The 72,089-nt window shown below is 39.3% G+C and overlaps 1 protein-coding gene and 1 long non-coding RNA gene across 2 annotated transcripts; both read right to left on the bottom strand.

Moving 5' to 3' along the window:
• Window positions 1–1,284: 1,284 nt before the first annotated feature.
• Window positions 1,285–6,356, bottom strand: LOC107824438 (S-type anion channel SLAH2-like). The gene is made up of 6 exons (XM_016651196.2): window positions 6,025–6,356; window positions 5,359–5,548; window positions 3,953–4,447; window positions 2,611–3,381; window positions 2,369–2,400; window positions 1,285–2,276 (listed from the first exon to the last, which is right to left on the bottom strand). The coding sequence occupies exons 2-6, from the start codon at window positions 5,530–5,532 to the stop codon at window positions 1,865–1,867; spliced, it is 1,884 nt and encodes a 627-aa protein (XP_016506682.2). The 5' UTR covers window positions 5,533–5,548; window positions 6,025–6,356; the 3' UTR covers window positions 1,285–1,864.
• A 12,657-nt stretch (window positions 6,357–19,013) lies between these two features.
• Window positions 19,014–28,910, bottom strand: LOC142162819 (uncharacterized). The gene is made up of 2 exons (XR_012694253.1): window positions 28,524–28,910; window positions 19,014–19,308 (listed from the first exon to the last, which is right to left on the bottom strand). It is a non-coding gene; the product is annotated as an uncharacterized LOC142162819 (long non-coding RNA).
• Between the last annotated feature and the right edge of the window lie 43,179 nt (window positions 28,911–72,089).

Below are 72,089 nucleotides of genomic sequence, written 5' to 3'. Positions count from 1 at the left end.
TTACTTTGCACGTTACAAGTGTAGATAGGAACCCAATTCCCAAACATTCTAGCTCCGTGTGAATTCGATCCCGACCTTCTTGGGTAAAAGCTCGTCGACCGCTCTTTCCACTCTGTAGTGGTGTAGGGTTGGACCCGATCACATACTCAGTATTTTATTCATACTGACATTTCTTTTATTTGTGGACGTTGCATGTCGTGATGCATGTCCTGATAGACAGGTAGACGTAGCTCCCCCACCATAGTAGGTTGTCCAGTTCAACGGTTATTGGAGAGATCCCTTCGGCGGACTTGTCGTGGTCTTGGTATGCATTTTTGTTATAGACATTATGGGTATGTCGGGGCCCTGTTCCGGCAATGTTGCAGCACTTATGTTCCTTTAGAGGCTCATAGACTGGTGTCGATTCATGTATAGTTTGGATTGCTTGGTCATCTGATTTTTGTCGTATAATCTCTCATGGCAGCTTATTAGCTCGTACCGTATATATAGCTTCTTGACAGCCTTGTGAGCCCATTTTATGTATGTTGATGTCATTATATGTCATTGTTGGTTGTTCGTGATTCATGCCTACCATTTATGTTGATCTCGCTGGCCCTTATATATAATAACAAAGGTTAGATAAAATGTACGTTTGTGCTCGGTAGGTATGGCCCGGGTGCTAGTCATGGCCCTCCAGTTTGGGTTGTGACATTAGGAGAATCGACTTTTTTTTTAGAGAGAGAGAGAGTGTGTGTGAGAGGGATAGAGAGAGAGAGAAAGAAAGCATAGAGAGGGAGAGAGAGAAAATAGATGTGTTTTTGATATTTTAGTAGCGGGAGTTCTAATATCTCGAGGGATAAGAATTATTAAATACTAAGAGAATTAGCGGCGGTTCGACCCACCGTAATTTAGTAAAGAACGGTCATCTTAACATATTCACTAATGGCGTATGGAATGTCGCCATATTATGTTCTATTTTGTGGTGATTCCTTTCAACCGCGGTAATTTAACCACCGCAATAAAAAAAAATTTTGTAGTGATGTTATATCTTCACATAACTTTGTTGTTCGAGTATATGTGATACTATGTTTTTTTCATTTTGTTCCCAAAAGAATAATAATTTCCTTTATTTAGAACCAATTTAACTTTAAACTTCTAATTATATTTTTAATGACGTAATATAGTAGCCACATAAATCTCATGGTATATTTAAGATCACAAGTTCTAAGAATATTTATTTCTTTCTTAAACTTCATTTATAATCAAACAGGTTTACAAAATTAAAATGGATGGAACATTTGGTGATCTGGCTAAATAAGAAACTCATGTATAAATATATTGTAAGAGAACACAAAAAATTAGACCCAATAGAATATTTCATTCTTACACAAGGTACTTATTTGTTCGAATGAGCCAACATGGGAAGTAACCTTCGCCTGCAAGTAAAGCAAACTAATACATGCGCAATAATCTTTCATTACATGAAAATGAAGTTTGGTTTGGCACAAAATTAAATGATTATGTCCCAGAATTTGCACCTAGTAAACTCAAGGACGAAATTGTCATGAGCTATTTCCTGCAAACCATCAAAATTCACAAGACAGCTATGGACTAACGTTGACGGATAAAAGGACCTTCAAAAGCATTAGGAACACCCATCTCTGCGGTTTACACAAATGGAAAAAGTTGAAATTTGGAAACGCCCTCGAACGCTTACATCTCTATAGAGTTTGTACCTCATTACAAGAACCTTCACTTTTATTTTTCTCCATCAAGCTCATAGGAACAGCCAAAATCATGGTGTTCCTCACTTGATTAAAACTTCTAAAAGAATTTTACGAAAAGTTTGATCAGGAACAAAAAGGTCGTGGAACGAAATGGTTCATCATTGTTGACGAACTTCATTTGGGGCAGAGGTGCTCAACTCTATGGTACTAGAGTTTGGATGTGTAAGAGAAGCCTCAATGTCTTTTCCATCTGAAGAATCTACAAATTTAAGATATTGCTCAATATCATTGGCATCTGAGCTGCCAAATCTTCTAATATGCCATAATCCAGTTGTTTTATGCCTCCTTTCACTAATTGCAATTGAAATATCATTTGGGAAGAGGTCTCTCAGAACAAAGGCATAGATGATAGTTGTCACAAGCAGTGCTGTTACTGTTAGTGTAGCAAGAGAGCAAAGTATGACTGCTAGACACTTTGTCGCTGTGTTGGTAACGGCAGTTGAGTACCTGACAGTGGCAATAGCAGCTCCGGTCATGGGGAAAGTATACGCCCACCACGCCAATGAAAACCTGAAGTTAACAAATGAGATAAGCATTTCACATTAAGCCAATGGTGAAGAGGAATAAGAGAGCTTTTCAGGACAAAGGCAAATTGCTCATACCTGAAGCCTCGGAAGAAATTAATACGAACAGCCTGTGAAGGGACAAGAATAAAGGATTAGCCTAACACTTGAACAGCATTCTCACGAATAGTATAGATTGTAGCTACACGTAAGAACCTTGACAAAGAAACTGTCAATAAACCTTTCAGAAATCATTAGAGATGTTGTTCATTCTACTCGTAGCTGACTAGAATGGTTAATGATGTATTTGAATGCTAAATCTGCCTAGCATAATGACTTACCAGTGAGAAATAAAGGAAGAGGGCAATGAAATAAGAAATCCGAGATCCATAATCGAAGGACCCTTGGATTGCTGCCCATGCCATAGAAGCAACACTAGGTGCAGCAACAAATAGAAAGAAGACCGGGTGAAGCTCCTTTGGCAGCGTCTCATTTGTTGGAAGTCTTTGGTAAAGAGTTACAAATAGGACTAAATAATGAGCCAATCCAACAGCATAGAAGAATATTGGGCCTTCTTTTAGTCCCATGGATGCACCAAGCAAAGCACCTACGAAATTTCCAACGACAGAGAGATGATTTACGGGGCTGGCAACCTTTGAGAGCCTTCGCTGTCCTCCAGACATCCATTGTCCATAGATCTTCAGCTCTAAGCAAAAGATTGGGGTCATAAGAATGTACCACAGAGATGTGTGCAGGTTTTTAGTAACTGATGGTGGAAATCCTAGTGCTAAGAATAGAAGTGCTATCCACGGAGCAAAGAAGAAGTTAACACGTATCGGGTGATAGTATTCACGACGAACTGCTTCGAAGTAGAAAATGATTTTCAGAGCATATATGAAAGCAACAATGGCCATAAGGGCCACAGAAATGCACCAAAGGACAAGATTCATGTTCAAGCTTACGTGGAGGAATTTCGTTGACGGAGAAGTGGCTAGAGCTTTCCACATAATAGCTTGGCTACTAACACCAAGACATATACCAAAGGAAGAAATAGGGAATCGAAGAAGAAATGGCCATTTCTTGTCCTCTGGAAGAATACTTTGCTCAGAAGCCTGTACAGGAAAGAAACATGTGTTACCAACATTACCATCTCGATTCCGAATATTTGTATTTTCAAACTAAAAAGGAAAGAAAGAAAAGACATTTCATGTGTAGAAGTGCAGAAATGTGTATCTCAAAAGCATCAGTGCAACAAAATTTAGTATCTTTTAAGAAATATGAACTCAAGTTCCATTTTAGGCATGTAACTTCTTGGTTTTAAAACCAAAAAAGACATACAGATACATGGATTTGCTCTTACTTTAGATGAAGAAACATACCATCACAAAATAAATTACTTATGGCCGAGGATAAGTTCATCGTTTAATACCAATGCAGGTTGCATTCATTCAACCAAGTGATGAACGTCATGTACAAACGGGTGCACAAAATCAATACCGCAGGTAACAGACCCTCAAAATGCTTTTCATTTTCTTTAGCAATGGTTATTTGAAAGATCAAAACTGCAAATGCATTGATACATTCATGATCTCAAATGCTAGTAATCTTTAAAGATATCTTCATCTGAAGCGAATTTCAGCAGATCACTAAAATGGGTGGGCTAAACCAAGGAGAAAAGCTTACCCGTAGAGTGTCCAATTCTGGTCCCTCCAACGCATCAAAGTATCGATGTACTGGGATATTTTCTCTCTCTGCAGTATTCGACTCTTGCTGTGCTTCCAGATTCTTTCCACGCAAATTTGTTAATTGTCTCTCAAGTTTACCAGACCATGTTTTGAAAGAGTTGAACCTTGGATCCCTTTGCTTAATAATCTTGGGATTCATTGATGGAAAATCTGAATAGCTGGGAAGTTTCCCAATAGCAGGAGCCTCAGGAAATGCAGTATTTCTTGGCATTGGCTGAGAATAAAACTTGACCTTTTTATTATGTCTGGTACCAGAATCAGTTGATGTAGCAACAAAATCGGAAGTGTCAATATTGCTGAATATAATCTCATTATTATCACTGAAGACAACTCTTTTTTGGCTTAGTGAGTGAGCTGCCAAAGGAGAGGGTGGCATGCTAATGGAAACTGAATGCTTCCTTTCATGCTGTCGTTCAGCAGCGGCTTCAGTTCCCTACAAATATCAATATAGAGTATTAGGCAAGTCAAATGTCACACTGTACTACAGAGTAATATCAATGATTCAAAGATCAGAGATGTAAAGTGTTTCAAGATCAGAATATAATAGACAATATGTCAGCAACATATGCATATTAGGGCCAGCAGAAAACTTCCGACTAATGGCTGAAATTAATCTGACATTCCATTCCCTAGCCATAACATTCATTCTGGTTTATTTTTTTCTTTGACTTATAAGCTTTCACAGGCAAATTTATCCTCGCTTAATACAACAACAACAAAAACAACAAATCCAGTTTGATCCCATAAATGGGGTCTGGGGAGGGTAGTGTGTACGCAGACCTTACCCCTACCTCATATCCTTGCTTAATCAGGATTTAAAATCTGAATGCCTTGAGTGAAACTAGTGTGAATGTCCCTTCCAGCTTGTGGTCAAGTCTGAACTGACTAAAAAGAAAGAGAAAAGAATCTTGACGTGTGCTTCTGTTACGAAAAGTTTGAGATAGCAATTTTCGATCTCACAGAGTTCAAAAATCAGCAATTTAAATGTAATTTCCGATAGCTTCTATGACTTTGATCTTTAGCTACCTGTTTTAGGCACAGTCTGCCTGGAAAGGTTTTTTTTGTTCTGTTCTTTAAAATTCTAAATGTGATCCTTAAAGGAAACGAAGTTGTTTTTGTTTTTGTAATCCACATATTGGCTCATAACAGTAAGTTGAGGCTGCCAGAAGTAGAACCTAACAACCTTAATTGAGTGGTCCTTGAAACATCCATGAGCAAAAACAGCTGGATTATAAACAATCGCAAGATACGATGATTCATCAAGTCCATCGATATGTGGATAAAATGAAGAACAACTGAAGAATGCAGACTAATTTTTGAGGATTAATAAGAACAAAGACTTACCCCGATAGATGAGATCACAAAATTAGATCCAGTTTGATCAAGTTGATTATCAATATGATCATTATCTATTATGATATCAAAATCATCCATTTCATCAGAAATAAATTTGATAAGGGGTGGAAGTACTTCAGTAGAATCATCCCTAGCTGAATTAGTCACTTCACTTGTTTCCATGGCTATACTGCAGGATCTGCAGGAGACAATAATCTTATTAGTAGGTACGTGCTACAAACACACGAAAAGATAAACATTATTTTCGTATGCAACGAGCATAAAGAAGGACAAAAACATAGTGTAAGATATCCGTCGAATTCTAGGTTTGATCTCATATGAGCAGACATTCTCAAAGGTTGGCTTATACCAATATCATAGGATGCAAAATGTCATTTTTTTTTCTCTCATACATGAGTTCCATAACAAATTTAAACAGAACTTTTAGAGTTAATTTATTAAAGATACAGAAAAATCCAATCTGTTCACGTTCCTTTAATTGTAAAGAAAAAGGATTCCTCCCTAAAACAGAAGTATTTGATACGATTTGTAGCCACTAGAAAGAAACTATCCAATCAATATGTTGTATGACAAAAAATATACATTTGATATACTTTGCAAAATCTATTGATTATCATAGGTCCATAGCGAGAGATAAAACTTCGACAAGCCTACCTCCTATGTGTTCCGCTGATTCAATTATGGAGTTGAAAATGGATCTTCAAGCAGCTAAAGTAGTGAGATTGCTAGAAAGACATGAATTTTTGTCTGAAGGGGATAAATGACAATGAAAGATGAGCTGAAGGTCGACTATATATTAACAACCAAATTTTGAGAGAAAACATAAGCCTGCATTATAAATAGGAAGATTCATGCAAGGTTCTTGGAAACATATCATATTTGTTATGGATACAGCTGCCATGTATGAAGATAATAATATCCTTTTTAGTAACAAAATAAACAAACAATTAATATGAGATGAAGAAAGGTCAAAAGTGTAAGATTTCCATGTTATACATGGTTAGGTGAAAATAGCAGCAACTGGTTGAGTATTTGTCCTCCATTCTATTGATGGGTTTGATTTGCAACTCTTTGCCAGCTAATAAGCTGAACAACACGTATATACGTATTATTGTTGAACACTTTAGAAATTAAAAGAGTTTGATAAGAATTTGTTTTCCTTATTTTATTAAAAAGGGGTGGGTATAATACTTTGCCAGCTTCTGTCCTTTTTGGCGAGTAATTCAATTAAGTCAATTTCCATTCTGATAGTTTTGTTTTGGGTACGCACTCATAATTCACTCTACAATTCTCCACAAAAATAGCATTAACCAAATATAATATAGCCGACCTATTAATGTCAAAGGATTGACAAATATAATAGAAATCAAGGGTATTAACAGATACCAACAAAATAAGACGCTGGGATTAAATTATATTTTTCAGCTTCATATAAAATAGATGATGTGACATAAAACTCCAGGCTTGATACTTGTAATGATATATTCTTCTAGCTGCATTTAGAAACTATAGGTGATGAAAGAAAATGAAATATGAGGATTTCAAACCGAATTTGTATACACATTTGGTTATTTATTTAATTTTTTCATTTCAAATCAAAAATAGACAGCCAAGGAATAGGGAAAGCATCTAATTAAGCATCTTCGAGCCGTCGATTAAAAGACTGCCTAGCAACTAATTATATACAAAAGTCAAAACCATTAAAAAATAACTCTTCAAGTCAAGCACGACATATATAATTGTTTATACTTATGGAAAGTGGCCCTACATACAGCAAAATATTTCAGCATTAAACGAAACCGTGGCTGAGATGGTTCATTAGTACAATCCACGGCTTTTCTTGAGATGACCACTCTAATTTGTTGCACAAGAGTCCATATAATAAGTGTAAAGAGCTTACATAAAAAACAAGTAACTGTCAATAATAAGATGAATTTATAACTTTTAAAATAACCTACTATAACAGATTTAATAACATTTATAGTGTAAAGAAATTTTACAGTATTACTAGTGCATATAAGCTAAATCCTATAATCAATACACTAATAAGTTTTTGGGAGAGCCTTTTAACTTGCCAAAGCAATTTTGATTTCTTTCTTTTTAGTATATACATTTACTTGAAAATGCATAATAAATAATTAAAAAAATATTCAAGCAGCAGCTTGAATTAAAGATCAGGAATTCATATATTTCATTTTCAATACTGCACATGAAATAATGAATGCGTCCAAAATAAGTAATTTGTACAATGAATGCCGTGGTTCCAACTGGATGTTAGCTTTAATTTTAGTCCGAGGAACCTCATCTCTTTCAGCATAATTTAGCTCCGCGAAACATGCGATAACATGTTAGCTGTAAGTTGACCACGCAAACGTATGCTTAATTTGAGAGAGAAAAAGAGGAAGGGGCCCCATTGAGGGGCACAAAAGAAAAGGAAAAGGGATTTTTGCACTGCTGTTCCTTTATTAAAAATTATTCTCATAAATAATATTCAACACTCTTTGTTTATTCCAAAAATAGCCGTTTAAGAGCTCGTTTGGATTAGCTGATTTAAAGTAGCTCAAAAGCATTAGGTGCTGAAAAGCACTTTCAAGTGTCTGAAGCTGATTTAATAAATAAGCAGTTACGTGTTTGGATGCAAGTGTTGAAATTGTGTTTACCCTCAAAATCGGATAACAATTGAATTTGTAAATGGTTTTAAGGATACGTGGATTAAATTGACACAAAGTGATAAATTAAATTGCAATTGAAATAGAATATGATAAAGTAAATTCAAACCTCATGAATTGAACAGTTACAGTCTTGGGGGATGAGCTACCCTTGAACAGAATGTACTTTGATCAGTGTCAAGACACAATTGAATAAGAGCTTAAAGAGAAAGTAACAGTATATTGCTTCTTAATGCATGTTTATAATGTGCTTTACAAGTAATCAGAGCCCTTTATATAGCAGGGGAGTCCTACTTTAGGTACAATTCTATAAAAGGTAAAAATCTCCTCAATTGTTGATTTGCCGGTTCCTTGTTGATACGTGCAGAGATTCCTGCCATAATATCCGGCCGGTCATAGATATTTCTGCCTTCTGTTATTTCGGTCTTCTATTGGTTAAACTGGCAATGTTTCCTCGAGCTCGTTCGAGGTCAGGGTCGATTCCGGGATCACGGACTCAATATTTTGGAGGACGGACATTCTGATCTCGGGTTCTGGCCCGGTGGGATAGGAGGTCGATCTTTACTCCCTCATGTTCCGAGCTCGATCTACCATGTCGTAGACGAGCCCGGTTTTTACCATATACACATAGTCCCCTCGTTTTTCAGAGAGTAGATGACGAGAAACGACATGAGCTCCTGATTTTCACCTCGTCAGTTGTCGGTCGGCCACTCCTGGATGTGAACCGTCATTTGAAAACTATAAGTACCCCCTTCTTTATTCATTCAAACTTTACTTCCAAACTCTCTACCCTTGCTTCTTAGAAATTTCTCTATTTTCCAGCACTTATACTCTACTTTCTTGAGATCCTTTGTGAAGAATTTTGCTTGTCTCCACCCCAAATCATCCAAGTGTACTGCTCTAACTTCCTCTTCTTCATTTTTCCTCCATCTTAAAAAGAAATGGCGAAGTCTTCAAAAACCGTTCCCCAAAAAGAAACTACTTCTACATCACAGTGGTCGGCGAGGAGACCGTTTCACGTACTGTTGTTGAGGAACCAACAGCAGAACCTCCTCTAAGCACGTTCATCCCTGGTGGGTGCTCGGTAACCATCGATTTTAAGGTTGAAAAACCTTTATCCGTACCGGGCAGGTGTGAGAAGGTCTCGAGGTACATATGCTCGATCATTGAAGAAATTCTCCTTACAATCAAAAAGGATTGCAATTGTGTCGGCAAAGACGTGGTGGTTCCTAGGCCCGTTAAAGATATCACTACCCACGTCAAGAGATACTTAAGTGTTTACACTTATCCCTTTACGCTGCGCCCGTTGGACCAGATAATCGTCGACTTCTACAAAAGGTACGAGGTGTGCCTTGGTCGGATTCACCCTTCATTCTGGAGGATCGTCATCCTTCTGATGTTCTTTGTGAGCAAGATCGACGGATGCTCATTCATCGTTGACCACCTTATGTGCCTATACAGTCCCCGACTCATTCGGAGGGGGGACTAATCAAACTCGTGCGCCGGGCTAGTAAAGCCCCATTCTCGAGCATCGATGAAGATCAGGATCGAGGATGGCTAGGCCGTTTTGTTTGAGTGACGGCATCAGACCTGATTCCAGAAGAGTGCATGCCATTCCCTGAGAAGTGGAAAACAAAACATAAGTAAAATTTTGATTTTCCAAAATTTTATTTTACTCTCCTTTCCTTCTTTCTTATCGGTGCTTGGTGGTGGTACAGTTGTTGCTCGGGTCCCAAATGTATTCCCTCAACTCAAGGAGTGGGTCGAGGGAACTGAGTCACAAAACAATATTCCGAGCGCGCGTGGCGCAAACTTTAAAGGGCCAGTGGGAGGCCCATTCTCACTGTGAGATTCCTTTCCTGAGTGAGTAATACTTGTGTTTTTTTTGTTGTTGGGTTCTTATCTGTTCTGTTTCCCTTTGCAGGTTTATCCAAGGACATCACAATGAGGCCTCCATCCGGTGGCAAAGATTGCCCTACAGAGTCCCCTGTTCCAAGATAGAGTGATGAAAAGAAGAGAAAAAGGGCTCCAAGTTCTCCGGCTTAGAGAAGAAGAAAACAAAATGAAGGCTGGTGCGCAAGCCTAAAGAAAATACCAACGGTCGAGTACCCTCATTGGACTCACTCCACCGGTTGAGGGATGAGTCAGAAGAAGAAAAAGCCTCTGAACTGGTGGCCCGCGTGCTGTCACAGTTTGAGGGACAAGGGTCCTCCGAACCAGAGAGAGGCGAAACTGAATTGCCTCAATTTAGGGATGCCGATGAGGAGGCAGTAGGCCGAGGCCGTTTTGCCCCAAGTTAGGGAGGCCGATAAGGAGGTCGTGGATGATGCTTCCCAGGTAGCGGGCAATGCCCCGGAGGATATACTCGGTGTGATAGACCTCCCTGAGTCGCTTTCGTTCACTAAGTCTATGTTTAACGAGGCTTTAATGCTGAAAGGATCCCCCAAGGGGCAGCGGACCGCTTTCACAACTTTTTTGATAGCGTAGACTCTACTGCCATGGAGGACGTCACCAGGTCGGGGTAATTTACCGGTGCCAAGGAATAGTCCATTTTTGGGAATGAGTGGGCCTTCCTCGAGTCCGAAACTAGTCAACCGATTTCTAGCTCCGAGTGCGAATCCTGATCGGAAGCGGTCGATCATCATGTCCATTCCAGAAGATGTCCGGGTTCTATCCGCCTCTGTAAGGGTGGCCAGTTACCTTCGTTGCTTGGTGACCGAGGAAGACCAAGCCAAGATGAACGAGGTGGAAGCGCCCTGCCTGTTCAATGAAGCTAAACAGGCAGTAAAACGGGTAAAACTTCAAATACCTCTTGATGACATCTAATTTGTACTTAGATTAATTTATAGATGATCATAACTTTTCTCTTTGTGTTTGTAGGCCTTGGTGCTTCATCATGAGATTTTTCTCCGATATCGGGAAGAGCTAAACCAGTATGAGGCCGAGACTCGAGGGCTCACTGAGAAGAGAGATGCTTACAAACTTCTTAGCGAGCAACGTGAAGGGGAGGCTAAGATCCTCCAAGCTGCTCTGGCCTCGATCATTTCTCCTTTTATTTTGCATAGAATTTCGTCTGGACCCACTGTTTCTTCAATCTCCATTGTACGACTAGTATCGATCCTTGTTTGACCTTGGTTCATGGTCGATATCTCTCTTGGCTCAGTCGATGGGTCTAACGGGATAAACGGACCCGGAAGGAGCCCCAAGTTGATCATCTTCGACTCTAATTTTCGATTGATATTGGTTAAGCACATCAGCCCAAGTAACAGTCGGATACTTTATCATATTTTATTTCAACTATTGTGAAGCTACCGAACTTCGAACATTGAGTCTTTAGGTGAAAGCTTGAACGGCCCAATCATCAGCGACCGACGTCAGATCCATCCATTCCATTTGAAATCAGGACACGAACTCCCTGAGTATCTCATTATCCTTCTGTCTTACTTTGAAAAGGTCTGACTTCCTGGTTTCAACCTTGATAGCCCCTGTGTATGCTTTCATGAAAGAGTCTGCAAGCATAGCAAATGAGTCAATAGAATTAGGAGGTAAGTTGTGATAACATATAATAGCTCCCTTTGACAGGTTCTCTCCGAATTTCTTCAGCAAGAAAGACTCGATCCCATCATCCTCCAAGTCGTTCCCTTTGATGGAGCATGTGTAGGAAGTGACATGCTCGTTTGGGTCGGTCGTTCCATTGTACCTAGGAACCTCGGGCATGCAAAATTTTTAGGGATCGGCTTTGGAGCTGCACTCGGAGAGAAAGGTTTTTGTATGAACTTCTTGAAATCCAGGCCTTTCAGTATCGGTGATGCTCCCAAGATTTGGTCGACCCTGAAATTGTAGGTTTCTACCTTTTTGTCATTTGCTTCGATTTTCTTCTCGCCTGATTCTATTTGTTTTGTTAGCTCCTCGAGCATTTTTATGAAATGGGTATTGGTCCCCGACTCGTTTTCATTCGACCTCTATGCGATCGGTTCTTCCCTACGGGTGATTTCCTAGGACGGATCGGGTTCAATTCTTCTTGGTGCGCAGCTTTGGTTCTATAACTGAGCTATCGTTGCCTGTTGAGCATGTAACATTTCGAAGATCATCCGTAGATTGATCTTGTCTCCTCTATTAGTTAGAGTATTATAAGCTGTCGATCGGGCTCCACCATGGATGCTATTCTCGTGGTCAGTAGGCAGGTTTATGTCAATAGCCTTATGTGAGTTAGCGTCCAACGGGTCCGCGACTGGAATTACAATGGGATCTACGGGCGGTACCTCGTTATCGGGCGCTACGTTGTTATTTTCACCGTGGTGACCGGAATCATTGTCAATAGGGGGGGTGCCAATTGTGAGTTTGACATTTTGAGCTTTAACCTGAAATTAGAGGCACTTCAAAGAAAATGTGTAAAGTAATGTGTCTTATTAAAAATTTGTATTGAATAACCATTATTATCCTTAGCCCCACGGCGGGCGCCTATTACACCCCATATTTTCGTACATGAAAATACGCTATAAATAAATTAATGAGAGCCCGGAAGTGAGATGTCGTTGATATTTCACCCTGTAGTATTGTACGATGAATTTGTCGTAAAGTAATTGACATCAGTCCAAGAAAAAGATTATTTGGAGATTATAAGGATTATGCTATTTCAACCAAGTAACAAGTAAATTCGTGAAGGTGAGAGTGTAAGCAAGTAAAAGAAAATGAATTTTCGTCCAAGTTTTTCATGTTGGGATAAAATACGGTCCGAGCTAAAATACTCGGTATTTATGAACAAGTACCATACTAGGTATCATATGACCATAATAGTAAGGTATATAAGGTATGTGAAAAGTGAGTAGTATTTTAAGTAAGTGGAAATAATTTTCAATTTTACGAGTAATTAATTAATTATCGGGTAACGGGACATTACCCAATTAACGAATAAGTGGATAAATACTTAATAAATTATACTCTAGTAACGTGGCAGCATAAAATGACTCTTTAGTCATTTTAAGTAATGAGGTGGCTACCTTAGAACCTTATAGGAAAAGATTGATTCTGACTCCATTTCTTGGTTTTGAACTTTGAATATTTCATTCCATTTTTTGGTTTGAACATTTCAAGAACAAGAAATCAAAATCGTTCAAACATTTCAACAATCAGAAACGTAAATTCGTTCGAACTTTTCAAAGAAGCAGAAGCTTAATTCCATTCAAATTTTGTGGTTCTAAAAGAGTACGGTGTAATCTTCGCCAAGAATATTATACGAAATTTTTCTTACTCCAGGTATGTTAAGGCCATACCTTCTTTATTTTGGCATGGTCCAAATTATACGGAAGAAACGAGCAAACGCACAGTTTCCATAAATGACTCTATTCATAGAAATACTAGGGGTGTCTATATTCTTGATTCCCTATGTGAATTATTATTATCTTCTGTTCATGGGTCTCAGAATAATACACAGTTGAAAAAGTTTATCCGGAAGGAATATTGAGATTATTACATATTTTTCATGCATTTTACCTATTTATACATGTGCATTGACTCATGACCAGATGGCGTTATATATGAGTATATATGTATATGGGATATGGGAAAAGGTTACGGCGTTATATACGCACCACCACCTGATCAATTGGTATATGTTGATGATGTTGCCCACAGTGGCCGAGATGATATGATGGGATACCCTCAGAGGCTGATGATGTTATGAAACGTGTACCTATGCACGACATGACATTCATACGCATATGCATGATACTATAATCATTTCATGATTTACAAAGTTATTCAGACCTACAGGTGGAGTCATCTACTATATATTTCCTACATGTCTGTTAAGTACTTATTTATATGCCTTACATACTCAGTACATTATTCGTACGAACGTCCCTTTTTTTCTTGGGGACGCTGCGTTTCATGCCCGCAGGTCCCGATAGACAGGTCGGGAGCCCTCCAAGTAGGCTATCTGCTCAACGGAAGATGTTGATGCGCTCCATTTGCTTCAAAGTTGCTTGTTTGGTTAGTATGAGTTAGATGTGTATTGTTTGGTATGGCGGGACTCTATCCCAACCTTTATGAAAACTATGTATTCTTAGAGGCTTGTAGACAAATGTCATGTACGTAAAAAAATGTATGGCCTTGTCGGCCTATGTTCAGTGTTCAAGTGGTTATTTTGGTCTTAGAGGCACATATGTCTTATGTATAAGTTGGCATTACCTGTTGTATTCTACCTATTTTACGGCAGCCTCTCCGGCTCAGTTATTTATGATAGTATGACATGAAAAGATACGCTATGTTGGTACTCGATTGAGTAAGGTACCGGGTGCCCGTCGCGGCCCATCGATTTGGGTCGTGACAAAAGTGATATCAGAGCAGTTCTGTCCTAGGGAGTCTATAAGCCGTGTCTAGTAGATTCTTGTTTATAGGTGTGTCGTGCACCACACTTATAAGTAGGAGTCTATAGGGCATTTAGGATTGTCACTCTTTCTTCTTACTCTAGATCATGTGGTAGAGCGCACTTATAAAAATTCAAATTCATAAATTCTATTTTATTCGTAATAAGACAATACTTACATCTAGAAAAAAGGTTGGAAAGAGAGATAGTTGTGGAAGAGTTGAGTCAGAGGAATTGAATTTTTGTATGATGCCTACGGTAAGTAAATGTGAGGTCTTTAGCAGATCATGGGTGTATTGAAAGGTGTAAACTTCCTGATAAGAAGCCTTACGGAAAGAATGCATATCCACCTTTTGGTGAAAGACAACGAGAGATTAAGAAGATAAATACAAGTTTCAACAAGAAAAGGAAGCAAGATGAAGAAGGGTACGAGGTGCCCAGTTAATGAAGGTTAACAATGTTTATAATTCAGGCAGAGGAACATAAGCTTTTTATGTAATATTCAACAATAACAGAGGTATGTACAATTGGTCACACCTATTTCAGTTATACCCTGTGGGGGGCTAACAGTTATAGTTAAGAGAATGACGGGATATCAATATTCGGCTGGGGTTAGGGTAACCCAAATTGGTGAATGGATTGCTTGTGTTAGTTGACATTGTCGAAGAATATTGTAAATCTACTAACAAAATCTCCTTATGAGACACCCAGATGGTACACTCTAAGATAATACAGCTAGATATGAGTACTGTAAAAAAAGGCACTGGAAGCCTTAAAAGGATAAATATTACCTTAGTGTGACTCTCGTCCCTAGTAGAGCGAGGACGTTGAGCAACCCGAAGAACCGATGAATGAAACAAGGAAAGCTAAAAGCGAAAGAATGTCATGTTGAAGTTTTCACAAGAAAAGGGATATGTAGAAATATTAGCAGAGTAATGAGAAGAGAGATAATGAAGCATTATGAATAAGGTGTGATACATTGATGAAAACGGTAGAGTGTTACAGAACCTATAGTCAAATGAAGAAAGAGATGAAAGGTGATGGGCCTTAAGACAACAAAAGAGTATAGGCCATAAGGTTATATCCTCATTTCGAGAAATAAGTTCGTGACTCCAACACAACTACCAGATGGGAGATTTAATCCCCAGAGTAATAGAAATCTGTATGGGCGGGTAAACAAGATAAACTAAACATCAATTAGGGACTGAATGATTGGAAAATACTCGGCATCATGGGAATTTCAGATTTTGTTCTGGCGGTAATATAATGGACCACAGAAGAAGATTCATGATGAATTCAGAGAATGTTCATTCAGGGAGACGGTTCCCTAAAGCAAGCAATGTGAGCAAAGTTAAGCTTAAGAGACGGTATGTGCCAGTTACTCTAAGCGTCACCATTGCGAGCGAGGAATTTTTTTATCCTTGGTATAGAAGGATTACCGCAAGGCAAGGAAGGGTCATCGATGATGTGAAAAAAAAATGCCAAAGATAAAGAGGTAAAACATCTATTGGTAGATCCTTGTGGCTTCAACTCTTAGTACTCCCCTAAAGGGGAGAATATGGAGTGATGCGACAGTAAGTCAGAATTAAGTGGAACTAGTAACTATGGAGAGATAAAGGAAGGATGCGATAAGAATGAGAAAAGGATGAGATTGCACTTATCCAAATGCTACATATATGCTATAATTCCAAATGTTATGTAAGCACGATGTCAAAAAAAAGAAGAGGAAAGTAAGGTTTCCTGCACGAGATGTTATTGTTAGATAAGGAGCCACTACGTAAGGTAAGTTAAGACAAGGAAATAACCTAAGAAATATTACACAGAATATGATATGAGAAAAGGTCAATGAGTAATTAGTAGTTGATTCAGGAAGAGCCTAGTCATGACTAGACAAGAAGTTATGGACAAATCAACAGATCATGCAAGATGAATGTAGTAAACCCCAACATGGAGAATTCAGCCTCGCAGTAATGTCATTATAATACTTGAGATATATTCAAATAGGAGTCGGGGTGGTTAAAAGTATCGTATGTGTGTTATGGGGATAAAAGAAAGTTCCACTGGGAAGGTAATCAAAATATCAGTTCAGAAGCAACCCTACAAGCAAAAGGGCATGGAGGTAAGCAACTACAGATAATTATAGGCAAGGAAGGACATCAAAAGGTCTGTAATAAGCTCATAGCTTTACGAGGGTCAAAGGTTCTCCCTAAGTACTAAAAAGAAAGACTAGCTGAGGAAATAAGGAAGAAGGCTTCAACCTAAGCTGGGTGACCTAAGGAGGAAATGGTCTTATAACGACAGTCTCACACAACATTGTATGCACTCCAAGAGAAAATGACACCTACCGTGGCTAAGGAACGGGAAGTAAAATCAGAAGTGATATTCAAGATCATATGAGTTCTACGGAATTCTAGTATGCGTGGACACCAAGATAAGCTATGTATGCATGCAAGAAGGGGGCAGAAAGACCAAGAAAGTAATTGCATACATTTGAAGAAAGATGAGATGGAACAAAAATAATTATTCGATTCATGATCCAGAGTTAGTTATGTTATAAACGCACTTAAGATTTTGGAGTTTTATACATGCAGCGTATACAGCCGTAGAAAATTTCGGTATAAGTTAAAAGAAAGAATTGAGCCTAGGCCATAGAAAAAGGACTGTATCAAGGATATTCCTCAGAGCCTATGAAAGGCTAAACGTAATAACCAATACCATGAACTGCATATCGGGAGGTAGCTTAAGCCTACATAAAGGCGGATCAGAAAAAGGAGGAAACTAAAGAGATACATTAACGAAGTAAATCAGGAATCTGATTATTGGACCCTAAAATTATAGAAATCGTGATTGAGAACATTGTAGAATCACTATTACTATCAAAGGTACAAGAGAGATAATGCAGTAGCCATATTCTATAACTGCTCTATGATAAAGCCAATTAGAAGTGTCCCAACCTCATAAGAAGTTAGTATGAAGCTCTCACGAGATTGTGTAAAGAGGTGCATGTATTATAATAGAAGTTCAAGGTGTGGATGTGAATTATACCTATGTGGAGGGAAGGTCATGAAAGAGGTAGAAGATGTGATGTGAGGCTTTAAGGAAAGTAAGGTAAAGGTGAACAATGTACGAGATACTCAAAAGCAGAAGGTTGAGAATATTCCATACTTGGGATAGAAGGCTAGAAGCGTGGGGATTCAATATTCAGGAATGATAGAAGCAACATCAGTAGCATATCTTCCAGCCTATGGTCTAGGTATCGAAAAGCCTGATTATGAGAGTAAAAAATAGTTAGAGACGATGTGATGTCTCGCTTGATGTTCCAGAACAACATAAGGAAATCTATGGTGCAAGCAAGTTGAAGGAAGGCCGCGAATAGAATAAATAGATATGTATAGGTCCCAAGCTAAAGTATAGTAAAGAAACAAAATTTTATGACAGGAGTAAGAACGAGAAAAGGCGAGTGAGATGGTGACGAGAACGGATAAGTCATCGGGATTAAAACCCATGAAAACAAGAAAGCTAATGGTTTCTCTAAGTTATAGAAAGTTCAGTATAGCCTGAATGAACTCAAAGGAGTCTAAGACTAACAACATTCAGAAGAGATGGAATGCTGCCCTGTTAATAGAATGAGGGTGTAATTATTATAGACAAAAAAATGACGTTTGGGCCTTCGATTGAGTAATGATCTGACAAATAAAATAAAGGGATCTCATGAATTGGACAGGATTAAAATACCCATGCAAGATGAATCACATTGGGATGCCATGAGATACGGTTATGAAAGTAGGGTATCGCCCCAGGTGGATCGATCTAATCATTTCAGATGTTCCCCGATAAAACGTAAATCCTAGCAGTAATATTACATAAAAGGTTAAGTTATCAGTGGTGGATTATGGATCAAAATTGAGGTGAATCAATAATAGATGGATAAAAGTTATAAAGTATAAGAGGAGATTAGGCCGTCATTCTTAAGATGAACAGTAATATGGAAACATTAGAGGACATAGATTTATACGTATGGGATAAGCAATGAAAGTAGCCTGGGATTTGGTAGCAGACCTCAGTAACGAGAAGTCGAGGTAAGAGTTATGGTATAGTATGACCTATGTAGATGCAGTAACGTCATACGAATGGATAACCAGGTCTGTAAAATAAGATATAGCAATATTCGTAAGTTCGACAAAAAACCAAGCGAAGAACTTCAGGATTAGCTAATACCTGGAGGAAAAAGGAGAGGAGAGTCGCATAGGCATATTTACAAGGTCAGTATCGTAGAAACTGCATGATGGGAGGTAGCAACAGTTACGAGATTGGAAGGAATTCGATCACAAGTCATGGCGTGGGAAAGAGGCCTAAATGGGGAATGCCCTGGCCTTTAGACTTATTCACAGAACAGTTGCCAGATGGCAAGAGGACTACTAAAGTATTCGCAAAATCTATGGGATATGAGAACGATAAGCGCATCAGTCAACATTCAAGGATGAATGTTCCAAAGGAGGAAATGATGTTGTCACGACCCTAAACCCGGACCCGGTCGTGATGACGCCTCTCGTGAAGACAAGGTCAGTCGACACTTCCCATATCTAATTATTAATAATTAAACCATATGACATAAATCTAAAGCATGATAAGATACTCCAAAGTTAACATATAATAGCATAATTCACGGAAAATAACCCAACACAGCTCGATACCGGGGTGTCACTAGTCATGAGCATCTAACAAAATGGAATACTCCAATATATATATAACTACAGAGTTTAATACAGAAACTAAGAACATGTAGAAGTAAGATAGGGAAGAGCTCTAGGCTGCAAGCACCAACAGCTACCTAAAGACTCCTCGGATCTGCCTGAGCCGGAAATGATCAGCACTCGGGAGCGGGACCAGATATGCCTAAATCTGCACACAGGGTGCAGGGAGTAAAGTGAGTACTCCAACTCAATGAGTAATAATCATAAATAAATACTGAAAGCAAGAAATCACGTAAGGCACAAAAACATGCTATAATGAAGCAGTAAAACCATTAAAACAGTAAACCAATGAAAGATAGGTAAAAATCCTTTAACTCAATTTAACTTCATGAAAAGCCTTTTTCAACAATTAAACAGGTAATTGACAGTGATTTATGAAAATAAACACATAAAGGTTTGCCCCTTGGGCACAGTATCAATAAATTCGCCCCTCGAGCAACATCTCAGAACAATACCAGCCCTTCGGGCAATCACATAGAACAATACCAGCCCCTCGGGCTCAATCTCACATCACAATGGGTACCCGCGCTCACTGGGGATGTACAGACTCCTAGAGGGGCCCCTTACGGCCCAAACACAATATCAAACCACCTCGTGGCATCATCACTAGGCCCTCGACCTCATATAAATCAAGCCACCTCGTGGCGTACATATCTCAGGCCCTCGGCCTCATAATCAGTATCAAACGTTTCCTCACAATATATGCCATCGGCCTTACTCAGTCAAAATCCTTACAAGCCACTCGGGCAATAGTAAAACATGATTCTCAGCCCAAAAATATCATTTAAAAGATCATGTAAGTGTTAAAACAGAGTAAACATGATTGAGTACAAAAACAGTGAAATATAACATGACTGAGTTCAAGTATAAAGTCAAAATAGTGAGGAAATACCAGTAAAAATCTGCGAAGGGTTCAAATAGTTGGCACAAGGCCCAAATATGGCATTCAGCCTAAATCATGATGATAGCAAATAGGTTTCAATCAAATACATGGTAAAATAGTCATTCGGGATGGACCAAGTCACAATCTCTAACAGTGCATGACCCCACGCTCGTCATCAAGCTTGTGCGTCACCTCAATTTAGCGCTATGATGTACAATTCGGGGTCTCAAACCCTCAGAGCATCATTTACAATCATTACTCACCTCTATGCGGTCCGAACTCTATCCTGCGATGCCCTTACCTCTCGAATCAGCCTCCGGATGCTCCAAATCTAACCAAAATTAGTACAAACCATCAAAATATGCTAAGAGAACAAAGCCCACTCGAAAATATCCAATTTACATCAAAAATTTCGAAATTGATCAAACCCGACCCCCGGGCCCACAATTCAGAATTTGACAAAATTTACAAAACTAGAATCCTCATACTCTCATGAGTCTAACCATACCAAAATTATCCAATTCCGATAACATTTGGTCCTTCAAATCATCATTTTACATTTTTGAAAGGTTTCAAAAAATTTCTTCCCAAATTTCATCCCATATAATGAATCAAATGATGAATTCAATAATAGATTCATGTACTCTAGCCAAATCCGAGTTAGAATCACTTACCCCGTTGAATTTCTTGAAAAATCTTCGAAAAATCGTCAAAATCCGAGCTCACTAGGTCAAAATATGAAATAAAACCCTAACCCTCGTATTTATAGAGCACCTCCCAGATTTCTACCACTGCTGACCGCACAAAATCGAGTGCGGACCGCGGTGGAGCACCGCTGACTGCACAAAAGCTAGTGCTGACCGCGGTGGATTTGACTGCAGTGATAGGCTTTGGTATTTTAGCCATAACCTTTGCTACAGATATCCAAATACCTATTATAATATGTTTCCGAAACCTAGATTCAAAGATCCACAACTTTCGTTTTTGAATCATCCCAAAATTCCTTGTAGATCAAAAGATATAAGCTTCTGAAGCCAGACCAGTGAAACCTTCCTCACCGCGGACCGCATAAAATCGAGAATGGCCGCAAAGCCCCCACCACGGCCGCACAAAATCCTTTGTGGACCGCACTGGTGTCTGCAACCTCTCTGAACCTGTAACAACTATGTTTTTAGGCCTAAAACATCCCCGAACCTACCTGAAACTCACCCGAGCCCCCGAGACTTCAAACCAAATGTACCAACACATCCCGTGATATCATTCAAACTTGTTCAAATCTTCCGAACGCTCACAACAACATCAAAACACCAATTTAACATAGGATTCAAGCCTAAGAACTCCAAAAACTCTTAAATTATACTTTCGATCAAAAAGTCTATCAAACCTCGTCCGAATGAATTGAAATTATGCAAGCATGTCACATTCAATACTACGGAGCCACTCCAACTTTCGGAATTCCATTCCGACCCTTAGATCTAAATCTCACTATCGGACCGGAAACTTCAAAAATTCAACTTTCGGCATTTCATATCTAATTAAACTATGGACCTCCAAAACACAATCCAAACACTCTCCTAAGTCCCAAATCACCTAACAGAGCTAACCAAATCATAAGAATTCTGATCCGAGATCATATACAAACAAGTCAAATCTTGGTCAAACCTTTCAAAACTAAGAACTGTTCTTCCAAATTCATTCTGATTACCCTGAAAACCAAAACCAACGATTATAAGTTATAATACATCACACGGGGCAAGTCATGCCCGAGAACTGGCGAGCGAAGTGCAAAAGCTCAAAACGACCGTTCGGGTCGTACAAATGTTACACCCCATATTTTCGTAAAGGAAAATACGCCATACATAAATTAATGAGAGCTCGGAAGTGAGAGGGGGTTAAGTCAATCAGCTTGAGTCGGTCTCAAAAGACTTTTGTTCTGCACTAACTCTGATAGTTTCACACCAGTAGCATTTGTATTTGCAGCTCAAACAACTTTATCCCAATTGGAGATCTTTGCTTAGGTGACCTTTTCCGATATCTTGAATGACTTCCTGCTTTTGAGCAATTTGTCTGTCGGAGAGAATCACCAGTTATCTTTGCTTGCGCCAAGTAGGCTGACAAGAGTCTTTAGGGGGGGGGCTTTGCATGAATTCTCAAGACATGTTGACAGTAATAACTGAGTGTGCTGGCCAAATTTACTTTGTGCAACTGAAAAGCTGGTAGCAGTTTTGAGATCTTTTCTTGCTTGTTTTGACAAGGACTGACTCAGAGTGGAGGACACAATGGTGCAAAGAAACAAGTATCAACAAGAAATGCCCCTGTCGGAAGGACAGAAGGAAGAATTTTTTTTTCAATAACTAGCCTTAATGATCATGACATGCATTTTGGACTTAATAGCCGATCTATCAAACTGACCAAATCTTCACTTTTACCATTCTTATGATCTTTGAAGTCGAGCCTATCCGTTTCAATCCTTTGCATCAGCTTCATGACTCACTTTCGACTAATGGTGCCCCGAGAAATTTTCACCAACAAGCCTCTCTCATTTATTCATCTCTACTTACTGTCGCCTTACTATGCCCGTGAGGGTTTTCACTAATAAGACTCTCTCATTTTTCTTTTTCTTTTTCATTCCTTTTTTTTGCGAGCAACTCGACGATGTTCTACGTTGTGTGACAACTGTTGCTCATTGCATGCGTCTCTTGGAATTCTTGAAGGCATATTGGGAGGTCTTTATTTGGAAGGTTTTTGGATAGGGTTGGAAAGAAAGGTTGGCATAAAGGCTCAAAATAAACTCAAAATGAGGGGTTGTAGACTTACAACTCTTAGAATTGACTCTTTCAAAAATAAAATAAAATTTTTGCCCCAATTTCAGATACTGGGAATTTTTGGATTTTTTTTATTTTTTCTATTTTTTTTCTTTTTCTTCTAAATTCTTATTTGGTTGGACCGAACCGTGAGGCTGCCTACGTATCCTTATTTTAAAGGAATCAGATCTAACGTAGTTCAAACATATGACCTAAACTATTTTTCATCTTTCTTTCTGTTTCTCTTTTCCTTTTTTCTTTTTTTCTCTTTTCTTTTTTTTTTCTTTTTTTCTTTTTTTTGTTTGCCCCAGCTTCTATTTTTGAGGGCATGGACCTTTGATAATTTTTTTTCTTCTGAATTCTAAGAATTGCTCCAGTTTGTACTCTTGGGACATGGATTTTTTTTGACTCTAAACTTGATTCCCAAAGAGGGTAGTCAAAGAAAAATAACACAGGCTTAAAAGGGGTAGCAAAGGATATGAAGTGTTTGGGTAGCAGAAAAAGGACCTCCCAACCTCAAGAACGTCAAACATGGTATCTTTTCGCGATCACAGCATTGACGAACATGTCTGTCTTCTTGGTGTGCCGTGGTCACAAGACATTTCTCATCCCTTAGTGCCAAACTTTCCAACAAACATCAATTGATTAAACATACTCAAACCCGATCTTCACAATGATTTGAAGGTGAATTTTACTCGACCTTAGTTCCAAAGTATTCCAACTCTTTATTCATCCTCAAAAGTATTTTTTTTAGTTATCCAATTCCAGATTAAATCAGTTCCTAAGATCTGGCCAAAATTTCCGCATGCATGTCATGTCATTAGAACTAGCAAGAAAAGAACTAGGAATAGAATGACACAAAAGGATAAACTGTATTTTATTGAGTAAAGGATGAAAGGGTTTTACAACTAAACAAGAAACCTAAAATACGAGTTACAACCCTAAAATAACCCGAATAATGAAAATAGCAACAGAACAGATAGACAAGACTCACACAAACAGAATGGAGGGATAGAAGGATTTGACTCAATAAAACAAATAAAATCTGGATCACAACCCTGAAATAACCCAGATAATAGAAAAAACATCAAAACAAGCTACCAAGATTCCTTCCTAGTGAGGAGAGAATGACTTTTCAATTGCTAGGCTTGATATTTAGCCTCAAATTTGCTCATCAGAATCAGCAGAGCCTTCCAATTTCAAAATCATTAACTCCAGTTAGCAAATTCCCAAGAGGATTCTCATACTCTCTGTCACCACGCATCATCCCCACAAAGTGTGCATCATCATGTGCGGGTAAAGGATTCTGCGCGATATTTTGGGTGTCACTGTCTTGGATCACAATCAGGTTTTCCTGGATCATCCTTTCTATTTCTCTTTTCAAATCCCGATAACTTTCAACATTGTGCCCCTGGGCATTGGAATGATATTCACACCTTTTAGAATGGTCAAAGCTTCTTGCACGTGGGTCCACATAATTTGGAGGAATAGGTGCAATCATGTCAAAATGCTTTAATTTCTCAAATAAGCTTGCATAGGACTCTCCTATTGGTGTAAAATTATCTTTCGACTTTTGTTCCCCTCTATACCTCTGGCCTCGATGTGGGTTATAGGGTACCTAAAAATTTTGTGGAAGCTGGTGGAGATTTTGTGATGCTCGTGCTCGCCTTCTAGGGTGTTTTGGTGGCTGGACAATATACTGATGCAAAGCGACAGAGTATTGTGGGTTCTGAGGTGGATAATACTGCTCAGGGGAGTCATGGAAAACTTGAGGAGGCTGCTCATACCTTCGAGATGTTCTCCTGGGACCTCTTCTCAACCCTGATGTCATCATGATTTCTTCAACCTTCTCATTTGTGTCGCTAAAATTATCATACTCAACCCAGACAGCATGAGTTGTGGCTTTAAAAACTGCTTGACTTATAATTTTTCTTGTCTTAAGACCATTCTCTACCATTTCTCCCATTTTGATTGCTTCCGAGAAGGATTTGCCAACTACGGACATCATGTTTTGAAAGTAATCTGGCTCTTGCGCTTGAAGGAATACAGTGATTAGCTCGTGGTCATCCATGGGTGTCTTAGCTCGAGTTTCTTGCTCTCTCCATTTAATGGAATATTCCCTGAAACTTTTACTCGGTTTCTTCTTCAGATTTGAAAGGGAAATGCGGTCTGGGGCAATGTCGATGTTGTATTGGAACTGATTGACAAAAGCATGTGCTATGTCATTCCAGACGTACCAGCGAGATGTGTCTTGATCCATAAACCATTCAGAGGCTACCCCCGTAAGGCTTTCCCCAAAATAAGCTATCAGCAATTCTTTATTTCTTCCCGCACCTCTCAGTTGATTGCAATACCTTTTCAGGTGGGCTATGGGGTCTCCATGTCCATCATACTTTTCAAATTTGGGAGTCTTGAAACCAGGCGGCAAGTGGATATCGGGGAACATGCATAGATCTTTGAAGGCAACACTCTTTTGACCTGCTAACCCTTTGCATATTTTTTAACCGTTGTTCTAAGCTTTTAACTCTTTGGGTCATTTCTTCTTGTACCATCTTTCGGGCAGGCTTCTCAATGTTTGCAGGAAGATCAAACGAGTACGAGTGGTACTCAGGAGAGTGGTACTGCTCTTGTTGTGTAGCAAATTGTGACTCATGACGAGGCTGTCCTTGACCACTGGCCCATGTTTGACACATTTCGGTCATTTGCTGTTTCGGTATTCTATTTTTCTCAAACACAATAGACTCTTGTTGAACCCTCTGATCCTGAGCCTCTTGAGCACTTGTAACAGCTTCGATGTCAGTTATCATTTTTCCTTGGATCTTGTGTTTCCAGCTTACCATAAACCGACCACCTCAACTTTCTTCACAATTCAAAACAAAACATGTTAGAATGGACTCAGTCGGTCCTTATTATTATCAATATTTTCATTTTTTCATTTTTTCATAATTGTTTTTCATTTCTTTTTAATGGTGATCGAACCTGATGTAGTTGCCTACGTATCATGTGGAAACATGAATCAGATCTTGCGTAGTTCGGGAAGATCATGAATAAAGTAAATAAACTAACTCTTTTTTTTATTTTGAAATTCTTTTTTTTTCGAAAGAAATACTTACAAAGCAGAAAGAAAATACTTTTGGATTTCAATTTTTTTTAAGGATTTTTGAAAAGAAAGACTTCTAAAGAAAAGAAGAAAAAAAATATTTTCTTGAATTTTAACTTTTTTTCTGAAAATTTCGAAAGAAAAACTTCTAAAGAAGAAAGGAAATATTTTTTGGAATTTTACTTTGAATTTATGAAAGAAATACTACAAAAGAAAAGAGAATTTTTTTTTTTGAATTTGCAAACAAATAGTTTTGGATTTTGAGAGAGATGAAAAGAAAATATTTTTGTATTTATTTTTTTAAAAAAAAAATTGGGGTCTAAAAGAAAGACTTTCTACAGAAAGAAGTAAATGAAAATATTTTTTGTTTTTTTTAAAAAGAAAATGATGTCTCAAACAAAAGACTTTTCTAGAGAGGAAGTAAAGGAAAATATTTTTGGATTTTTTGAAATTAAGGTCTAAAAAAAAAGACTTTTCTAGAGAGGAAGTAAAGGAAAATACTTTTGGATTTTTTGAAAATTATGGGCCGGAACCGATGAGGTTTGCATACGTATCTCACATCCGGTGAGAATCAGACCCGCGTAGTTCGCGTAGTTTTGACGGAACAGGAAAACATGACACTTGAAAATTTTGGCTCGTTTTGAAATGACTTTTTTTTCTAGAATTTTGGCAGATTTTCAGAATTTTCTAAATACCTACCTCTCACTTTTTGTTTCTTTTTTCTTCTTTCTCCTCTTTTTTTTTGTTTTTTTTTTTTTTCATTTTCTTTCCCTATTCTAGAAGTCATTCAACATGCAAGCCGAAACAGACAGATACATAAGTAACACGTAAGATGCATCAAGATGGTCTTTTGATTTTTGGGTACACCTGTCCTAAACGGACCCAACCCCTGTGTTGAGTCTCCAAAGTCAAAATGCACATGATGCAAACAAGCGTTCCTACTAGGGATCCGGCATGAGGCTATGTTATACTAGGTTTAAAAATCTGGGTTTATTTGTTCTAGACCTGGCTTACCCGAGCGGATAGCTCGAGCCGAGGTGGGGCAGCGTACTAGGAATACAGAAGCTTCACAGGCTTTGCAACTTGCCCGAACCTCGTTCTAAAATTTGTGATATGACTCTAATAGAAGAGAAGTCACACGAAGTGCACACTCCTCCATGATTTAAAAGACTTAGAGAGAGGAAGAGTTTCGTAGCAGTTTATATACAGTTCACAGAATATCAAAGCGGTAAAAGCAACAATTAGCCCATTAGGCCCAAACATGTAACAAAATCAGATAATGGATAAAGCCAACTATAACAATTCATCTAAGCTCGAATTCTTGAAGCCTGAACCAGAGATTCTGGGTTCGATCCCCAGCAGAGTCGCCAAAGCTGTCACACCTCCTTTTTACACACCCGAAGGTAGTATAAGGGAGTTTTTCCAATTTAAGTGACATTATTCGAAATGGGATTAATTATTCATTTTTTGTTCAGAATCGCCACTTGGGATGGTTTGTTTTCTAGTGTCCCAAATCACCGGTTTATTTTTAAATCCCAAATCGAGGAAGATTTCGACTTTCCTTTTGAAGTCTGCGAACAAAAAATTCTGAGTAAGGAATTCTGTTAACCCGGGGGAAGGTGTTAGACACCCCCGGATTCCGTGGTTCTAGTACGGTCGCTTAAACTATCATAATTGACCTATTATCTGATCTTAAAACATGTTTTAGCCTATGGTATAATTTTAAATTATTAACTACTTTTAATTAATTTTAGAAAGATTCAACATTATCTGAAACACGTCTTTGAACCACGTCACATGAAATGCACCCGCGGTCCACGACACATTTTATTTAACGTTGTTGAGATTTGGATTTGGGTCACATGAAATGCACACCCGAGTTTAAGGAAATTAATTTAAATAACGCACCTAAAGCAACTACGCACTTGAATTATTTTCCTAATCTTTGAGATTATTGTGAAGGCTATAAGATTGTGGATGTTTATTTTTGTGTTAAGGGCTTTATAATGTTCCTATTATTTTAAAGTATAATTATTTAAAGACATGAAAAATAAACTAGCTACAAGTAGGACCAACTTAACTTAAAATGGTTCATTCTCATTATCGTCCAAAGAAGAAGGAAAGCAAATTCTCTACTTACTTTACTGAAACATTTCATCAACAGTTAATCCCAAACCAATTAATACTAAAGAAATCGCTAACAAGACACATATGAACTTAACTTTACCATATCAATTTTTCAATTCCAACTAGAACGACTCATAAAGTAAAATAATAAAATATTAATGAAACAAAAACATGACCCATTAAGATCTAGCTATTTTCAACGTAGAAGACTTACTGCCATTTTATAACTATACAAATTAGCATTCTCATAGAACAACATATAAAAGAAAAGATAATGAAATAGCCAATATCCGTAAAGAGGAAGAACACACAAGTTAATTTTCTCAAGCTTAATATTAAACATAATGCAAATCACAAGCAGCTTTCAAACAAACAGAACCTATAAAAATGAGATTCAAGCATTACATCATCCAATCAAACGAGTTACATGAATGAAATCAAAGTCATACCTCAACAGCCAAGTAAATATCCCAAAATAACCAGATAAAGGCTGAACAGGTGAATCAATGGGACAGGGACAACAGAGCAGTAGCGAACAACAATTCCATCGGTCTCCTTTCTTTTTTTTCACTACCTTTAGCTTTTGAATTCCCAAATCTGGGATTTTTGAATTTCGAAAATCATGGTCTTTTTGTGGAAATGGCGTGAGTGAGGGGTGAGGAGGAAGAAGGCTAGAGTTTCTTCAAAAGGAGGGGTTCTATGGTGTTTTTTCTTTTTTTGAGAAATGAAAAATGAAGAAGCCATGATTACTTTTGTTGTTCTTTTTGCAGAATGGGGTTATGGGGAGCTCCTTAGAGCTGATGGAAAACGGCGGATTCCTTTTGGTATTAGGTGTTAGATACTATTATATAGGGGTATGGATTAGGTTAGGGGTATGGGCCTAGGAAATATGGGCTTGGTAATTATAGATTAGGTCCAAAAATAAGGCCTAAAGATGGGTTGTTCGAGCCCAAATTTTATTCTTTCTCGCGAACGAGATTAAAATACGATCTCATTTATTAATTAGTCCTACTTAAGTAAAACAAATGTTAAAATTAGACTGACCATTAAAATAAACTATTTTTTTGGTATTTTCAAGATTAAAAATGACTAGAAAACATTAATGGAACAATTTTTGTAATTTTGATTTTTCTTGTAATAAAATAAAGTAAAAGAGTAAAAATAAGTTGAAATAGCTATATTAGGCCTAAATTAAATATTTACGAGCTAAAATATAAATTTTTTTGGGGAGGATAAAAAATCACATGTCTACAATGAGCACTGAGTACCAATTATTTGAAACAGTTTCATAAACCAACCTTATGAATCTCTCACAAAACCCCATATTCCTTAACACCTTAGTCAAGAATAACTAAGAAAGCCTATCATAAGCTTTAGTCATATCAAGCTTCATTACTACATTAGGTCTGGCTTTAGTCCTTAACCTTGTCTCAGTAATGATCTCCCGAGTTAAAAGCACATTCTCAGCTATACTCCTCCCTTTCACAAAGCCTGTCTGCTCTTCAGAAATAATATTAGAAAGTAGCCCTACTAACGTCTCATGGATCACCCTTGAGATAATTTTATTGGTAAGGTTGCTAAGGCTTATGGGCCTCATGTCAGAAAATATTGTCACCTCCTTTTTCATTAGCAGTAACACCAGGTTAGTATGAGTTACACATTTGGGAAGATCCTACTAATTAAGAAAAGATCTCACCATATCAAAGATGTCATCTCCAATTATGTCCCAACAAGAGTGATAAAAGCATCCTATGAAACCATCTGGACCCCCTGCACTCTCTCCATTAAGGCCAAACATAGCTTATTTTGTTACACCCCGCAATATTACGATGATGTTACGTCCTGCAGTATTATATACGATGATGTTGCGCTTACATTATTATATTACGATGATGTTATGCTTCGCAGTATTAAGTTACGACAATGTTGAACTCTGCAGTATTATATTACAATGATGTTACGCTTTGCAGTATTAAGTTACGACGATGTTGCACCCTGTAGTATTGTATGTTGAATTTGTTGTAAGGTAATTGACATCAGTCCAAGTAAAAGATTATTTGGAGATTATAAAGATTATGCTATTTCACAAGTGATGAGTAAATTCGTGAAGGTAAAAGGGGAAGCAAGTCAAAGAGAATGAATTTTCGTCAATGTTTGGCATTTTGGAGTAAAATACGGGTCGAGCGTTAATACCGGTATTTTTGAACTAGTGCCATACAAGGTACCACATGGCCATTATAGTAAGGTGTATACAGTATGCTAAAAAAACGTTATTTAGCAAGACAATCTACTCACCTAATTATGTGGATTATTGGTTAGTGGGAGATTAATAAGTTAATTAAGAATTTGTGGATAAGCTTAATTAAGTATATTTGGATAAGTATTAACCTCCTAATGTGGAAGCAAATTAAAGCCCAATTGGTGACTCATGATTCATTAAGAATTTGTTGGCCAAGTCATCATATAAAGTGGGCCCACAACCCATAATCTTAAGATCTTTTTCTACATTATTAAGTGAGTAGATTGTCTTGCTAAATAACGTTTTGGATTCGCAAACAAGATTTCATAGGAATCCTTTACAAAGCTTCAAGCAAAGATCGTATTCTTCATTAGTAACATGAGTTACTTCATCAAGTTTATACAAGACTACAAAGTAATGGGTGGAATTCAAGGATTTATATGATTTCCTTACAATGCTTAGCAACGTGAAAATTGCGATTCTAAGGGAGTATGGTGTAATCTTTCTCAAGAATATCATACGGATTTTTTCCTACTCCGTTCTTGTCGTTACGTGTTTCGTCGCAAAAGACGTATGTTAGAGGAATTATCAAGAGAATCGGTCCAAGTATGTTAAGGCTATCCCTTCTTTCTTTTGGCATGATCCATACGATACAAATAAAACGAGCAAATTACGCAACTTTCATAAATGACTCTATTCATAGAAATACTAGGGGTGCCTATATTCTTGATTCCCCATGTGTCATTATTCTATTATCTGTTCATGGGTGTTAGAAAAATACGAAAGTTGAAAAGAGTTTACTTTGTGATATTACTCAAAGGCAAAATGGTCTTATGACATTCCGAAGATTTTATTAACGTACTTTTCATGCATTGCATTCATGTCCGTTGACCCATGACCAGATGGCGTTATATACGCGTATAAATATATATGTATATATGTATATGGAATATGGGAAAGGTTATGGCGTTATATATGCACCACCACTTGATCAGCTGATATACGTTGATGATTTTGCCCATAGTGGCCAAGATGATATGATGGGATGCCCTCAGAGGCTGATGATGTTATGAAACATGTACCTATGCATGGCATTACATTCATACGCATATGCATGATACTATAATTATTTCATAATTTACAAAGTTATTCAGATTTACAGGTGGAGTCATTTACTCTATATTTCCTCCATGTCTGTTATGTACTTATTTATGTGCCTTACATACTCAGTACATTATTCGTATTGACGTCCCTTTTTGTCTGGGGATGCTGCGTTTCATGCCCGCAGGTCCCGATAGACAAGTCAAGAGCCCTCCAAGTAGGTTATGATAATATGATGTAACAACAAATGGCAACAAATACTGAGATATTATATACTAATGATAGATGTGATCGAGTACATAATTGCAATTTAAGAAAATAATTCAACAACAGAAATGACCTTCATGGTCCCAACAAAATAAAACATGATTTCTAACATGGATTCCAGCTCAAGTACTCTAACAAGTAGGAATTTCATGAATAGCAACAAGGTTTGATAATTACATGGTACTACGGAAATAACCAAATCACAATTACCACAGTGCACGCCCACACGCCCATCACCTAGCATGCGCCTCACATCAACACCAACCACGTAACACGTATTTCAGGGATTCATGCCCTCAGTAAAAATTATATAAGTGCTACTTAACTCAAACCGCGTAAATCCCTACTCCAATAAGCCTTTTCCTTGTGAATCGGCCTCCGAACAACTCGAATTTAGCCACAAATAACTTAATACAATCTATACAAGTTATAAGAATCGATTCCACACGATAAAGCTAAGTTCTTTAACTAAAGTCAAAAAGTCAACCCCGGGCCCATGTCTCGAAATCTAACAAAATTTATAAAATCCAAACATCCGGTCAATAACAAGTCCACCATACCAAAATCATCCAATTACGACCTCAAATCGCTACTAATGATCAAGAGTTGCTTACCTCTTCAATATTAGGTGAAAACCTCTCCAAAAATCGCCTAAGTCTGCACCCAAAACACTCAAAATGAGAAGAAGACTCAAACCCTCGATTTTAAATATCGGCCTAGCCATTTTCGCTCATGCGGACTCACCAACCTCAACTGCAGCTCCGCTTCTGCGGAAGTCAATTAAGAACCCGATCATCCACACCTGTTGCCTAAGACTCGCACCCGCGAGACCACTTCTGCGGTCCGCTCCTCGCTCTTGCGCATCCACGCCTGCAAATTTTAATCTGCTTCTGCGAGTCTAGCCCCATCTATCAAAATCCGCATCTGCGGAGATTTGATGCGAAAAAAACCTTGCACCTGCGACCACTGTCCAACACCCACAGGACCGCTCCTACGACCCCATGCGCGCTACTGCGGTCACACAGCTGCGACCATTGCTTTACAGGTGTGATCGCACCAGACTAGTAGTAGATCAGTAACTCCTCCCTGATTTGATTGTTCCACTCCTAGTAATGAGTCACAAAGTTTTTAAATTTTCTTCTTTACTGGAATGTTCGTCATCGCCACTAGTGGATCTCTCCGGTGAATTTTCTCGGGGCTAGAGTGGTAAATATTTGGGAGTGCAATTGTTTGGTGGAGCGTTTGGTATCCCTTTTTTCTGTTAAAGCTTGACTTGTCATTTGGTTGGCAGGGTCAACTCCATATATAGTGTTTCTTCAAGATAAATTAGCAACTGAAATTTAAAAGGATTTTGAAGGAATGGAAATAGAACAAAAAAAATTCATTGCTTGGGCGATGCCAAACTATTTAACCTAAAATTTGATTTATAGGTCAAACCAATTAAATTTATATTTTGAGGCCTCAAGAAACCTGTTTGATTCACTTTCTAGTATTTAAATGAAGGAATTAAATAATAACGCTAAAAGATAATGACAAATGCTAAAAACGAATAAAATAAAAGAAGAATTCTTATTAATTTTGCTTCTGCTCGAAGATATGTTGCTTTCTCAGCAACGATTTAATAATAATGATTCAGATAGTACAAAAGTTTTTCAAATATATCTATAAAGTGGGAGAAATGGGGTATAAATAATAGGACTTTTTGTAATTGATCCTCATATCTCACATTCCTGTCATCCCCATTACTCTTCCGTTTTAGCACGTTACGCTTAAAGGATTTGTAATTGCTCCAATAAGTAATTTCGAATCCCTTCTCATTCGGGATTGGCTATTTTTTTTGTTCTAATCTGTGCATATAAGACTTCACGAATAAATCTTCTTGAGAATATAAACGAAGGAATTAAACGATAACACTAAAAGATAATGACAAATGCTAAAAGCGAATAAAATAAATGAAGAATTCTTATTGATTTTGCTTCTGCTCTAAGATATGTTGCTTGCTCAGTAACGATTTAATAATAATGATTCAGATAGTACAAGAGTTTTTCAAATATATCTACAAAGCAGGAGAAATGGGGGTATAAATAATAAGACTTTTTGTAATCAATCCTCATATCTCGCATTCCTGTCATCCCCATTACTCTTTCGTTTTTGGACGTTACGCTTAAAGGATTTGTAATTGCTCCAATAATTAATGTCGATTCCCTTCTCATTAGGGATTGGCTATTTTTTTTTCTTATCCGTAGATATAAGACTTCACGAATAAAATATTATTGTCCTAAACCTCAAAAGGTTTTCTATAGAACATCTATATAGCAAATTAAGATGAGCTTTCCCTAAAATATTGATTCCCCAAATGAATCTTTATTCTAAGGATAGAATCTCATGAGAAACAACACAAAGGATAGACTAGCTACATGGGGTGTCATCAGCAACTAGGCATGTGAATTGTGTAATGCATCATATAAAGGTATAGCCCATATATTATTTAAATGTCCTTACTCTATGTTTATTTGGTCCAAGCTGCTATGCTAATAAGGTATGAGAAGTGTAACGACCCGGGCCTATACTGTGCATATATTGTCCGCTTTGGGTCCCACCCGCACGTTTTTGTTCTCCTCCAGTCCCACTGGGGAAAGACCTATATACATGTAAGTCCAAGTCTTACTAATATAGCCCAGGACTCACCCTCTCTTTTTCGATGTGAGATTCCTGCGAGCTACAGTCCCACTGCACCCAACCAACAGGAAACAACGTCCTCGTTGTGGGTACCCACCCATCGTACTAGGTGAGAGTCGGCTCTGATACCAACTATAACGACCCGGGCCCACACTGTGCAAATATTATCCACTTTGGGTCCCACTCACACGGTTTTGTTCTCCCCCAGTCCAACTGGGAAAAAGGCCTATACACATGTAAGTCCAAGTCTTACTAAAATAGCCTAGGACTCCCCCTCTCTTTTCCGATGTGAGAACCTTAAATAAGATTTGAGCATACAATGGTCCCGAAAAACCACTTGATGATTATCGGCCAACACAAGAGTCTCAAGGTCACAACTTTCACCATCCTATACACAACGATTTGTTTTTGACCATAGGATCAAAGGCAGATGTGTTAGGCCCAAGTGAAGCGTTGCTTGAGACACCCTTACCACTAACTACTAAAAAGCAAAAAAGAAAAGAAAAATAGACTCAAACCCTTAAGAAGGTAGTCATGCCATCCATCATCGGGAAGAGCCACCCGGTTTACACAAATTCCACCTTTGGAAAGAACCGTGTCATTAAGAAAACCAAAGGCTTATTGCAAAGATCCAAAATAAGAAGCTACGAACGTAAATAAAAAACTAAGAAAGAAAAAATGCAGAAAGTAAAATGAATATATACAAGAGGGAATTTAATTGAATATACAATAGGGGAGATGAATATATACAATGGAACATACTTTTATATACATACCCAAGGTAAAAAGTGAGAAAAATGTAATGAAATGCTGAAATTATATACATACCAAAGATAAAAAAGAAAGAAAGAAATACTAAAATCTGTCATATATATACAGTCATCCAAATCAAAGTAGGGCCTACCCCTTCAAATGAAAGCTGACATTGTCCTCAATGCCAACTAAGAAAAATAAGTACCAAAAATAGAGGAAAGAGGATACAGAAACTCCCTATGGGCCGTCCGTTAGCATGGGATCCTGAGTGGTCCCTAGGTCCTCTGTATGCTCAGGAACTTGAGACTGGCTCCCTGTGATCTATGGCTCTGCTACTGGGACCTGGGCCTGGACTGGCTCCTGGGCTACATCCTGATGCTGACTGGAGGAAGTCTCCGGTGGGTCTGCCAAATGGATAACTGCATCATCTGACTGAGGGATCACCCTCTTCCTCTTAGGAGGCCTCTCAGACTACTTTGGCTGGGGATGGGCTGCCGGCACAGGGTCATGTAGTAACAAACCCAAAGGCAGGTGATCTGCCTTCTACCTGTCAACCTCAACCCGTAACTCCTTTACGGACTCTTTGGAAGCCCGAGCCTTCTTCATCTTCTTAGCCTCCCTAGAAAGCTCCTTGATAGCCTTTCCATGAGAATCTACAGCATCCGTAAGCACTTTCTGGTTCTCTAGGATCTTCTTCTGGTTGTCTAGAAGATCCTTGAGAGTGTCCTCAATAGACTGTGGGACCTGTGGAGGAGGAGGAGCTAACTGAGCTGCCATGGTAGTAGATAATACAGACAACTTAGAAGTAGCTGTCTGCATCCAGTTGTTGATGTTGGCGAGGGCCTAGCTCAGACGATGGGCAGTCAATGGATAGGCAGTGGTGGATGGTATCTCAGGATATATGGAGGTGGATGGACCTGGGGCCATATCTGCTGCAGTGGGAGGAGGCTGTGGCGTAGTCACTACTACTACTAGCTCTTCAGACCGGCCAGTTGAAGTAGTGGATTTCCCTTTGGAGTGCTTACCCTTAGGGTTGTCATCACCCTGTAGGCTATAACATGAGAAGGGTGCTTTCGCCTTCACCTTCACATCGTATCTGCGCTTTTCCACATCGAAATCCTCAAAGTACATTGTCAGAAAGTTGAGGAATGGGTAGGACCTGTCACCCTCACTCACCACCCGTGAAATGACCCATGACATCACATTCCCAACATTAATCGGGTACCCTGCCATGATGGATGCTACTAAGATCGCGCGGTGAAGTGGGAGTGAGTTGTCATAGGTGGTTAGGGTCTAGTCTGCTGCACACGAATGCCTCCCGCCCCTTGGCCTCGAAATTCAATGTCCTCCTCAATATCTTCACCCCCGCAGTCAGCCAATCTGGGGTGGTACCTGGGATGCCAAGTACTCCGCCAACCACGGACGGACTTCTTCACCCAATTTCATCTTGTCTAGGTACAAGGACTTATCCTCCTCTGTGAAGCCCAAAATAGTCATTGATGGTCTTGCCATCAAACTTCACTTTCAAGTTTCGCACTTTGGTGACTGTGGTGCCCTTTTTGATGTGGGCCACGTTGGTGTAGAATTATTTTACCAAGTGCTCATTGGCGTCATCCACCTACCCGATAAAGTAGTACCAACCTGCTATGTCTCTGAATTGCCTCAACACATTTAGATTGTGAGGCAAAAGATCCCGGGTAATGATTTTTCTCTCCAATATCAACCTCTTTTCTGGCCACCACTCTCTGAATTTGTGGTAGGCAATCTCACTGATGAACCGGTCCTCCCATGCCTTCGGGTTCCTAGTCCACTCTACCCCACCAACTTGGGGCTCACCCCCTTCTGCTTCTTCCTCTACTTCTGGTACTACACCCTCTCCGGATAATGAAGCTGTAGGAGAGGTGGAGTACTTATCCCCCACTAGTTGCAGCTGAGCCCTCAGACGACCCAGAAGATACATGCACTGAAGCTTAGTCAGTGGGGGAAGGTGGAGGTGTATATGTCAATCTGTTTCTCTCCGGCCAGTCAGTAATGTACTCTGGCATAGAGTCTGATGATGCCTCCCGGGAGGGCTCGTACTCACTCCCCGACTAACCAATTGCTCTGTCTGCAGCTTTAATGAGTTTCCTTGTGTTTTTTATGTTTTGACGGGCTTGTTGGGTCAACTTTATCATATTTTGTTTTCCACCCCGGGAGGACTCTCCTCTTCCTTGTTGTTTAGCACTCTTGCCTCTTAATTTTACCATTGTCTGCAAACAAATTCAGTCATGCTTTGATAATCTCAATATGCACAATGAAATTCAAAGTTGCAGTAAAAGAAATATGTTGCAGACAGTTCAGCTATTGCAGAGTGCGGACCGCACAAAATGTAGTGCACGCGAAGAGGCCATTGCGGACCACACAAAATCCATTCACAGAGGTGGGGTTCAGACTACCCACTCTCTGAAACTATGCATCGCGGACGGCACAAAATGCCATTACGGTCCGCATTGAGGCACCGCGGACCGCACAAAAGGCAATGCAGCCGCGGTCCTCCATTGTTCAGCTTGCAGGACTTTGACAATGCGGTCCGCACAAAATACCATTGCGGACCGTACAGGGGCACCGCAGACCGTACAAATTCCATCGCGGTCCTCACTGAGTACCAAATAGCAGCACCAACCTAGGGTTCAAGTGTTGATCAATTTTAGTCCAATTTTACACCTATTAATGAGTCTCTAAGTGTTGGTTGAGTCATTTAACTACCTACTCCTAATTATCACCGTATTTTAACTACCCTAAGCTACAGAATCAAAGGAAAAACGGGAAGGGAAGAAGGAGAACTAAGAAAACAAAAATTTAATGAAAATAATAAAATTAAACAATTGAGAAGAGATTAAAATACCATAAGTAAGATGCTGAGATGATGATTAAGCCTTAGTGGTTGATTACGTGCAATAGAGAGATGAACAATGAATTTTTTTAAGCTCTGAGAGTAAAGGGTTCGAAAAGTTCAAAATGAGTGCCTCAGGTCCTATTTATAGAAAAAAGTCTTGGGGCCCAGCTTACCTACCCACCGCGGACCACACAAAATGGCACTGCGGTCTGCGGTGATCGAAACCATAGGGATCAGACAAGACAACCACTGCGGTTCGCACAAAATGCAATGCGGCCGCAGTGGACCACCGTGGACCGCACAAACTACAATGCGGCCGCGGTGGTAAACTTTAGAGAACATCCACTTTGTCAATTCATTAGTGTGATCCGTATTGATTTCTTGCCCCCGCACTGAGGTCTTTGCGGCCGCACAAAATGGCAGTGCGGTCCGCATTGACAATCTTCAGAGAGTAGTCATTTTCCAACTTTTTCCTGCACTACATCAGCACAATCCTATAGCATCTCACAACCAGTCAGTCCAAAAATAAATCCTACACTATAATGAAAATTAAAGAAAAAAATGAAGAAAAACACATGGGTTGCCTCCCAAAAAGCGCCTAATTTAACATCGCAGCATGACGCAGGTTACCATCAAATCATTTGAGATGAAGAAGTGTCACCACGTGGCTGTCATCAATTTTTCTCAAGTAGTGCTTGACCCTATGCCCATTTACTCTGAAAAATTCCCCATTTTTGTTCTTCAAATCAAGTGCACCAAACGGGGTCACAAACACCACTTCAAAAGGTCCACTCCATTTTGACTTAAGCTTTCTCGGAAACAGACGTAACCGAGAGTTGAACAAGAGAACCAAATCACCCACTTTGAACTCCTTGCCACGAGCATATTTATCATGAAGGTACTTCATCTTGTCCTTGTACAAGGAAGAACTGGAGTAGGCATGAAATCGAAATACATCAAGTTCATTAAGCTGCTCCACGCGAAGATTTGCTGCCACATCCCATTCAAGATTTAGCTTTCTCAAAGCCCACATGGCCTTGTGCTCTAACTCAACTGGTAGATGGCAAGCTTTCCCAAACACCAACCGATATGGAGACATACCAATCAGAGTCTTGTAAGCAGTTCTATAAGACAATAGAGCATCATCCAACTTCTTTGACCAATCGGTCCTATTTTCATTGACCATCTTTGACAATATGCTATTGATTTCCCTGTTTGAGACTTCAACTTGGCCACTCGCTTGAGGATGATAGGGAGTAGCAACCTTGTGGTTGACACCATACTTTGCAAGCAAAGTGTCAAAAGCTCTATTGCAAAAATGAGACCCCCCACTATCACTTATGATTGCACGAGGAGTGCCAAACCATGTAAAAATGTTCTTCTTGAGAAATGCAATAACACTATGGGCCTCATTGTTGGGCAAAGCCACATCTTCAACCCACTTTAAAATATATTCAACCGCCACAAGAATGTATGTGTTCCCACACGAGCTAACAAACGGGCCTATAAAGTCAATGCCCCATACATCAAAAATATCAACCTCAAGAAAGGTATTGAGAGGCATCTCATCTTTCTTCGAAATTCCACCCGCTCTTTGACATGCGTCACACCTCTTCATAAGTTAACTTGCATCCTTGTACAAAGTTAGCCAATAAAACCCACAACTAAGAACTTTGGAAGCCGTACTCGCCCTGCCATGATGGCCACCATAGGGAGAGGAATAACAAGCCTCCAAGATACTCAATTGCTCTTCCTCCGGGACATACCTTTGGATCACACCATCCTAGCAAATCTTGAACAAATATGGCTCATCCCAATAGAAATCCAAGCTATCCTATTTGAGCTTCTTCCTTTGGTTAGAAGAGAGCTCACACGGGATTATACCAGTCATAAGAAAATTAGTAACGTCTGCAAACCATGGAATCCCATTCATCGACACCGAAAGAAGTTGTTTGTCGAAAAATGAATCATTGATCTTTAGGCCATCACGAGGCCTCCGCTCCTCCTCCAAGCGGGACAAGTGGTCCGCCACTTGGTTTTCACTACCCTTCCGGTCCACAATCTCCAAATCAAAATCTTGAAGTAACAAGACCCATCACATCAGTCTAGCTTTGGAATCTTTCTTCGTCATCAAGTACCGGAGTGCGACATGGTCGGTATGAATTATGACCTTGGCACCCAGAGATACGGCCGAAATTTCTCCATTGCGAACACAATAGCCAAAAGTTCTTTCTCGGTCACCATGTAGTTCACTTGAGCATCATTCATTGTCTTGTTTACATAGTACACCGGATGAAACATTTTGTTCAATTTTTGACCTAAAACTGCCCCAACCGCAACATCGCTCGCATCACACATGAGCTCTAAGGGCAAGCTCTAATTAGGTGTGGTAATAATAGGAGTGGTGGTCAACTTATGATTGAGAAGTTCAAAGGCTTGCATACATTTTTCATCAAACACGAACTTGGCATCTTTTTCCAATAACTTGCATAAGGGGTTCACTACCTTCGAAAAGTCTTTGATAAATCTCCGGTAGAACCCTACATGCCCAAGAAGACTTCTAACTCCCTTAACAGAGGTAGGGGGAGGGATCCTTGAAATAACATCAATTTTTGCTTTGTCTAAATCAATACCATGCTTTGAAATTTTATGCCCAAGAACTATGCCCTCTTCCACCATGAAGTGACATTTCTCCCAATTAAGAGCAAGATTGGTTTCTTCACAATGGACCAAACTCTATCAAGATTCTTCAAGCACTCATCAAATGAATCGCCCACAACACTGAAGTTGTCCATGAACACCTACAAAATGTCTTCCACCATATCGATGAAAATGGCCATCATACACTGCTGAAATATAGCCGGTGCATTACACAACCTAAAAGGCATCTGAGAAAAGGCAAAGGTGTCATATAGACAAGTGAATGTGGTCTTCTCCTGATCTTTCGGAGCAATCAAGATTTGGTTGTACCAAGAATACCATCCAAGAAACAGCAGAAGGCACGCCCAGCAAGTTGGTCTAACATCTAATCAAGAAAAGGCAATGGAAAGTGATCCTTATGGGTCACTTTATTCAACTTGCAGTAGTTCATGCATACCCTCCAACTGGTGACGGTTCTGGTAGGAATCAACTCATTTTGTAAATTTGCAACCACGGTCATACCAACCTTCTTCGGTACACATTGCACCGACGAAATCCAAGAGCTATCAGAGATAGGGTACATAACCCCGGCATCCAACCACTTGATCAGCTCCTTTTTCACAACTTCTTGCATTGCTTCGTTCAACCTCCTTTGATGTTCCAAGGAGGGCTTTGCATCATCTTCCAGAATAATCTTATGAATACAGAATACGGGGCTAATCCCCCGAATATCAGCTAAAGTCCATCCAATTGCCTTTTTCCGCTTTTGAGGCACTGCCAATGTAGCATCAACCTGCATGTTAGTTAGATAAGAGGAAAGAATAATTGGCAAAGTAGAACTAGGGCCTAAGAACTCATACCTGAGGTGTGGAGGCAACAGATTCAACTCCAACACCGGAGGCTCCTCAATTAAAGGTTTTTTTTGGTGGAGTCTTCCTATTTTCAAGGTCCAAAGATAGTTTTCTAGGCTAATAAGAGTAAGAGCTCATCCCATGTAAAGCATTCACACACTCCACTCGGCCTCATCATCATTGACATCAAGATTTAACAATACAGCCTCCAGAGGGTCCTCCACATTGATCATTGCACTGGCATCATCAACTATCACTACCGTAATAAGGTCCACAAAAGAGTACACCTCGAAACTGTTGGGCTGCTTCATTGACTTACACACATGAAAGGCCACTTTTTCATCACCCACCCAGAAAGTGAGTTTCCCTACTTCCACATCAACTAAGGCCTTCCCAGTAGCAAGGAAAGGTCTTCTCAATATAATAGGAACTTCATAATCCACCTCACAATCCAAGATCACAAAGTCAGCTGGCAAGATAAATTTGTCCACCTGGACAAGCACATCATCAATAATACCCAATGGTCTCTTCATCGTTTTGTCCACCATTTGTAATCTCATGGAAGTCGGCCTTGGTTCCCCAATACCCAAAGTCTTGAAAACTGAGTAGGGCATCAAGTTGATACTAACCCCCAAATCACATAGAGCCTTAGTAAAGTCTGCACTTCTAATGGTGCAATGAATGGTGAAAGCACCGAGATCTTCAAGCTTCGGGGCCATTGAATGCACTATTGCACTAACTTGGTGGGTCATCTTTATAGTTTCACAATCCATAGATCGCTTCTTTGTTACCAAGTCCTTCATGAATTTAGCATAGCCCGACATTTGTTCAAGAGCCTCCACCAAAGGCACATTAATGGATAAGCTCTTCATTATGTCAATGAACTTTTTAAACTGATTCTCATTTTTCTGCTTCGCGAGCCTTTGAGGATAAGGTGGAGGTGGCCTTGGCAAAGGAGCCTTGGCTTTAGGCACAACCGGCTCCGGCATGTCTATTACGTGTTCCCTAGACGGGTTCACATCATTTTGAGTTTCCACCTCGACATCTTGAATATCAATCCTCACATCTTCATTCACATTATCATCAATCACATTTTCAACTATCAAAGGAGCTTTATCTTCTTGCAACTCGACATCATCACTCAAAATTTGCTTTTGTTTGGAGGCATTCACATCACCGCCTCGTCCACTCCTTGTAGTTACCGCCATAACGTGATTATTCCCACCCTTTGGGTTTACTACCGTATCACTCGATAGAGCACCCTTAGGGCGAGTATTCAAGGATTGAGAGATTTGGCCTAACTGAACCTCCAAATTTCTAATGGAAGTGTTGTGGGAAGACAATTGAGCATCGGAATCCGCACTCTTTTTCATCATCTATTCAAACATCATTTCGGTTTTCCCCATGTCATTGTTGGAAGAACTAGGACCTTGGGATGGAAATGGGGGCGGATTGTTTGGTTGTTGGTAGATTGGGGGCCTTTGAAAGCCTTGCCCTCGATTTTCTTGGTTTCCATTATTCCACACACCCACCTTGATTGTTGTTACTACCCCAGTTGTTATTGTTCCCATTCCAATTGCCCTAATTGTTTTGATTGTTGTTCTGATTCCCCTAGTTGGAGTTTTGGTTGTTGTTCCCACAATTATCATTGCCTTGTTGTTGTTGATTGCCCTAATTGCCTTGGGGTCTCCATTGTTGTTGGTTGGAAGGATTTCCACTTTGGCCTTGATAATTATTCACGTATTGCACCTCTTCATTCTGCATCATAACCATCATCTTGAAATCTCATAATCATTGTCAAATTGCTCCGAATTCCCTTGATTCTGTTGACCTCTTTGTCTTCTTTTGTTGACTAGCATGTTGATACCCTCCATAGCATTCACTTGGTGAGGATTTTGAACTTGTTACAACTGTGCCTTTGCTAGTTGGTTCATAGTAGTTGTCAACTCGGCTATAGCCTACCCATAATCATGTAACTCCTTATGCAAATGAGTGACCGTGGGGTCACTCTGGGGCACATTGGCTCTACTTTGCCAAGCGGAAGAAGTGTCAGCCATCTCATCAAGAATTTCACAAGCCTCATCATAAGACAGCTTCATAAAGTTTCCCCCAGCAAGTTGGTTCACTATGCACTGGTTTGTTGTATTAATGCCCCGATAGAAGGTCTGTTGGATCATCACCTCAGTCATATCATTGTTGGGGCATTCCTTCACAATTGTTCTATAATGCTCCCAAATCTCATGCAAAGGTTCGGTGGGTTCCTGCTTAAAATCCAAGATCTCATCTTTCAATGTTACCATATGCCCCGGTGAGAAAAATTTTGTAATGAACTTGTCCACTAACTATCCCAAATAGTGATGGAATAGTTAGGAAGTCGCTCGAGCCAATCCAATGCCTTCCCTCTAAGTGAGAATGAGAAGAGTCTCAACCGAAGTGCATCCTCGGACACATTAGTTTGCTTGCTCCCCCAACAGGTATCCACGAACCCCTTGAGATGTTTGTAAGCATTTTGATTGGCAGCGCCCATGAAATACCCATGCTGATCCAGCAATGTCAGCATCACATTGGTAATTTGAAAATTTCCCGCCCGGATCCGGAGCGGGACAATTGCACTTGCATACCCTTGGTTTGGAAGCACTCGAGGAGCCACTCTTGGAGGTGGCGGTGGAGGGTCTAGAATATTATTATTGGCTTGACGGCCTCTTCTTTGTCCTTGAGGCACAATAGGGACCTCATCTTCAACATTGTCATCTACTTCCTCCCCCGGCGGAAGATCTCCAAGAGGTGCATTATTTAAGTTTGCTGCCATTTAGTACCTGAAGTTGTGACCCACACAAATTAGTAACAAAGAAGGAAAGAAGAACAATACATAAAACGATTTAGATAGATAGCCAAAACCGTTAGCTCCCTGGCAACGGCGCCAAAAAGTGATCGAAGCCAACCCTGCACTACTATAGAGTAGCGAGAGAGGTCGAAGTAGCTTTTACCCGATTAAGGTTGAGATCGATTTCCACATGGAGCTAGATATTGGAGTTGAGTTTCTATCTAAAATGGAGTTGTGTATTTGTTCCTAATTTCACTTCTAAACATTTTTGGTTTTGAATTTAATTCTAATTTTATAATACTACAATGCTAAATTAGACCAAGTAAAGCTAAGATTAAACTATTTCAAGTTGTTCAAATAGATAAAAGGCACTAGGGTAGTGACTTTCTCCAAGATGGTCAATTGACGGATTCTTGAGTCTAAAGCTAGATTGTCACATTTGGGGAGTATGATATAACCATTGCACGATTCTACTCACTCTATACCTCTCGGTAGTTCGAGTGATTTTGCCCGAATTGACTTTCTCAAGACCAATTATATATGCAAACTTGTGCAAGCAATCAAGGTTCAAGTCGGGTATTACTATTTCTAGGTTTAACCCTTTAATTGGGGCTATAAATCTCTTGAATACATCCCAATTCCTTGTTGGACTAATTTCATGGACTTAGTCTCTCTTTCTCAAGAAGAACCAAAGTCTACTAGGCATAACCAGTGTTTGCAACCATTAATTCAACATTAAAATCCTAAATTAGCCCGAATATCAAACACCCATAGACAATCAAGCATCAAAACGCAAGACCCATCAATTACCCATACTAGGGTTGAGCCACAACCCTAGCTAATGGGTTTAGATACTCATAATTAGAGAAGAAAACAAAGCAATAGCTAAAGAAAAACTCATAATAATTAATTGCTAATTAAAACTTGAAGATTCAATGTTGCAATTAAGCTAAAATTACTCAAAATGGTAAAAGAGAAGCAGTCACGAGCACAACTCTACGTACAAAACTATCTGATTAGCTAAAAATGGGAAAAAAATCTATTTATACTAGGCTGAAAATTCTGGAAAAAAAAAACCATGCAGGGCTAGTGCGGACCGCACAAAATGCAGTGCAACCGCACTAAGGCTCTTGGCTTGACTTTTCTGCTCTCTGAAGTTGGGCTTTGCGGTCCGCATAAAATGGATTGCGGACCGCATTGGGCTTCATCCTCCAAAATGTCACCTCTCTGAACCTTGCCTCTCCGGACCGCACGAAATCGAGTGTGGCCGTAGTGGAATTAATGCGGACCGCACAAAGTCCTTTGCGGCCGCATTGCCTGGCTGACTGAGAAGCATAGTCTCTGAACTTCGTCTTTGCGGACAACACACTATGGTGTGCGGCCGCACTAGCTCTGTTTGACCGAGCTTGAACTTGTCTTGGTACTTATGCAAGTTTCACTCCTTTTTGAGCTGGTTTTTGACAGCTTGTCACCTTGTTGATCAAACCTGCAATCAAGCACAACTTGTCAGCCTTTGGGACTATTTTGTACACATTTCTAATCAAATCTTAAGCAAGAAGAAGTGTAAAATGCAACATAATCCCTAGTTATCAGTACCCACAATGAGGACGTTGTTTCCTGTTGGTGGGGTGAGTGCAGTGGGACTATAGCTTGCAGGAATCCCACATCGGAAAAGAGAGGGGGAGTCTTGGACTATATTAGTAAGACTTGGACTTACATGTATATAGGACATTTCCCCAGTGGGACTGGGGGAAAACAAAACTTTGCGGGTGGGACCCAAAGAGGACAATATATGCACAGTGTGGGCCCGAGTTGTTACGAGAAGAAAAACGATGGAGTGGTCTGAAGAACTAGACTTGGCAGTGAAGCTAGCTCATGGCATGAATGTTAACGCACAGATCTATAGAATAATGTTAGCTTGCATTATCTACAACATTTGACAGGAGAGGAACAACAGAATCTTTCAAGGATTTTAAAGGAGTACAGAAGGCCTTATCAGGCTCATAGTGCCAGGATATTCATCGTCGAGGTGCTTCGAATAAAAGAATTGCTGGAAAATTGAAGAATCTCAACTATTATTCATAGGAAACTTCTAAAGATTTAAAAGATATACTCCCCCCATTCCAATTTATGTGAACCTGTTTGACTGAGCACGAAATTTAAAAAAAAAATAAGACTTTTAAAATTTGTAGTTCTAAACAAGTCAAAAAGAGGCTCAGAGCATTTGTGTGGTTATAAAAGCTTCTTATTAAAGGTAAAATTACAAGTTTAAGCTAAATTGTTACCAAATTTAGAAAGGGTTCATTCTTTTTGGAACGAACCAAAAAGGAAATAGGTTCACATAAACTGGAATAGAGAGAGTATGAGTTTGGAAGATAAGTAATTAGTTTTGATTTTATTTTTGTCATAGAAGCTGGGTCTGTCCAACTTCATGGGTTTTTTCTCTACTTGTACATATTTTTCTCTGGTAAATAAAAAGTTTTAATTACCCAAAAATAAGATTATATCATCGACATAAATCGCAAATATAAAAATAGAACCGCCTTTCTTTTAACGTACAAGGAATAATCATTTAGGAGATGAGGATAACCTTTGAAACTGAAACTCTGAAAGCACCTATGAGTTTAATATACCATTATCGTGATGCTTAACAAAGTCCATAAAAGACTTATTCAATCTGCAATCATGTTTAGGTCTTGGTGGATCTATCCTAACTAGAAACTTCATATGTACCTCTTAATTTAAATATACATGATAAAATTTGTTAAAATCTAGTTGATATAATCCTTATCTTTTTTTACTGTAGTAGCTAAAAGACATCTAATTATAGTTATCTTAATCGCAAAAACAATATCTCATTAAACTTTATACCTTTATGCTGCCTATCACCTCTATTTATAGTCTTGCCTTCAATCTTTCGATGCTTTCATGTGAATGATATTTAACTTTGTATACCCATTCGCATGACAAGACCTTTTTATAATGAGTAAATGCTACTACATTTTAATTCTCATATATGACAAGTACCTCGATTTCTTTCTACATTGCTTCCTGCCATCCTGGGTGGCGAGCTGCCTAGGAGACGGTGAATGGGTATTGCACATCTGAAAGTGAAGAGAATGAATAAGAGACATGCATTATAAGAGAAAGAAAATATGTTTTTCTCACTTCTTTTAGTTGGTCTGCATTGGTGATATAATCATTTAGATATGAAGGTATTTTAGATACTCTAGAGGATTTTTTGGCTATGACTGGTGAATTTATGAGATTAGCACCTCTAACTCCAGGAATAGAGAATATTTGAGTTGTCCTAAAATAATGAATAAATTATGTGTTCTTGAGGATCATATGTTTATTGGAGGTATTTTTGGAATATTAATACTCAGTTTATGACCATTTAAGAGAGGAAAAATTGATTTATGTGATTTTCTAAGGTTTAAAGAAGCAAAAGGGCAAACGTCTTCATGAAATACCACATATCTTTGTGTTTAGATTAAAGACTTTATACCCTTTCTTACCCTTTAGATATCCCAGAAAAATACATGATAAGCTTTAAGATCAAACTTTATCCTTTGAGATGATAAAGCTGAAATTAAAAAACAAACATCCAAAACATATAAGTCAAGAGTAATTAGGTAATTAGGTCTGGTCTTGAAGAGTATTTCATATGGTATCTTCAATTTAATACCTTTAAGGTCAATTTGTTAATCAAATGAGTTGCAATAAATATGCAATTTCTCAAAAAACGAACAAGGAGGTGAGACTGATATAGTAGAGTGAACAATGAGGTGAGACTGATATAGTAGAGCCCTAGAAGTCTCTAAAAGATTTTTATATTTGTGTTCCATAATTTCATTTTGTTGTGGAGTTCCAATACATATTGCCTGATATATTATACCTTAGTTTAGAAAAAATTCTTCTTGAAGCATTCTCTGGATGTATGACTTTAGTTTTGTTTTGAAATTATCTCTCTATCTAGCTACGAAAGACTATAGAAATTAAAAAAACATTTGATTTTGTGATAAGAATATAGGTAGAAGTACCCCTATTATCATCAACAACTATAATAAAAGAATACTTGTATCCATTAGAGGTATGTATGTTATAAGGGCTCTATGTGTCTGCATAAATTAACTCAAATATATTCTTATTTATAATAGAGAAGCTAGAAAATTACAACTTGATTGCCTAACCATTGGACAATTCACAAAAGGCATAGAAAAATCAAGACAAGAAGAACTAGGAATATAGGAAATATTTTTCATATTACTCAAAGGAATATGGCCTAAACGATAGTGTCATAGCTTATTTTTTTTACTTCTGAATGACTAGAAAAAGAAATTAAAACTGGAGAAGATTTCTGATTACATGTATACATTTCTAATACAAATGGACTATTAGATGAAAATGGCTACTTGAAAATGAGTTATGTAATGACCCGATCGATTATTTTGAGAATTTTCATTTAGTTCGGTGGCTTGAGGTTATGAGTAGCTTCATATGATGTATTATGACTTGTGTGTATCGTCGGTTTTGATTTTCGAATGGTTTAGGATTGATTTGGAAGAACAATTCTCAACTAGAAAGATTTAAGTTTAAAAAGTTGACCAAGTTTGACTATGATGTAGGTAGTTGACATTGAATAAGAGTTTGATGGTTCCGTTAGGTCCGGATGATAATTTTGGACTTACGGGCGAATTTGTATTTGGAAGTTTCTAGAAGGTTTTGGCTCTAATTCGAAGATTGACAATTTAAAAGTTCGGAAACTTTATAGGTTTGATTGGGAGTTGACTTCGATATTATATGATTTGGATTTTTATTTGGGAGTGGGAATAGGTTTGTTATGTCATTTGAAACGTTTTGTAAAAAATGAGGTGATTCTGAGTTGTTTAGACGTGTTCGGCGTAAGTTTGAATCTGGAAGTTTGAAATAGTTCATTAAACTTGATTTGAAGTGTGATTCGTGGTTTTAATTTAATATTTTGTGATTTGAGGCCTTTATTAGGTCTGTGTTATATTTTAGGACTTATTGATATATTCAAATGAGATCCTGAGGGGCTCAGGTGAGTTTCAGATGGAATTCGAACCATTTTGAGTCATGTTGGTTATTGTTGGTTTTCTGGTGGTTTTGATGCTTCAGGTGTTCTTTGTGATCACGAAGGTGTGGCTGCGAACACGATGTGTATGTGGGATCTGGGTGTTTTGACTTTATGCGTTCGCAATATAAGGGTCGCTTTCGTAGAGGTTCAGTAGCTAGAGCGTCATGTTTACGCAGCTGGGTCGTGTTCCTGATGGTTGGTCGATTAGTGCTTTATGGTCGCGTCTGGATGTCACGATCACGATGTTGTGCAGGCTTGGTAGGCAATGTACAATGCGCTGGCGAGGACTGTGCTGCGAACGCGAAGGCTTATTGGGGTAGTGTTGTTTTCTTCGACGCGATCACGAAAGCTTTTCCGTGATCGCGTTGTGTTTAACTTGGCAGAATCATTTAAGTACTCTATTTTGAGGGCTTTGATTATTTTATCATATTTTGAGTTTGGGAGCTCGACTTTGGATGATTTTAGAGAGAAATTTCATCATTTGGATTGGGGTAAGTATTTTAGACTCGATTTGATTATTTTACATGATTCTATCTTTGATTTTGCCATTTGATCGATGAATCTAAAAGAGAAATTTAGGAGTTCGTCTAAACTTTTCTAAAGTGAATAATTGAGTTTTGAACATCGATTTGGAGTCAAAATTGGATGATAGTAGTATGGTTGGACTTATATTTTAATAGATTATCAGAATTTGTGAGTTTTATAAGGATCCGAGGTGCAGGCTCGAGTTGATATTGTGGTTGACTTTGAGTATTTGATTAAAGATTCAAACTTTATTCTTTGGATTTGTTTTTTATGGCGTTATTTGATATTTTTGAGTTGCTTTTGGCTAGTTTCGAGCCGTTAAGAGGTCGATTTGTGTGGGATGGCATTTCTAAAGTATTGTTTTGGCTTGTTCGAGGTAAGTAACATATCTAAACTTTAAGTTGAGGGTAATTATCCCTAAGAATTGTGATACTTGAGATGTGTTGGGGTGATGCACGTGCTAGGTGATAGGCGTCTGTGCATGCACCAAGGTGTTCATGATCAGGGTAGTTTTTAGGCTATAATATGCCATGTTTTGCTATCATGCTTCTTTAATATCATATTTTCTCCAATTGTATAACTATGTGAGTTATTATTCATGTTAGGAATCATGTCTAGGCTATCTGCTTAATTATTTGAGATATGATAGGGCTATTTTTTCCATGTTGAGCTATTTGCCTTATCCGTAGTTATATTGTTCAGTCATGATAGTTATATTTGTATGTTATATCTTTTTCTCTATGCACATTTAATATGGTGTCTCACATGTTATTAGTGTCCTTCTACGTGCCACGAGTTTGAACTGAATTTTGGCACATTGTGATATTTTGTATTGTATAATTGGATTATGTTACTGTGAGATGTTAGTATATGGAAACTTAAGCAAATTGATGTTTGATGTGGGCCATAAAGCCGTGGTGATTGATAGTGAGGTGACGCTTGCGTCGAGGCTATGTATTGGACTTAGTGTTATTGATATTAAGGTGACTGTTGATACCCAATTTTTCCCTGTATTTTTTATATGCAAAATACCTTTCAAAATAGCATGTATATGCATATATAAGTATATCCCAAGGTTACATTATTTTTTCTTAATTTTTCAAAGATTTTCAAATCAATTTACTGCCTTATTTTATCAAGAAAAACCTAATAATTATCCCCAATTTATCATTTTGGTGATTTATTTATTAGATTCTCATGTTTATATTAAAATATAGCTAAGACATTTTTCACACATTTTTTTTACAAATTTATTTGGTTTTTTTAAGGATAAAATTACATAATTGTAATATTAGCCATTTTTATGTTTAAATCCGTCATGTTTATAAAATGAGATTCTGTATTTTTAAATTGATAATTATACGTTATAAGTCATTTTAGTGCTTTTAATTTGTTTTCAGAAATTTGTTTATTATTTTTTTATAAATTAAATGGGGAAAAAAGGACTATTTAACTTATAGCCACATTTGGCTTGATTAAACCCAATACCCAACCCAAATTAAATCAACCCAAGACCCAAGCCCAATCCTAAATCTACCCAACCCAACCTGGACTAAATCCTGGCCGTTGATCATTTTTGGTCAACGGTCCAGATCCGCCCTTACCAAATTAAACCAACCGACCCCCCAAGACCCCTCTCATTCTTCACTCAACCGACTCTCTCTCTATCTCTCTATCTCTGGTTCTCTCTAGAACCTTCCCCCTTCCCCTCCTCTCCGATGAGTTCTATCCATCTTTCACGGCCACCTCCTGGCCTGTATCCATGGTGGTTTCACCACCCACCGGCCTTCTATGGATCCTCACGCTTGGTTATTGAAGTTTCATCACTTGACCACGAAAAGCTGGGTCCAGACCCTTGTTGATTCAAGTTTCACGGCCATCTCCGGCCTTGCTCCGGCAAGCCATGTCTGTTTCGAGCCTGGCCTCGACTCCTCCTGCTTAGATCCAAGCCTTTCTCACCGTTTGGGTTTCTCTGAAACCCTAGCTTTTGAGGTTCTTCTGATCTCTGTAGATCTGTTCCTGATCCATGTTTTCCCTATGCTTTTAAACGATTTTTTGATATTTCTTTCAAAAGTTATGCTTTCAAAGCCTTTATTTTCTGATCTAGGGTTTTTAGATGTTTCTCTGATTTTTCTTTTTCTTTTATGTGCTTCTTCTACTATGTTTCTTCTACTGTGTTCTTTGTGTTTCTTCTACTGTGTTATCGTTAAGTTTCTGCTATCATGTTCTTAATCAGTTTTTTCTGCTATGTTTCTCATTAGCTTCTTCTACTATGTTTCTTTTATTGTGTCTCGCATGTTGTTCTTTTACTATGCTTCTCATGAGTTTCTACTACTAAAAGAGCATGCTAAGGGTCTCAGTTCCTTTCTGAGACCTTTGAACCTGTTTCGATTAGTATCTTTTCCTTGATTGCTTGTCCTCTCACCTCTGCAATCGATTGATGGTAAAAACCCTAGAATTTGTGGGGTTCATCTGAGTTTTGAGACCATGGGCTATATGATTTGCTTGTGCTTCATCTCTGAACTTGCCTGATTTCAAAAACCCTAATCTTTTGCACCTATTTAAATTCCTGGAGTTGTTTCATCTAATGCTTCATTAAGTTTCAAAATCATTGTTTCAATTTTGTTTCTTCATATGATTCTGACTTTTGCTAAACTCTATAAGACCTTTTACTTGACCCCTTTTCGCATGCCTGATACTTGTGTGCTCTTTATATGTGCTGAACTTCCCTCTAAAAGGGCTTTCAATTTTTGATTAATTTCAGACTTCCTTTGTACAAGTTTGATTGATTTCTTTCCTTGTTTGCTGACTGCCCTATTACTCGACTTAAGTTAAAAAACTTTTCTCAGCTTTTCTGACTTGGTTCATTCATGGACCAGTGATTACAAAATCTCTGATCCTTAATTTACTAGCTACTAATTGATTTCTCTTACCTTATTTATGCAACCGTGTATTTCAAAGCTCTGCCCCTTAAATAAACTTCTATGTATTTACCCCTAATTGCCTACTTTGCACAAGATGTTTATTTGATTTCTTTCCTTAAATAGTTTTACCTTTTGAGTCTGAATTCCTAAATTAAAGGAAGTCTTGTGTTGATTGATTCTTAATTGACATCCAGTTCCTTAATTGTTTTCTTACCTTATTTCTGCCTGTTTTTCACACTATAAATACACGGCTCTTTCATTAGCACACCCATCATTCATAGTCTTTCTGAACTTACACTTGCACGCAATAGTATATTCTCTTATTGTCTGCACTGTGGCCTGTTTACAAGACCTACTGCTTTCTCTATTTGTTTCTTTGAAACTCGTATGTCCTGATTTAAGCTTTAGCACCACAATAAAGTATTTATTTACTGCTTTCGTATCTATGTCTACTCACTATTTCTGTATAGTTCAACACTTACTTTAGCATGCTAATTTCTTTCTACCTGTTCTATTCTGAATCCCAAACCCCTTCCCCCTATATGTTTGAGCTATGGTTTAAGGCATGGCAATAAGAAAATTATTGTCCATGAATTAAATTTGATCCCTTGGGATCCTAGCCTCTAAATAGTGTGTTCTAACAGGCTTATGGGTATGCTGGCATTCTCCATTGCTGGGCATACCCACATCATGCCCTTGTCTCTTTCAATTTCCCTATTCCCCCTGAACCCCTTATGTGTACTTATTTGTAGATCTTTCCCTCTCCTTTCCCCCTTTTAGAATTCTGTTTCTGCACTTGCACACTCTCTTAGTCTTTAAGTTCTACCTCTCTCTTGTGAGCCTTACCTTGGGACCCTTTGAGCTCCCTCTAAACTTGGACACTTGAGGGCTGGCCCTTCCACACTGCACTTGTCTATACATTTGGGTGTGAGCATTACTCGGAGTCCTTTTTGAGGCTCTTAGGGAACTTTGACACACTTGAATGGGAGAAAGGCTTTGGATCTTGATCTTATGGAGTTGGTTTACCTCATATTTCAGACATGAAGTCTGAATCAAGCTCTCCTTTGGTTGTACTTTTATTTAAATTTTTCTGATGTATTTTACTTTATTCTAGGCTGTAATAATTCGTAATAAACTCTTGGGGATGGCTAGTGAAAAGGGCGGGTAACTATGTATGCAAAGGGTAGATACCATACCTATAGGTCATTCTAAATTCTGCAACTCTCATATAGAAATCATGCCTATAAGTCATTCTGAAATCTGCATGCATATAGAAATCATGCTTATAGGAATCATGTCCATAAGTATGGAAATCTGAATTCCGCATATGCATATAGAAAATATGCTTATAGGTCCTTCTGAATCTTGTATATCCATATTCATCTAGAAATCTTATTCATAGGTCTTAAACAATCAACTGCATATAGATATCATGTTCATGTCTTAAAACAAATTCTGCCAGTTAGATACCATGTTTAGAGGTTAAAACCTATCTTCAACACCTAGATATTATGCCTATAAGGTTTCTACACTTTTACCATGTCTATAAGGCTTCTGACCAACTACGCGTAGAAAGCATGTCTATAGGAATTATTAATCGAATCTGAATCGCTTCATTCACGTCTAGAGCTAAACCAGTAATAACAAGGATCATCATTTGCAGAACTCATAACCTTCATAAAACTTGCTTTCTTTAATCCGACAACCTTTTTAACCAGTACGTATTCAGTTTATTATTATTGCTTTCTGAATTCAGTAGATACCATGCCTATAGGATCCTTGCCCAACACTTAGGCAAGCCTTAGGGCGAAGTTATAAACTGAATCTGTGTTATTAACTACAACCAGCAGGCAGGCCTGATTCGGGTTTCTTATCTGAATTATGTAATAAATCAGTCTGCCTCAACCTTTAAGTTCTTAATCAGACCATAAATAGTATGTGAAAGTCATGCTAATTATGTGTTTTCTTTGTTCAAGGAGGTATATCTGAGCCTTTTACTTGTTATGTGCTTTCCCCCAACTTGCTATACATGTTTTTGTATGTCGCCTTAGAATTTTGCCTTTGAAACTACAAATAAGCCTAATATCCCTCCTCCTTAGTATTAGTAGTCCTAAATGCCTCCGGGACTGATAGGATTGGGATGGGTAATAGCCTGCAATAAGTAAACGAGACCATTCTGCACTTTAATACCTTAACGAGGTGGGAAAGGGTAGATATGGATATGATGACCATGTGATAACATCTCGTGTAGCCCCTAACTGAGGAGTGATTACCGGATGTTGTGTGGGGCGATCCATATTATTAATAAACCTAGGACCCCCCCTTTTCCTTTGTTTCTTTGTTTCTTCTAAAGATTTCAAACTATTTCTTTTAAGAAAATCAGTTGCCTTTTAATTCTTTCCATTTTTGTTTGTAACCATTATGTGAAAATCCGCTCTTATTTGAAGTTTTATTTGCCTACATGTTATTTGCACCTAAATTCACAACAATAGTCTGGCCGGGAACCATACTAGTGGATCCTAAGGGGTGCCTAACACCTTCCCCTTGGGATAATTTCAAGCCCTTACCCAATCTCTGGTTACTCAAATCAAACCTTCTTGGTGTCCTAATGCACCTTAATCATTAGGTGGAGACTCTTCAATTCAAACCCAAATTCCCAAAAAGGGAACGAGTTGTCCTCCCAAATGTCATAAACCCAATTTCACGAGAAAAAGGGAGCGCGGCAACATGCCGACTCTATTGGGGACCTTTTAGGCTTTTACCATTTCAGACTATTATTGTGGCTTGACATTTTCTTTATATGCCTTTATTTATTTAATACCTTTAAGCATTCAATTCCCCTTTTCAACTACAAAACTGACTTGTCTTTTTTGTTTCTTTCCTTTATTTTATTTACTGGTTTCCTTTATTACTGCTTTAAATTATGAAGAACCGTTGTATTTACTTCTTTCTCAACGTGCAAATACGTGACAACCTGCTTTAGTTATTGCATAAACATGTTTTCAACATCATATTCCACTCGTGCCAAACAAAATACCATAGCAACGCTTATAATGAGTGGTTGCGCTCTTCCGATATTATCACCCCTAAATCCGGCAAAGGCATATTTGCGATAAAACCAGTCGATCAATGGTGTAGTCGACAGTTCCGCGCCTTTCCCTCTTGAGTTGTCCACTCAAGGGTACTAGTCTAAAACCCCATAGAAACCTTACTCTATTTAATTGTGCATGCATCATGGTCAAACCTAACCGAGTCAGTTATGTTGTCCACATAATGACTCTTTAAGATAGCCTTGTCCAAAGTCCACTGGTTTCCCTAAAACACAAATGGACACTACCACGTTTTGTGCATATTTTTGGAGAACTAAATGTTTTTATGCCAATTATTGATATTTAATAGTCGAGTCTGGTGGGGGTAAGGGCCTAACCTTTTTGTCTTATAGAAATATGAGGCACGAAGTCCCCATATTCGGCATAGTCACCAACATCTACCCAAAATTGCTAAGCTGGTAGGAGGATCTTCATTCCAGTGATCAGACTCTTGTCCGAAAATACCTAGGAAAACTACCTTCTCTCCTGGAAATCCAACCTAACAACAAGATCATAGAAGCTGCCACTCTGTTCTGGGATTGTGATAGGTCTGTGTTCGGCTACGGGGACATTGAGATGACACCGTTGCTAGAGTAAATAGGAGGATTAACTGGTATACCATGGGAAATTCTGGGTTTGTTAATGTCGGAAAACCGCAAGGGTAGAGGTTTCCTCAAAATGATGGGTCTAAAGAAGAATCCAGACTTGACATGCTTGAAAGAGTCATCTATTCCCTTTGATTATTTGTACAAGAGGTACGGTCACAACAAATCTTACCGTACTTATCCTGACGAGTTCGCCCTCACATCATTGGGGCATATTCACTGAAGGGTCTTTGTCTTCATATTTTGCTTCCTGGGATGATAGTGTTTCCAATGAAGAAAGCAAGGATCCACACCAAGCTAGCTATGGTAACCAAAACTCTAATGGTGGGAATTGGTGGGCAACCATTCAACATAGTGCCCATGATCATTGCAGAGATATACCGAGCCTTGGAGAAGTGTCAACAAAGAGCCAAACATTTCGAGGGCTGCAATTTGCTACTCAAGCTCTGGCTCATGACCATCTCCAAAGGGGTGAATATCGGCAATAGATTCAGCGAAGGGATTGGGATGATCACATAGCCTTCCATTATCCAAGATGAATGAACTACATGCCCAACATGTTTGCCCAACCAGAAGACGCTAAGGGGTTGTTAGAGCTGTTTGAAAATTTAACTGAGGATCAAATACAATGGATGTTCGAGTGGTTCCCTACTGAGGAATTCATCGCCCGATCCAGGGATGCACCATTTCTGATAGTGATCGGTTTGAGAGGAACCTACCCTTATGTCCCTCTCTGAATTATGAGACAGGCTGGTAGGAAGTAGGTTATACCAAGGGTCGGCAAGATGAGTCACTTCTGGGCTGAATTTCAAGATGATGATAGTCCTTACAAGTGCCAAGCTCAGCATATGTGGCACTGCAAAATCGTCATGGGAAGGGATACCATCAAGCTAGACAGATACCATACTGGTTGTACTCCATACTATTCAAGCTGGATGGAGGATAATCATAATGGTCTGGGTCAACCCGAGTTTGTTTGAGGTCACAGAATCATAGATGAAAAGGCTGAGGCATAGGTCAAATACAATCAACTACGCAAGAGGATTCGGGAATGTGAAAGCGAGCACCATGAGATAAAAGAAGCCCACCAAAGGCTGATTGAAGAGTGGAAAGACATGGATGTCAGTGCCAACAAGCGATTGGGATACTTGGAGCGGGGTTTAGTAGAGCTGGAAAGGAAATTTCTCAAAAGAATCGAGGATTGCCAGAATGCTGAAGGAAACAAGGGCGGACACCTAGCCAGAGCCTACCTGTTGCTGGGACTTTGCGAGTTGGTGAAGCTGTTCGATGGAGCCAAAGATGCCGAGTCTGGGGAAGGTCCTTCTGGGACCAAATAGATAGAAGCTTGTTCTTTTGCTTTGAGAAATGTAATAAGGCCGATGGCCACTAGTGATATTTTATTTCATGTTATTTAGCGTCATTTTGGGATTCGTCTACTTTTTATCAATAGAATGAGGCATTTAGCACTCTAAGTTCTCCAAATCAATTTGTCGCTAGGCTTACCTCGGGCTCAAAGAGGTTCCCCAAGTTAGGACACGATTTACATTCTTGCACTATGTGTTTAAATATTGCAACATTTTTATTATAATCCTCACTAACTTGTTACCTTTTTGTTTTTACTTTTGTTTTATCCCCCTCCCTAAAGGTTAGTTCGTGCACTCTAGCATCATCATCCTATTCCACGAGATCCAGGGGCCCTCCACCCACTCCTCCTCTTAGTCCTATAAGAAACAAGAACAAAGGAAAGATGGAAGATTCGAACAACACCAGAAAGGAAAACTCGACTGAACGGGTAGAGGTCACTCATGGTACTCAGGTTTCCAAAGAAAGTGCGTCCCAACTCGAGCAGAAACTGTTGAAGTTCCAGGAGGAACTTGATCAAGTTCGAAATCTGGCGAATTTGTCATTTTCCCTCACCACTCCAGACGTTAATTTCCCAAACACTCAGAACCCCACACCTCCACAAAATATCCCAAAAACACAAAACCATCCCGCTCCTTACCACCACTGCAACACTTGCCACACTTCCAACAAATACTCCAATGCTCAACCCAGAACCATTGAACTCCACAAATGACCATTTCTATGCTCGTCATAACACCCCCATCTATGCGGAGACCGTACCATACTCCACCCAACCCATCTCAAGCACACTCGAGTTTGATGATAAAGACTCACTCATCAAGAACCTAGTTGAAGAACTTAAGAAGTTGACTAGCCGAATTCAGGGCGTCGAAGGAAGTAAGGGGATTGAAGGGTTGAAGTACGAAGATCTTTGCATACAACCCGATGTCGAACTACCCGAGGGGTACAAACCTCCTAAGTTCGAGATATTTGATGATATAGGGGATCCAAGAGTTCATCTGAGAACATACTGTGACAAGCTGGTCGGAGTAGGAAAGGACGAAAGGATCCGCATGAAACTTTTCATGAGAAGTCTGAAAGGAGATGCTCTGTCTTGGTACATTAGCCAAGACACGAAGAAATGGTCGAACTAGGTGAGTATGGCATCCGAATTTATGGACAGATTCAGGTTCAGCACAGAAAATGCACCAGATATGTTCTACATCCAGAACCTAAAGAAGAAACCCATAGTAACATTCCACGAGTATGCTACTCGCTGGAGATCAGAAGCTGCTAAGGCCAGGCCTGCTTTAGAGGAGGAACAAATGAACAAGTTTTTTGTCCGGGATCAGGACCCGTAGTATTATGAAAGGCTAGTGTTGATTGATAACCATAAATTTTCTGACATCATCAAGGTGGGAGAAAGGATCGAAGAAGGCATCAAAAGTGGTATAGTTACAAACTTTGAAGCCTTGCAAGCTACCAATAAGGCTTTACAGTACGTCCAAGAAAAGGGATGTAGGTGCCGTAATGGTGGCACAGAGAACCAAATCTCCTATCAAATACCAAACCTATCCAATGTCTTCACTCACATATTAGCCTACTCTAAACTACCAGGCACCCTCACCCTTATACCAAACTCCACCACCCATTTATCAATCACCTCCACCTCCCACATATCAACCTACCTCACCAATATATTCCTAACCTGCACATGTCTACCAATCCTACAATTCTATCAATCGCCTCCCACACATCAAAACTTTCCTAGACCTCGACCAAATTTTGACCGAAGACCTCCCAAACAGTATACCTCCATTGCTGAACCCATTGACCAGTTGTACGAAAGGCTCAAAGCTTCTAGTTATGTCACCCCTATCCATGCTATAACCCCTAAGAACCCTTCTCAATGGGTTAACCCAAACAAATCTTGTGCATACCATTCCGACATGAAAGGACATACCATCGACGAATGTCGCTCCCTGAAAGACAAGATCCAGGCCCTATTTGATAAAAAGATTATTGTGGCAAAGGAGCATGCTCTGAATGTCCGCAATAACCCTCTGCCAGACCATAAGGGTGGAGGTGTTCACATTATTGATATAGAGGATGATTGGGACCCCAAGGGATCGATTGGTTTGATCACAGAAGGCGACGATCCAAAGAAGCCAATAGTCACCCTTAATCTGATTGTAGTCCAGATTCAGCCTTATGGGGTTGCCGAGGTAAATATGTCCATGCCACTTGAGTTTGAAGCACCATCCTCTGCAAATATGCCAATGTCGATTGAGGTCAAATTTATGTCACCAGCAAATGCACCTACACCCTTCAAAATTGCGGTTTTACTGCCTAAGGTGCATGCTCCGTTCAGAGTAAAGATAGCCATGCCAATTCCGGTGGCAATGTCTGCCGTAACACCATTCCATACTAATGCCATACCTTGGGACTACATAGCCAAGGCAAGAAGAAAAGGGAAGGTCAAGTTCGGGGAAGCCGTTGCGGCATAGAGTATGACAACAACCGGTAGGGTTTATACCCCGGAACATTTGGCTGAGTCAAGCAAGCAGGCCTCTGGTCGGCCAACCACCACTGAAATTGGGCCCGATGATCTCTGGAGAAAGATACAAGCCAAGGAATACTCGGTCATTGATCAGCTGAACAAAACGCCGACACAAATTTCTATCCTAACTTTGCTACAAAATTCTGATGCACACAAGAATGCCTTGTTAAAGGTGTTGAGTGAGGCATATGTACCAAGCAACATCACCGGAGGAGATATGGCAAACATGGTAGGGCAGGTATTGGAAAGTCACAAGATCACTTTTCATGAAGATGAGCTACCACCAGAAGGGTTGAGTCACAACAAGGCGTTACACATCACCGTGCAATGCGATGATTATTTTATCACCAGAATCCTGATTGATGGAGGGTCCAACTTCAACATTTGTCCGTTGGTAACACTCAAGACATTGGGAAAGGGGCTGCATGAGATCAAGGACGGTGCCATCAACGTCAAAGCTTTCGACGGTTCCCAAAGGTCCACCATTGGGGAAATCAGCCTGTGTTTGCAAATGGGGCCTACTTGGTTCGATGTTGATTTTCAAGTGATAGACGTGCCGGCATCTTACAATTTGTTGTTGGGACTATCGTGGATTCATGCCATTGGGGTCATAGCGTCAACACAACATCAGGTGGTGAAATTTGAGTGGAACCACCAAGAGGTGATCATTCACGGCGACGGTAGCAATCCCATATACAGTTGCCAGACTATCCCAGCAATCGGAGGCAGAAGAAAGATAGGTGGGGAGACCTATCACCACATCGAGCGAGTCAACGCCGTCGACAAGGACAAATGGTGGGACAATAAAATTGAAAGCATATTGAGCTGGAGTCGATACGAACCTAGCAGGGGACTTGGCAAGAACCTCCAAGGAATCACTAAGCCTATCAAACTAAAGAAACATGGCACCACCTTCGGTCTGGGATATGAGTACACTTGGGAAGAATTTTACAACTGGTCACCACCATGGTACGATCCTTACTATCCGCTGGAGCAGCCCATACCACATTTGGAGCATACTTTCTAGCCAGCCGATGTTATCTATGGGTCAGAAGAAGAGGAAGCACTGACATCAGTGAGGAATTTGTTCCTAGAAGACGATGATATGGATTGTTGTGTTTTTTTGGGAGGAGGGGGAGGAAGGCCCTTCCATACAGGCAGTAAGCAGAGGAGCATGCCTCAATAACTGGACCATCAGAACTACCAGAACCGAAAAGCCTCGGGGTAGCAAGGTTGAACAAGCATCATGCACTATCTTTTATTTTTACTAGTTGACTTTCCTTCCGCATTTTAAAATTTCACAATAAGATCTTCAATGTTCAAAATAGTTATGGAATTTATCAAAGCATTTCGATTTTCCCTATAAATCTTATCTTATTATTTTCTCTCATTACTTTACTTATACATCATTATTATTACTTATCTTGATGAACCAATGACTGTGACATGCAATGAGACAATGCAACAAACGGACATATATTCAGAGGAAGATGACATACCGGAAGAGATTATTAAAGAAGTTGAGAATTTTGAGAACAAACCTAAGTCCAACCTGGACGAGACTGAGATTGTTAGCCTGGGAGATGCAGAGAACGTCAAAGAAACGCGAATCAACGTTCATTTGTCACCGTCAGAAAAGGAAGAGTACACAGAATTTCTAAGGGAATATAAGGACATATTCGCCTGGTCGTATGATGACATGACTGATCTGAGTACATCTATTGTGGCACACAAATTGCCAACTGATCCAACATGTCCGCCGGTAAAGCAAAAACTCAGAAAGTTCAAGCCTGATATGAGTTTGAAAATCAAAGAAGAAGTCACTAAGCAGGTCAAAGCCAAGGTTCTCAGGTAGTAGAATATCTGACGTGGTTAGCCAACATAGTGCCGGTACCAAAGAAGGACGGGAAGGTCAGAGTCTGTGTCGACTACTGGGGTCTCAATCAGGCCAGTCCAAAAGACAACTTCCCCTTGCCGAACATACACATCCTGATCGACAATTATGCCAAGAATGAGTTTCAGTCATTTGTAGATTGTTTTGCAGGGTATCATCAGATCTGGATGGATGAAGAAGATGCTGAGAAAACAGCTTTCATTACACCGTAGGGGATGTACTGTTACAAGATGATGCCGTTTGGATTAAAGAATGCTGGGGCCACCTACATGAGGGCCATGACCACCATTTTCCACGATATGATACACAAGGAGATCGAAGTATATGTAGACGATGTTATCATCAAGTCCAATAAAGCCACTGATCACATGGAAGATTTGAGGAAGTTCTTCAATAGACTGAGAAGGTACAACCTAAAACTGAATCCCGCGAAGTGTGCATTTGGGGTTCCTGCCGAAAAACTACTTGGGTTCATTGTAAGTCGCCGAGGAATAGAACTGGATCCATCAAAGGTCAAAGCTATTCAAGAGTTGCCACTGCCAAAGAACAAGAAGGAAGTGATGCGTTTCTTGGGGAGACTTAACTATATCAGCCGGTTCATAGAACAATCTACAGTTATCTGTGAGCCAATCTTTAAGATGTTGAAGAAGGATGCCGCTACCAAATGGACTGATAACTGCCAAAAGGCCTTCGACAGAATCAAAGAGTACCTATCAATACCACCAGTTTTGGTCCCGCTCGAGTCAGGTAGACCTCTATTACTCTACCTCACAGTATTGGATGGAGCGTTCGGTTGTGTTCTGGGGCTGAAATGGGGAGGAAGGAGCAGGCCATCTATTACCTCAGTAAGAAGTTCACCCCGTACGAGGCCCGGTATTCTCTGTTAGAGCGTACCTATTGTGCTTTAACTTGGGTAGCTCAGAAGCTGAGGCATTAGTTTTGTGCCTATACTACATATCTTATATCAAGGATGGATCCTTTGAAGTACATCTTTTAGAAGCCCATGCCTATCGGCAAGCTAGCCAAGTGGCAAATCCTGTTGAGTGAATTTGACATTGTCTACGTAACTCAGAAAGTGATCAAAGGACAAGCACTAGCTGATCACCTTGCCAAGAATCCCGTGGACGGAGAATACGAACCCCTACAAACGTATTTTCCTGAGGAAGATGTATCATTCATAGGAGAAGATATTGCAGAATCCTATGAAGGTTGGAGAATGTTTTTTTATGGAGTAGCAAATTTCAAAGGAGTCAGCATAGGAGTGGTCCTAGTATCAGAAACTGGCCAGCATTATCCGCTGTCTACCAAACCCAGGTTTCCTTGCACCAATAACATGGCCGAGTACGAAGCCTGCATCTTAGGGCTTAAGATGTCCATTGACATGAACATTCAAGAGTTGCTAGTAATTGGGGATTCAGACTTGCTTATACATCAGGCCCGAGAAGAATAGGCGACCAAGAACTCCAAGATACTCCCTTATCTGCATCATGTATAGGAGTTGAGAAAGAGGTTCACAAAGACAGAGTTCCAGCATGTTCCCAGAGTCCAGAATGAGTTTGCCGATGCATTGGCTACCCTATCATCCATGATACAACATCCAGACAAGAATTTCATTAATCCCATTTTGGTAAAGATCTATGATCAGCCAGCTTACTATGCTCATGTCGAAGAAGAAACAGATGGAAAGCCTTGGTTTCATGATATCAAGAAATATTTGGCAAAAGGAGAATACCTATAACTTGCGAACACTACTCAGAAGTGCATACTTCTAAGGTTGTCTAACAATTTCTTTCATAGCGAGGGAATCCTGTATAGGAGGACTCCGGATTTGGGATTACTAAGGTGTGTCGACACGAAGGAAGCATCTAAACTACTAGAAGATATCCATGTTGGGACCTGCGGTCCACATATGAACGGTTTTGTCTTAGCCAAGAAGATACTCCGGGCTGGTTACTTCTGGATGACTATGGAAACGGGCTGCATCCACTATGTCCGAAAATGCCACCACTGCTAGATACATGCAGACATGATCAAGGTACCCCTAAATGAGCTTACTGCAACAAGCTCACCATGGCCGCTCGCCGCCTGGGGAATGGACGTTATTGGACCAATCAAGCCTGCCGCCTCCAACGGGCATAGGTTTATCCTAGTAGCAATCGACTATTTCACCAAATGGGTCGAGGCAGCATCTTACAGAGTAGTGACTAAGAAAGTCGTGGCAGCCTTCGTCCACGACCGTATCGTTTGTCGGTTCGGGATTCTAGAGTCAATTATCACTGATAATGGTTCCAATCTCATTAGTAACCTGATGAAATCCATGTGTGAAACCTTCAAGATCAAACACAATAATTCTACAGCCTACAAACCTCAGATGAACGGAGCCGTATAAGTCGCCAATAAGAATATCAAGAAGATACTAAGGAAAATAATAGAGAAGCATAAGCAGTGGCACAAAAAGCTATCATTTGCTTTATTGGGGATATCGCACTACAGTCCGCATATCAACCGGGGCAACCCCCTATATGCTAGTTTATGGTACATAGGCCGTCATGCCCACTGAGGTAGAAATTCCCTCCATAAGGATCATACAGGAAGTTGGGCTCGACAATGCAGAGTAGGTGAAGAGTCGTTATGAGCAGCTGGCTCTTATCGATGGAAAGAGAATGAATATAGTTTGACATGGTCAACTTTATCAGAACAGAATGTTCAGGGCCTTCAACAAAAGAGTCAAGCCGAGACAGCTCACTTCGGGGCAGCTAGTGTTAAAGAAAATTTTTCCGCATCAAGATGAAGCCAAGGGGAAATTCTCTCCCAAATGGCAGGGTCCATACATGGTTCACCGGGTTATGATAGGAGGAGCCCTCATACTCGCAAAAATGGACGGAGAAGTCTGGCCGAAGTCGATCAATTCAGATGCAGTCAAATGTTACTATGTGTAATCTTTATGCTTTCCTCATATGATGTAATTTGAACTATGCCTGACCTAATTCCCGTTTAAGAGGGGATACATAGACAACCCTATGGGTTCGGTCACAATTCAATAAAATTTTCACCCCCCTCGTAATTGGAAACTGGGGCAAATTTTGAGGAGGACCCTCAAAATTCCGTAACAAGAAAGGTCACAATGTCTTGAACCACGACGCAGTCGTCGGTTCATCTAAAGAAACTATTCTCGATTATGTATTTATGTTATATTTTTTACTAAATCATGCCTGTTTGTTACCAAAATTTCTCTGTTTAGCAATGCTACCCCAATGATACGTACAGTATTACCAGATCAGAGTCGGAAAGGTCAAGCAAAGCTAACAGGGATACGAACTAACCTCCCCTCTACAAAACTCATGAATTTTCTTTGGATGCAGACATTTGGATTGCGAAAGCATCCGACATGCTATACATTCACGAGATAAACGGTGTTCAGGAATATAACTCTTAGAATTGTTCACGTTTACCAGCATTTGCTATCCACGCACGCCGGCAATATCCCCTATATCGCAACGTCCCCAACAGTCACAATGTCGCAACCTGCTATCAGCTAAGAAACTCTATTACCATTTGCCCTTTTATTTTTATTTCTGCATTGCATAAGGCTACCATTTTGCCTTTCGAGACTAAGCACTGTCTCCATCTGCATTTCCTACATTGCATAAGGCTACCATTCTTCCTTCCGAGACCAAGCATTGTCTCCATCTGCATTTCCTGCATTGCATAAGCCTACCATTCTGCCTTCCGAGACTAAGCACTGTCTCCATTTGCATTTCTGCATTGTATAAGGCTACCATTCTGCCTTCCGAGACTAAGTACTGTCTCCATCTGCATTTCCTGCATTGCATAAGGCTACCATTCTGCCTTCCGAGGTTAAGCTCTACCTCCATCTGCACTTGCATGGCTGAAAGATCGTCGCTTTATTTTTCAGTTGCATGGCTGAAAGATTGCCGATTTATTTTACATTTGCATGGCTGAAAGATTGCCGATTTATTTTACACTTGCATGGCTAAAAGATCGCCGCTTTCTACATTGCATGGGCTGAAAGATTGCCAAATACTGCATCTCATGGGCTGAAAGATCGTCGCTTTATTTTACACTTGCATGGATGAAAGACCACTGCTTTCTGCATTGCATGGGCTGAAAGATCACCAAATACTGCATCTCATTATCTGAAAGACTGCCAAATTATCCAAAGGCGTCATTGTTCGTAGGCACCATTTTCATAGCCCGAGCACGCCATGCCATGGCCTGAGGATCTCCTTTAATCTTTTGCATATCATTATTCAAAGGCGTCATAGGACATCATTCTCATAGCCCGCGAAAACCCTTCGTGTCCTCGTGAAAAGAGGGGCAGCTGTAAGCACGTGATTTTTGCTTCACGACCAATCGCTCCAAAAGAAAATAAAAATAGGGACAAATGACTTCGCTGTACAATTTTTCGATTTTTCCGTGACAGGTGTTGTTAGTCATTTGTGGGGCTGTCCATTTTGCATTTAATCATTATCAAACAAAATACAAAAAAATATGTGTCATTAAAAGAAAATTCAAATATATATATATATATATATATATATATATATATATATATATATATATATATATATATATATATATATATATATATATATATATATATATATATATATGCATCGTTCGTTCTAGGTTGTGATTTAACTTACTTAAATATTTTTGTGATAATTGTGTTAAAATGCTACATTGTTGTTTGTTTTAATTTCATTGTTTTATTATTATTATTTCATTTTTGTTTAAAAAAAAAAATAGAAAAAAAACAAAAGAAAAGAGTGAATGAAAATCGGGTTGGGCCCAGGAAATAAAACAAAAAATAGGCCCAAAACCACGTCCAAGACCCGGTCCAAACCATGCCTGCCCAGGCACATCCCAAAACGGCGCCGTATAAGGCATTTGGTCTGAGCCGTCCATCCAGGCCAATCCAACGGCCCAGGACCCCCCTTCAGTAACCCGTTTCCAAACCCGACCCAGCTACCGGTTCAGCCCAACCCCTCACTTAAACCAAACGACCCCGTTTTAATATCAAACGACCTCGTCTCACCCCTCACCATCAAATCCAAGCCGTTGAGATCATCTGATCTAACGGGTCAGATCTAATCCCCTACTCCGTATATAAGCTTTCCCTCACACCCCACGCCCCCTATCCGAACCCCACCCTTCACTCATCTCCTTCCCCAAGCCCTGATCCAACCCATTTCCTTTTTGTTTTATTCAACTGCTAATTAAGTCATTAGCATGCTTTGTTGTGATTGTTTGTTATTTTCTGATAGTTTTCTTAATTTCTTCCATCTTTGTCAAAGACCTTTTTATTTGGTCGATTGTTTTCCGTGTATGATTTGAATGTATCCTGTGATAAGCATGTCCGATTAGGATAGTCGTCGCATAAATAACTTATATAGGTTCCGAGTGATTAACCAAAGTTGTCCGAAGCCCTTTAGGTCCCTATATGTGTTTGTTTATATGAACGACCGATTGTTACCTGTTATAATTAGTATAGTCGACTTGATAAATGTCATCGATTAACTTCCTACGACTGAATGTTCAGATATGCTAATGCGTACAACCTCACTTGACTGAACGGACCTGTATTGTGATTTGAATGTTGGACATTATCTATGAATGCTAGTTTGTAACTGCATTGTAAACAATTAAAAGAACCAGGCTAGGGCAGTTCTGAAATTGAACTTTCAGAAGTTCAAAATGCCCTGAGGCTGCAGTGATGCAGGACAGTAATAATCAAGGGCTAACAGGGGTAGTCTGGGGTTTGAAAAGAACAGAAAAACTTAGTTTAAATGAGCTGACAAGTAGGGTACTAATTTGGGATTAAACTAATACCAATGGGGAACAAGACACAAGAGTATGAGGTTTAAAATGAATACTAAAATGAGCCCATAACTCTTGATTAAAGAATAAGCCAGGCATGGGGAACAAATGGCTGGCATCAAAAGATGGTTAGGCATGGGTTTAAAGGGTATGGGCAGTCTGCAAATTGGCAGAATCCAGGCAGCTTGACTGCACTGGTTGTTTGGCTTATAAATAGGCCATTTCAGAACTTAAAAGGGGCTGGAAATTTTAGTCTTGAGAGAGGTCTTGTGAGTTTAAAGAAAACTGAAAACATAAAGAAATTTCCAGTAAACACTGTAACCAAACACTGTCTGAAAGCTACATAAGAGTTCATATTGGTCAAGCTGTCTTGGCCAAGTTCTGTTGTTTGCACTGATTGAGCTGCTTGTGATTGTTGAACTGCTGGTGTTGCTGCATTGAACACTCTGTTACTTCTGTTGTTTCATTACTCCTTTCTGGGATTACTTGTTTGGTGCTCGACCATCTGCTGGTTTTCTTTGTTCTGGAAACTGTCGCTGGTTGTCTGTGGACTGTGGAAAACACTTGTGGTTGTTGGTTTGTTGCTGTGTATCTGCTGTTGTTGTGTTTATTGCATACTGCCCAGCTGATCATTCCTTTCTTCTTTGTCCTCTATACCAGGTACACAACCAATGCACTGTCAAATGTAATTGGAACATTGAGCATGAATACAAAAAGAAAAGACCTGAAGTTGACTTTCATACATAGATTGTTACATTAGATATCATGTACTGTATAATAATTTTCATTCCTGTGTTGACAATAGAAGTAGCCTGTATGCCCAGTGTATATCAATATAGATTAGCTGAATGATAGTTTACATATGTATGTTGATAGGTGAAAAATATTCCCAATGAAATAGATTGTATCTCAGACTTAGTTTTACTTTGTAATATGTCCTTTAATGTAGGCCAAGCATGAAAATCGTACTCTATTAATTAAGTTCTTTCCTTTCTGATAAACTGCTTCATATAACTGGTAAATCATGTTTTAAGACCAAGAACACGGAGACTGCAATCTCAACCTCATGAAGGTCGAGCCCGGGTCGAAACAGACCAAGCAGGCCTGCATCGAACGAACAATGGCCCAGGTCTGGTCCATCACGCATGGGCTGGATTTGGGCCCTTAATTTTTGCTCGGCCGACTGTGTACGTGGCCGTGCTTCTGATTTTGTGCAAGCACTCGGAACTCTGTATAGATAACTTGCAAGCATGTAATTAATTAGGGCTATCTACTATTTTCAATTAGTAAAGACAAATGCAACAAGAAACGTAGTTGCTATAGGATATCCTTTTAAAATAAGGACGAGATGAGCCTCGACAAAAAATAAAGAAAAACGCACAAATTGCGGGGCCCTTGTTAAATATATATATGTTGAAGCATTCAGTCCCTAAGGTGGGTCGTTTAGAAAATCTCACGTCCTTCCCGGAATAATAACGCGATAGCCTCTTTAAGCGCGTACTTAATAATTTTACCTTCTTAAATTCGGGTGTGCATTTATGTGACCCAAATCCAAATCTCGACGGATCCGAAATGTGTTTCTAATCACGGGTACATTGATTGTGACGTGGTTCGAGATGCATGTCCATGACGTCGCAAATTCCTTTTAAAATAGAATGAGATGAGCCTCGCCAAATAAAAATACAAAATTGCGGGGCCCTCAATAAATATTTGCCTTAAAAATTGCTTAGATTTTGGGATGGACCGTTTAGTAAAATTCTACGGCCTTACCCAAAGTAAATGATACGCTAGTCGCTTTAGGCGCGCCTTTAATAATTTAATTTCCTTAAACTCGGGTGCACATTCATGTGACCCAAATCCAAATCTCAACGGAGTCAAAGTGTGTCGACGACCACGGGTACATTGATTGTAACGCGGTTCGAGATACATTTTCACAACGTTGCAATTCCTTGTAAAAATAATAATAATAATGATAAAAGCGGTTAAAAGTTAAATTTTGCACATAAGTTTACACTTGTATAAAATTAGATAATCAAGCCGAATATAACAGTTGAGCGACCGTGCTAGAACCACGGAACTCGGGAATGCCTAACACCTTCTCCCGGGTTAACAGAATTCCTTATCCAGATTTCTGGTGCGCAGACTGTAATATGGAGTCAGCCTTTTCCTCGATTCGGGATTAAAATTGGTGACTTGGGACACCCTAAATCTCCCAAGTGGCGACTCTGAAATAATTAAACCAATCCCGTTTCGATTGTCCTTTAATTGGAAAAAACTCCCTTGCGCCCTCGCGGGTGCGGAAAAAGGAGGTGTGACAGCTCTGGCGACTCTGCTGGGGATAAATGCAGAACCACTGGTTCAGGGTTAGAAATTCGAGCTTAGATAAATTGTTATATTTGGTTTTATCTGATTTTGTTACATGTTTGGGCTCAATGTGCTAAATGATGTATTTTACCGCTTTGATATTATTTGGACTGCATATATAAACTGTGCCGAAACCCCTCTCTTCTTTCTCTTGAGGAGTGCACGCTGGTCATGACTTCTTTCTGTTGGTGTCATATACCAAAATAGAACGAGGATTCGGAGGAGTTGCAAAACCGGATGGCCTTTTGGTTACGGGTACACAGCTCCCATCCTCGGCTCGAGTTGTCCGCTCGGGTAAGCCAGGTCTAGAACAAATACCCAGGTTATGAACTTAGTATAACAAAGCCACATGCCGGATCCCTAGTAGGAACGTTTATTTGCATCATGTGCATTTGACTTAGGAGACTCAACACAGGGGTTGAGTCCGTCTAGGACAAGCAACCTGAAAATAATGGACTATCTTTTGGCATCCTATGTGCTACATGTTGTATTTATTCAAGGGTGAATGGGTCATTTGGCGGACCAATGATAGTTGAGGACAAATGGCACTCCTTATCATGCTGATCACGTTAAATAAGAAAGTTGCACGATTTTTTAGATAAGCATGCTATTATGTTAATTAAGCACATGGGGAACATTGTGGAATTCAAGAATCCTTGGTATTCCACATGTCCCCCACGCTTCATTTTTTGGGAAAAGCACATGGGGACCATTTGTGGAATCCAAGAAGTCTTGGAATTCCCTATGTCCCCCACGCTTCATTTTGGAAAAAAGCACATGGGGAACATTTGCGGAATCCAAGAAGTCTTGGAAATCCTTATGCCTCCCATGCCACATTTTTGAAAAATAATAATAAATATAAAAAATAAAAAAATAAATAAATATATATATAAAAAAATATATATATATAAAAAAAGCATGGAAAATTCAAAAAAAGATTTTGTATGTTGTCATCATTTTCCACAAATTAGAAAATCGTGAAAAATAGGAGAAAATAACAGTGTAGAGATACAACTACTTATTTTTAGAAAAAAAAAACAATGTCCAAGCAGTGTCGAAACTCTGCCAAAATTTTGAAAAAAAAAAGAGAAAAGAAAGGAAGGAATGTTTTATGTTTTTCGTTAATTTGTTTGTTTGTTATGAATGAAAAATAATAGTCTATTTGATTGTTATAAAAAAAATAGAAAATGGAAAATGGTCTTCTCAAAAATAGTTTATTTGCCCGAACTACGCGGGTTTGATTCTCACCGGATGTGAGATACGTAGGCAACCATCATCGGGTCCAACCCCACCTTTGCTAAAATAGCCAAAAAAACAAATAAATAATAATAAAAGAAAAACATGTCAAATTTTTTAATTTTGTCATAAATAAGTCGGGTGATGCTGTTTTGTCAAAAATAGCCGGATGTTCCCGAAAGGGACGCCGGAAGGCTGACTTTGCATAAACAGCCACCTTTTGGGTCATGTTTAGGATTTTGGTCCAGTTGACCCACACAGCCTTAAAAAATCTTCACGCTGAAGGGCCGTGTTTGCAACACTAGT

Source organism: Nicotiana tabacum, chromosome 8 (genome assembly GCF_000715075.1).
Source record: "Nicotiana tabacum cultivar K326 chromosome 8, ASM71507v2, whole genome shotgun sequence".
NCBI classification, from domain to species: domain Eukaryota; kingdom Viridiplantae; phylum Streptophyta; class Magnoliopsida; order Solanales; family Solanaceae; genus Nicotiana; species Nicotiana tabacum.
Note: the sequence above shows the minus strand (reverse complement) of the source record. Positions and strands in the feature narration are given on the sequence as shown.

Coding starts and splice junctions, on each gene's coding strand:
- LOC107824438 (XM_016651196.2), bottom strand. CDS start 5,532: ATGGAAACAAGTGAAGTGACTAATTCAGCTAGGGATGATTCTACTGAA. Junction 4,448..5,358: donor TTGTGATCTCATCTATCGGG/GTAAGTCTTTGT, acceptor TGATATTTGTAG/GGAACTGAAGCCGCTGCTGA. Junction 2,401..2,610: donor TCTTCCTTTATTTCTCACTG/GTAAGTCATTAT, acceptor GTCCCTTCACAG/GCTGTTCGTATTAATTTCTT.